At 31.5% G+C, this 72,089-nt stretch overlaps 3 protein-coding genes and 1 long non-coding RNA gene across 12 annotated transcripts; 1 reads left to right on the top strand and 3 right to left on the bottom strand.

Moving 5' to 3' along the window:
• The first annotated feature begins 13,685 nt into the window (after positions 1 to 13,685).
• On the top strand, positions 13,686 to 19,564 carry LOC115710237 (uncharacterized). Of its 9 annotated transcripts, none has more exons than XM_061111611.1 (9): positions 13,686 to 14,170; positions 15,531 to 15,587; positions 15,667 to 16,743; positions 16,838 to 17,129; positions 17,336 to 17,545; positions 17,705 to 17,878; positions 18,419 to 18,619; positions 18,742 to 18,855; positions 18,957 to 19,564. In XM_061111611.1, the coding sequence occupies exons 3-9, from the start codon at positions 15,710 to 15,712 to the stop codon at positions 19,308 to 19,310; spliced, it is 2,379 nt and encodes a 792-aa protein (XP_060967594.1). In that variant the 5' UTR covers positions 13,686 to 14,170; positions 15,531 to 15,587; positions 15,667 to 15,709; the 3' UTR covers positions 19,311 to 19,564. The 9 variants fall into 9 exon arrangements, with proteins under 9 accessions (XP_060967594.1, XP_060967591.1, XP_060967590.1 ...); XM_061111608.1 differs by having other exon boundaries at positions 13,932 to 14,460; XM_061111607.1 differs by having other exon boundaries at positions 13,932 to 14,766.
• Positions 19,565 to 33,490: 13,926 nt separating this feature from the next.
• Positions 33,491 to 47,819, bottom strand: LOC133035884 (APETALA2-like protein 1). Its single transcript, XM_061112323.1, has 5 exons — positions 47,717 to 47,819; positions 43,878 to 43,951; positions 34,432 to 34,482; positions 34,257 to 34,324; positions 33,491 to 34,155 (listed from the first exon to the last, which is right to left on the bottom strand). The coding sequence occupies exons 2-5, from the start codon at positions 43,919 to 43,921 to the stop codon at positions 33,491 to 33,493; spliced, it is 828 nt and encodes a 275-aa protein (XP_060968306.1). The 5' UTR covers positions 43,922 to 43,951; positions 47,717 to 47,819.
• Positions 47,820 to 50,808: 2,989 nt separating this feature from the next.
• On the bottom strand, positions 50,809 to 56,163 carry LOC115710954 (AP2-like ethylene-responsive transcription factor PLT2). The gene is made up of 5 exons (XM_061111284.1): positions 56,067 to 56,163; positions 52,665 to 52,738; positions 52,338 to 52,388; positions 52,151 to 52,236; positions 50,809 to 51,902 (listed from the first exon to the last, which is right to left on the bottom strand). Exons 2-5 carry the CDS (start codon positions 52,706 to 52,708, stop codon positions 51,106 to 51,108), a joined length of 978 nt encoding a protein of 325 aa, XP_060967267.1. The 5' UTR covers positions 52,709 to 52,738; positions 56,067 to 56,163; the 3' UTR covers positions 50,809 to 51,105.
• Positions 56,164 to 57,965: 1,802 nt separating this feature from the next.
• On the bottom strand, positions 57,966 to 67,151 carry LOC133035412 (uncharacterized). The gene is made up of 3 exons (XR_009686634.1): positions 66,783 to 67,151; positions 66,568 to 66,643; positions 57,966 to 58,202 (listed from the first exon to the last, which is right to left on the bottom strand). It is a non-coding gene; the product is annotated as an uncharacterized LOC133035412 (long non-coding RNA).
• Positions 67,152 to 72,089: the final 4,938 nt, after the last annotated feature.

Raw genomic sequence — 72,089 nt, 5'->3', positions numbered from 1 at the left:
GGGACTCAAACTCAGGACGTCCAACACACACGCACTCTCTTATGACCACTTGAGCTAACTGATTAAACTCGTTTATATATATAATTAGACCCTAGACCTCCTTTTAAAAATAAAAAATAATGTAAAAAAAAAAAAGTGATATCTGAAAAAAAAAATGTAAAAAAAAAAGTGATGTTTTCAAAAAAAATGTTAAAAAAAAGTGATTTTTTCAAAAAAAAAAAAAGGGTGAAATTATGTGCACTTTTATGTATTAATGTAAAACAAAAAAAAAAACTGAAAGCTCAGCCCAACTCAAAACCCAGTCCCCAACCCACTCGGACCCGTCCCAGCCCGCACCCAACCCACCTAAACTTGACACCCGAAAACCCACTAGTCCCTCACACGGACAGGTTCAGTACCTATAAAACACAAACCCAAACTTGAAAACCCGAACCCAAAAACTTAAAACCCGAGAAAACTTACCCGATGTGTACCCCTAAGTGAAGGTCTGTGTCCAGTAATTGAAGCAGAGGAAAGGATGGCGTGGGGGACTTTGATTTGTCATTTGGCATGTGTTAATTATGTTAGTTTTATAGTACCAAATCAGGTACGCAGTGGAATAAAAGTTTCTAAATCATCGTACCACATCTTTAGGATCACCATATGTATATATATTATATCTGAAAGTAAGTAGACGAAAATATAATATACCTCTTGAAGCCTATCAAGGTGTCCTCGATTCATTCTATATGTTGTATCCTTAGTTGATCTCGAAATACTCACACTGTAATCTTCCAGATCTTCCACCGCACACAAAGACTAGAGTGAGCTAGTAGGATAAAATGTGTATGAAGTTCTCATTGAATTCTCAACAATGAGTAAGAACTATTCTATAGTGATAATGGAGAGAAAAAATTAATTAGATTAATCTTTTTTAGGCTTACCAAAAATAATACATTGTCTCAATTTTTGGTTTTAATGGTATATCTAGATTAAAACCAATAAAGGTTTTATTTATTTAAATTCAAATTATTTATTAAATTAAATTTAATTACTTGAATACATAATATAAGATTTTTTTTTTATTTTACATTTCAAATAGATTTTTTTTGCATCTTACGTAAATCCATATAACAACCAACGGAGCAACCTAAATTACAACCCAAATTCACATAGCAACCCACATAGAAATTGTTGGAGCAACTCAAACCATAAAAATGAAAAAAAAAAAAAAATTGAAAAATAGTATATGGGGTGATTTCCCAATAATATAACAAGATTTTCTTATAGATATTTATTTCTTATAACCGATTGAGGGAATCTCTCAACCACTTGAGGGAATATCTCAACCACCAAAAATATTTATAACTACTTTTTAAATTTAAATTTAAATAAATATTTATTTTTTAAAATTATCTAATTAATTAAATATCTAAAAATAAATCCAGTGGGAACAACCCTACATTATAGGCGTCTATCACTTTGTTAAGACACAGTGATAGTGGCCTCATTTATGTCTTAATGAGGCATTGGTGGTGTCTTTTGTCCAGACAACTTTTATCTTTTTTCCAATTTATTAATTAATAAATTTGAAAATTAAATTATTTATTATAAAATAAATAAATACTATTTTGACAAATCAATATATATATATATATTTCCAAACTTTAATATACAACTTTTATTCCTACCCTTGACAGTATTTCAATGTGGCAATCCAGAGACTATGGACCTATAATTGAAGCTCCAATAAACTATATTATTTATTAAATCTCATCAATGAAATAATCTTGTTTATTAATTTCATGCTTACTCGACTATAAATATAAAATTGAACTCTTAGTAATTATAAAATTATATTTATTGAGTTTTACTGTAGTGTCAATTAATATAATTAATTTCAGTGATTAGTCCTCGTTGTGTTGGTTCATAATTAGTTTTGGTCAAATTATCATTTTACCCTTTTAATTACTTCTTTATCCTATAGTACCGTCAATTCACTAGTGAAAGTTTAATTTAGATCCAATCTAAATTTGTGCACAACTTTTTAATTATAGAATTAACACTAAAAAGGAACCAACATTCGATCCGTTAGGAAAGCCAGGATTCCATAATTGTAGATCATGTTCCTAACCATCCACATTATTAGATTCCCAAAATAAAAGTTGTAAGAATCATCTTCTCTGAGAAACTTTAACGAGTGAATGAATCTAATAACATGAACATGAGTTCATAATTACTCAGGATTCAGGCTGATTTACTATTGATCATCTTCATGATATGAATTAGGTCTTTATAGTAAATGACATGTTTGATAAAGACATCTTAATTACATATCGTTTCTTGTCATATATAATCTCTATTATATACAACACTTTCAATTAGATGTCATACTACATCAGCAATCTAAAACCGAATTACGAGCATCAGTGAACTGCACTAGCAACCGTTGATTAAATATTTCATAACTTTAATATGTTGCTGACTGTTTTATTCATGGCCAAGTGATCTTAATTTTTCAATAATTATATATAAATTATTCAATATTAAATATTAATAATTTAACATTCAAGTATATATGAAAATGTTTAACTCTTATTTGTAAACATAAATGTCTTTACAGGCTTTTTCAGCGCATAAACCTTAACAAATTATTCTATGATGTTTTTTTTTTTAATTTATTTATGCATTTTTGTTTGGTTTTATCAATAATAGTGTTGATACACCACCTTACTATTGTTATGGTAGTAGGGTTCTGTTATTTCATGGTAGGAGATTTTAGTCTTGTTTTTTTGAGACATTGGGAGAATCTCAATTGGCTCAGAGCATATTTGTATTAGTAGCACGATTATTTTTGTCCATGTTCAGATCTGGGAGATTCTCACATTTTTTATTGGCCCCATAGTTTATGATACAATTGTTTGTTACGATTGTTATCGCTATGGTTCGTCATTTGGTTATTTTCTTTTATTTTAGATTGAATAATATGGTTGTTATTACCTAATTTTTATTGGAAGATCTTTGACTAATAGTCGTTGATAGGTTTGATTAGTCATATCCTCATTTGGATTGGAGATCTAGCATTCTTCGCAGTTCTTTGATGCTTCAACACCAGCGACTTATTGGTCTTTTAGTTGAATGCGCTATTAGAATTTTTATTTTTATTTTTTATAAACAACACGATTTGCCTATCTTGTTGATTATGCTATTTGAGCGATATATCATCATGTAATAGAATATTATCTACCTATTAATAGAAATTGTTATCCTGGAAATCTGCACAAGTGATGTAATGCTTACTCAGGTGACATGTAGGTTGTCCTTGGGTCTGGGCGGATGAAATTCTCATCAACATTCTGTCTAAAGAGTTATCATCAGGAAGTTATTTAAAGAGTAGGATGAATGTGTCATGCAGGGTAAACTGTATCATCCGTTTAGGGTCAATTTCTAGATCACTCCGGGTAGGCCGCTTAGGATGAACGCGACGGTGAAAGACAAGAGAACTTTCCTCTTTTATTTATCAATTAAATTCCTATTTTGATAGAATTTCCACACGTAAATGATGTAATTTAGGGAAGTAAATAGTTTTTCTTTTTATTCTTTAATTATATTGGGAAATCTTATTGATATAATTATTCCCTATAATAGTGGGGTCATTTTACTATCCAAGGGGAGAATTATTCATTCGAAAGAGTACTTACGCTGCTAAAATTTTTATAAAAGCTTTCGAGGAAGATCAAGAACTTCTGATTTCTTTTCCACAGGTTAATATAAATAAAAAAGAAAGTAGACTATTACCACTATTACGGGGTCGAGTCTCTATAACAAATTTATGATCTTATTGCTTAATTATTATTATTAATTATTTTTAATCGCTTTAATTAATTCATTGCAGTTGATTAAAAGTGAGATCAATAAAAATTTCTATCTTTTTAAAGAAAATGTAATGTATCATCACTCATATTAAAATGTGACAAATAAACTTTGAATTGATTTTTATTAACAAAAGAGAGAACAAGGACACAAGGAGAGATAGGGAGTAGTTGAAGTTGTCCTTCCTTATAAATGGGCTTCTATCTAATCCACTTTGTGTGGTAGGATAGGACCCATTTTGTTGACTTTGACATCAATGTAGGGATCAAATATTTCAACCTTGAACATTGGTAGGGAGTCCAAGTAGATTTTAGGGAAACATTGGTAGGGAGTCCAAGTAGATTTTAGGGAATTAGTTCTCCTTTTTTTTTTCCCACTTCCACATAAATGATTTAGAAAAAAATAAAAATAAAAAGAACGATGTATAAGGCTACATTACAACTTTTATGTATCAGATTTGATTTGGAAAAAAAAAAATAAAAACACTTTAAGTGACCATTTGCGTTATTAATAATTATAAGAAGATAAGAGTTTAATATATAATAGAGAAATAATGGAAAATCATCAATCAAAGAGTTACTTTTTCTTTCTCTAATTTTATTTCAAAATACTTTTCAAAAAAAAAAAAGAAAAGGAAAAAATAGGAATTCCCAATAACAAGTGAATTATAAGGTCTTTTTTATTTTTACATTTCTAAACATTTTTTTTTTACATTTTTATAGAATTCTATATAGAAACTCCTATTGCAACTAGCGTTGCAACCTAAATCGTAACAAAAAATTGTATAGAAACCTTAGTGCAACTAGCGCTGCAACCACCTTAGAAACTCAAACCGTAAATTTAAAAAAAAAAATTAAAAAAACAATATATAAAGTAATTCTCCTTAATTATATGCATTTTTTTCTCTCTCTCATCTTATCTTATGGTGAGATTTTGCTGGGAAAAGAAAAAAGTGAAAAAAATATATGAAAAAGAAAGAAAAAAACTTATTTTCTAATGTTTAATAAGAAAAGAAAACTTCATTTCCTTTTTTCTTTTTCTTTCTTTTGTTGGGTTTGTTGATAATTTTATATGGGAAAAGAATTGTTGATAAAATAAAATAATTTATATTATGTGAAAAGTGCTCCTAATTTTTCCCCACAATTTTCTAAACTTCCTAACACACACACAAAAAAAGAAGAGAACAATAAAGAGTGATTGTTGTCGGTGGGAGGATTACACAGAAGCCGCAACTCTGATGGTCCGCACTCGTCTTTGCACAATTTTCTTTTTCTTCTTCCTCTTTTGTTTTGTAAGTATTCAGGGAAATTCTTAAAATGTAAGTGTAGAAATGTAATATTATATGATTATTATCACTTAAAAGAAATATATAAGTGTTATAAATGAATGGGTAATGTACCTTATATACCACTACACTTTTTATTTGATTTAGGATCTAAACGAATTTTTTTTCTCTATTTTTCTTTTTATACGTGTACGTTATAGTTATTTAATATATATTACAAAATTTTGAAAAATTTAAAATAATTTACAATATAAAAATTATTGTTCAAACAGTTTATTTTACATAATCATGTATGCAATACAATATTTGAACTATATTTTTAGCGTGTAAAAATTTTTCGAATTTTTTAAAATTTTGCAGTATGTCTTAAATAACTATAACGTACATGACTGTAAGAAAAAAATTAACGAAAAAATTATATCAAATACCAAAACAGGTAGAGATGCATCCGTGCATCCCTTCTAAGGGGTGCATTATAAAATTTTCCTAAATGATATACTATTGATGTAATTAAATATCGAGTCTCGATCAATTAAATTAAAAATTAAAGTTTTTCGTTCCTAAATTTATACTTACAAAAGATTTTCTTTTTTCTCTGGCCAGGCCCGCCGACCTTCCCTAGGCATAGGTGTGGCTTGGTCAGGATTATGCTTTGCTATTGAAATTCGATTTTTGTTATTGCGAATAGTCTTGTTTCTGTTACATAGTTTTGAGTGTTTTAGTCTTGTCTATGTGACATAATTTTATTTTGTTTTGTTGTCGATTCTTCTTTGTACTTCGATGACTTGCCATGAAATCGTTGTTAGCGGTTGAGAATAATAAATTCTCTACAACTGAAGGGGTTATTAATTGTGCAGTTATGTGTACCTTGCACAATAGTTGAGTGCTCAATCTACAAGGTTGAATGAATCTAATATAATAGTTTCTACTGCTGTATCTTCCGAGTGGTAGATGAAATTGAATATAGGTGTTCTTAAGGTTAATTGTGATGCTGCAACTTTTTTCATCTGATTTTATTTTTTTATTTTTTTGCCAAATAATCTAGTTTAGGTAGCTGATTATTTAGCTTTTTTTTTTTTTTTTTCTAATTTTAATCCTGATCGTGTCTCTAAGAGAGAAATATTCCGATTAAATTGTAAGTTATTATTTTAATTAATTACTATTAATAAAATTACATAATTTATCTAAACAAAAAATATTAAATCTCACATATATTAATGTAATAATTGAATATAAGAACAACAAAAATAAAAATTTATTTTTGTTTAAATAACTTAGAAGTTGGTAAAAATTTAGATGTGTTTGGCTTCATTACTATAAAAATTATTTTCACTTTCTTAAAACAGAAAATTATTTTAAAAACCCAATATGTGTGTTTGACCAAATTTTATAAAATCAATTTTAAAATAAAAAATTAAAAATAAAACAAAAAAAATGGTAATGTTGTTTTTTATTTTATTTTTGTCATATTCTTTTACATTTATTCTGACATACTCAAGTATGGGGTTTGGGTTTCAGAGGTTCGAGTTCAGATTCCGGTCCAAGTTCAGATTTAACTTCTAGGGTCGGGACTTGAGTCTGAGTCTGAGGTCCGTAATCCAGGCCTAAGTTTAGGATTCGGGTCCAAAGTCTAGGGTTAGGGTCCAAATCTAGATTGAGGTGTGGAATGTTGAAGTTTTGTTTAACAAAAAAAAAATAATAATCTAAAAGCAGCTTTTAAGAAACATTAACCAAATTTATATTGTATTTTGAAAATTACAAAATATTTTCTATTCTCATTTTTTAAAATACAATTTTGAAAAGAAAAAAATAGAAAACAATGTTAAACACTTCCATATTTTCCTAGAAATAATTTTTACGCTAATTAGGATTTTTTTTTCCCCGAACTTTAACATGTACCAAATCATACCCCCTGAACTTTTAAGGTCGTTAAAAATGTTCTCTGAACTATTGAAATTGTTGAATTTAAGGACTTTTGTCCAATTTTAGTAAAAAAAATTTAATATGGATGAAAGTTCAAGAGACATGATTTAGTACATGTCAAAATTCGAGGGGCATGATTTGGTAGATATCAAAGTCTGGGAAGCATGGTTAAGTACATAAACAATCACTGAAATAGTAAAATTGAATGAAATTTGACAAAATTCCTTAAATCTAACAATCTCAATAGTTCAAGGGAAATTTTTAACAGCAAAAAAAATTCAGAGAGCATAATTTGGTACATGTTAAAATTTAAAGGTAAAATCCTAATTAGCCTAATTTTTAATCACCTAAATGTCCTAGCGTCAAAATAAAGACGCTTTCACTCTCTAAATATCCAATACATATGAACATTGTTATTTGGCACCATTTAAAAGTGACGTTTTATAATTGGTTAATAATATTTTATAAAAATTATTATATTGATATTTAATATTTAATTACACTAATTACGATATAATACCTGAAAAACATTTTTCAATAAATATATTGTATTACTTTTACTTTTATATTGTCTTATAAATGATAAATGCCTAATTCATTATAGACAGCAATATAATATATATTAACATGTCTTTGATTTTCTTTTGACATCATTAATTATCGTATTCACATAAGTTTCATTCAATGAGAGATTGATGTAACCTCATATTAAAATATTGAAGAACAATAATGAATCATTCATCAATCTAGTTTCAAATTTTTTCTTTATTAATTGACTGAAATTTATATATATTAAATAAAATTATTCATGTTCACCGTACACAAATCATAATTTGGGAAGTTTATAAAGAACATAGTACCATAACAAAGTTTGAAGATTATTATTATTACAAAATTTATGATACAACAAAATGCCAAAAATAGGAATTGTACTAATTGAGTAACCTAACCATAATGTTTGGATTGAATTGGCGTGTAGATAAGAGAAACATAGTAAAATCATAATTTTTCTTTTCATTAAAAAATTTGATCAATGATACTGTCACGTGTATGTAATTGAGTAATTTGAGAATCACATTTTGGGAAATATAAAATTCCAATGAAATAACAGCAAGCTCTTAAAAACATTATTATTTACTATTCTTATACAATAAATTTAGGGGTGTGCATAAATCAATACAATCCAATAATAATTGATCCATAATTCAATTACAACTTACCGTTAAACATTAAATATACAATTATAATTAAATTGGATTTGATGTTATTTTTGAATATCTAATTGAATCAGATCGAATATTGGATGAGGTATTTAAAAATTCAATACATTTAACATCTAATCGCACTAATTAGTATTTTGGATGAGTAATTAAATTTTATGTTGTTATACGTAAAATATATATGTATTTGATGGATCCAACCCAATACATACTAGACGTAAAATATTTAATGTAACTGAAATTAATTAGATCGAATCGATAAAATTTAACATCTAATATATAATTGAATTGGATCTAAATAAACTTAAAAACATTAAATGTGGTCAGATAAACATCCCTAATAACAATCTCATTTAACCTTACAATGATCTCATTAAATAATAAAAACTTAATTTATAATATGGTCCACAATATTATTGTTTTGAGTACAAGGGATCACTGTCCCCACTCGTATATATATATATATATATATATATATTTAACCCAAATCATGATGTCTTACACATACCTATTATACATATACATATAATTAATACAACTGTATACGAGTCTATGACTACAAAAAATGGATCCAACTTGGTCGGTTCATGATTCATCATATCTTTTGTAGCTTTGTTTGGCTATGATAAAACATTATATTATATTCCGATATATATGAAAAAGAAAAACATAATACTATGCATAATCTTTTTATTTAAATAAAATATGCACCGATTTTTTTATTATCTTTTATTTGGTGGGTAGTTCAGAATTAAATTGCTCACTATATGCACAACACTGTTCTACTAGACAAAAATGATACATTTTTTTAATTAAAAAGAAAAATAAAATAATATAAATCTAATGTTACTTTTTTTTTTCTTTTACAAAGAAAAGAATTCATTAGGAGATTGGTATTGGTTAACTGCCACTAATATTATAAGAGGAGTATTTTTCAGTCTCATATCTTATCTCTATAAATAATGACAATAATAAATAAAAAAAAATATTGGTCATTGACTTATTTTGTCACATAAAGAGTATTTAGTATTTTTTTTTTACCAAAATGTGAAAAAAAAAGAGATCATTGCTAATTGACATTTACGATGTCTAAATAAGACTACATATTATTTATATAAACTTGATAAAATAATGTATAAATATATGTTTAAATTCGGGTACAGTTATTTATACAAACTTTCTACAAAAATTGATACAATATCCATGGCATGTCTCAACGCATGCTGTTATAATTATAATTATTATCATTATTATGTTTGTATATTAATATTTTTGTATACTTTAAATACTACACATGAATTCATGCCTGGCAGCCTGGCATAGACAATACATGTCAATAAATTAAAATGCCTTAATTTTCATAGACATTCTCTCCCAAATTATTTTTGTGTCCTCAAACAAAATTAAAATAAGTCACTAAGATTTTAAGAGTCATAATGTTTTTCTTAATGCTTATTCCAATTAAATCCAAATATAAACACCAACTATACATCTTTTCAAAAAGAAAAAAAAAAACCAACTGTAGCTAACGAGATGCACCTTCTAATTTTTTGAAAACAATATTTTTAGGGAAATTTAAAAAATGTATAAAATTTTGAAAAAAAATAATACATATTCAAAATATAGAATCTAACACAAAATTACAAAAATACGGAACAGAATAATCATAAATGTAAAGTTTATTTCCAAATAAAATCATACATTTATAATTATAATTTTTTTAGGGTTTTTTTTAGTATTTTTATACTTTAAAATATATATATATTTTTTTTTTTACATTTTTACGGAATTCTACACAAAACCTCTTCTACACAGTAAATTTGAAAAAGACAAATTAAAAAAATAATAGATGAGATAATTCTCTTTCTTTTACCTAAAAATTTACATATTTTTATAACCAATATTTATAGATTAAATAGAAATTTATTAAAATTTGTAATTTATTGCTTGTACTATATTTGTTTGTTTGTTTTTTTAATATTGGGAGGTGAAAATTAATGTATGTCTATGACCACATAATTTAATGCTTGTTCATTTAGTTTTTATGAATTTATACTATATAAGCTAATTTTTATTTATTTAATTTCTACATGTAATATTTATAAATACGTAATATATAATTATTTTTGGCTAATATATATTTTATTTTTATTTTGTGCGTCTACCCCATCATAACTGCGATGCTAATAGGTGGTAGGTACAAAAATAAAATAATGTTAAATGAAACATAATATGAAATTTATGATGGATCATTATTTTTCTTTCGAATAATTGAATTAATGAATAAATTTATGCAAATTATTATAAAAAATAAATGCAAAGACAATGAATGAAATCATAGGGCGGCGACTGATTAGATTTGCTATAATCTCATTATATATGTTATATGTATAATTAATTTTAAATTTAATTTAATTAATATATGTATTCAAATGATCCTTACCAAAAAAAATTCTATGAAAAAAATAAATCCCTGTTTGACTTGAATTTTAATTTAAGTAAAAACTATGTAGATAGTTTTATACTTTTCTACTTACACTGAACATTTTTAAGAAAAGAAAAAAGTCAAAAGGTATAACAAGAGAGAGAGAGAGGAAATATTATGCTTCAACACTTTGGTAACGAGCAACACTACAGTCTACACTCAACTTTTTTTCTTCTTCGCCTAGAGAAAAGTATTATCAAATTTACAAAGTTTCATATATAGTTTTAACTTAATAATTATCAATGTTTTTTTACGGTTTTTATGTAAAATATTATATTTTGTGTTATATTTTTATTATTTTGTTGTTAATTTTTATATTATTTTATATTATTTTTACGTAATTTTTATTTTATTATTTTAGTGAATTTTTATAAATTTACGTACATATTTAAAAAAATTTTAATTGTAAAAAATAGCAAGTTGATGTAATTTTTTATTTTTATTACTAGGGGTGTTCAGTCGATTCAATTTATATTTGTTTATAGTGCATTCAATCCGCACTAAGTGAGGATTTTATTTTTTAGATCCAATTTAATATGCACAATAGCTCAAATTCAATCCAATCCAATCTGTAAAAGTACGGATTGAATCGGTTATTTTGAATAAGTTATTTTTTAATATTAAATTATTTAATATTTATAATTTTTTTCACATAATTAGCAATAAAATAAAACAAAGAAAGAAAAAAAATTATATGTATAAAGAAATGTATAATTGTATGCATAAAAAAATTATATATAAGAATAGAATATACATTTGATTTATTAAATTTTGAAATATTCCTTTAAAAAAATTGTAATATAATTGCGTTATATGTATTAGACTTTAAATTACTATTTTATTTGTACAAATAATTTTTTAATTTTTTTATAAATATATGTGAATTAGATTACATTAATTACTTTTACATATTAATTATAATTCAATCCGTATAAATGCGAATTTTGAATTTTATAATCCAATTTAATATGCAGTGCGAATATCCGCACATGAATTGGATTGGCTATTTTATGAACGTTCATCACAGCTTCCCATAGACCCACCAAAAGTTCGACTAGATCCAATCAGAAGTGGGCCCAGAATAACCCTGGCCCATTAAGGGCCCAATAATAATCGTAAAATAAATCTCTTCAGATGATAAGAGTCTCGATCTGAGAGAGACAGAAAGACGATGACCTGACCAAAGGGAATTTTACAAAAATACTGTTTTTGGACCAAAACTTTACAATTATACTGGGACACGGCAAAAATAACATTTTTACTGCCCCAGCCCAATTTCATTACTTTTGTACTGCCCAAGCCCAACAGCATAACATTTATACTGTGTGTGTGGGGAAACAACGTTCTTCGTGTGTGGGGAGACGCCGGAGACGGAAATCACCAAGAAAAAACCATTAAAACCGGCAAGAATAAACAAAAGCAGTAAAATCGACGTCAATAAATAATCATGGCAAAACAATAGTAAAACAACAGTAAAACAACACTAAAACAATCAAAAAAAACAAAAGAAAAAATGATTAAAAAAAACAAACAATCTGCTGCACAACCTCAACACCAGATGCAAAATCAACTATATTTGCAAGTCTATTCCTAGAAAATTATAAAAAAAACTACTAAAACAACACTGAAACAACACAAAAACAAATGAAGCAAATTTAACTACTTAGAAAAATATAAAAGAAACACACACCTCCATCTTCCACACTCACAGACATAACCATCACAACAACACGAGAACACCCAGAAAATACCTATTAATTCAAATAAATAAATCATGAAAAACAACAGTAAAACAATACTAAAACAATACTAAAACAAAAAAAAACAATAAAAAAATGATCAAAAATTAACTATGTTGTGCACATCCTCAATACTAAATGCACTATATTTGCAAGAAAAGTTCTAGAAAATTAGAACAAAAAAAAACCACACTAAATCTTATATTTTAAAAAAAAACGTAACTAAGAACTTCAAAAAATTAAAAAAAAAAAAAAAGAAGAAAAGAAAAGAAGATGAAGAAGAAGAACTGAACATGAAAAAAAAAATAAAAATCATGAAAAACAACAGTAAAACAATACTAAAACAATACTAAAACAAATAAAACAATAAGAAGAGAGAATAACCACAAACCTTTGTAAACCAGAGAAGTGTAATCAGCTGCAGATTCAGTAAGTGGGACAAAGCTCAAAAATTGTTAGGATTGGAAGAATGAAGAGGATGAGAAGAGAAAAGGGTCTAGTGGGAAAACCCATTTGGGGTTTGGAGAAAAAAAAATGAACTTTTTTTGAAAGATCAAATCATGACAGTTTTTTTTGGAGATTTTAGTTGATTTTCAGAGATGGGTTTTGGTTTGAACAGAGGAAAAAGAAAGAACTCAATAGAGATTTTTGTGATGTTATAACCCTATTGTGTTTTATCAAAGGGTTTTTGGTCTTTGTGTCGTGGTGAATGTATTTTTTTATTATTTATTATTTTATTTATTTATTTACTTTTTGATTTTTAGTGTGGCCTACCTCTGGAGATGTGCATAGTGGTGAGGCATCTTTTTATTTATTTATTATTATTTGCATAATTTTAAATAAATAAAAAAATTTATTTCTTGAAGAAAGGGATTGATGAGTAGAGTGTATTTCTTGAGGAAAGGGATTGACAGTGAGAGATGGATAAATAAATAATATATTTTTAAATTTATAGAGTATATCACTATTTTAATAAGAAGCTCAAGGATCGAGAAGTCTTATGGCTTAACAATTTAAAAAAGAAAAAAAAAAGATTGATGGGAAAGGACCCCATAATTGCCAAAAAAAAAAAAAAAAAAAAGACAGTACAAAAAAAAAAAAAGACAGTACAAAAGTTGTATTTTCCGTGCAACAGTAATAATGTAATAAATGGGGAAAAAACAGTAGTGGGTGTAAATTTCCCTGACCAAATACTATCCCAGTAATTCAGTAAAAATAATGATGGGCATTTTTGGTATACCAGAAAAACCTTGCACCCAACGCGTCAAATCGGCAACCGGAACCGGCAATATCAAGTCACTCACAGTCCACCGACAGTTCCACTCAGTCACCTTCAACCGGTTATAACCGGTCACCATGTCCGTACACCCCCACAACGCCACGAACTCACATGCCCCAACTCCCTCTTAAATACTCTCTCTCTTTCGACCCTCTCTGCCATGGAAGGAAGGCACGTACAATATATATTTATATATACAAAATAATAATAAAGCTATAGATATAGTGAGAGAAAGTGGAAACAAGGACATTGAAGAAAGAGAAAATGAAATAGTTTATTTTGATAATCCCGAAAGCTTGTTTGTTTCTCCTCTCTCTTGCTGCTGTTACTGACTGCCATTGTTGGAATCTGAGCTTTGGCCACCATAAGTAAAAGCTTTGGTCTTTGGTAACAAACTTTCTTCAACTTTATTTTCTTGTTGTACTCTTTTGGCTCCTTCTTCTTCTTCCTTAATTTGTACTGCTGTTGAAGTTGACAACACACAATTGAAAAATGTGAATTTGGGGAAAGTTTATCAACAAAAGAAAAAAAAAAAAGCTGTGGTCCATCCATTGCCATTCGCTTTCATGGCTCATTAGATCTTGTTTTGGCTTTTCTCTCATTCTCTGGTTTTTGTAGTTTCGTTTCGAACCTTCTCATTTCAAGCTTTGAGTTTCTGAATTTGGATATATACAAGTGTATGTATATTATATATAACGACTTTTTTTTTTTTTTAGTGATCTTGGATTTTTCTTTTTGTTCAAGTTAAAAAAAACATTAATTACTGCTAATTAGTGGCAGTTACGATAAAAGTTCAATTTTTGAACGGTGTAGATCTCGCCATTTTAAACAGTTACGTCACCATTTAGAGATGTTGACGGTTGGATTCTAGTGACGTGGCGTTTTCCCGACGTTACAGTTTCATGCTAGCTGTTCTCCGTGGGAGAAAATTAGTCAAAAACTAAAGAAAATATTTTCGTTTTTGGTTTTGCTTTGATTGAAAGGTAGAAAATTTGTTAATGGTTTATAGCTGGCTTAATATTTATATATAATTTTATTTATAGAATTATGTGTAGTTGGAGTGGAGTGAGATAGTGACTGACTCAGAATGAGTGAGATGGGTTTGTGCTTTATTAACAATTTGTTCATTGATATTTTCTTGTGGTTTGTGATATATTGATTCCCTATGCTGATGATTTTTCATACCCAAGAATCTTTTCAGACCATTTATGCCGTTATGCTGCATAGTGCATCATCTTCTTTTTCCCTTTTTTTAATACTATTTGGACTTTTAAACAGTGTGAGTACAAAAATAGAATAGGTAGGCTGTGTAAGTGCATAGTGTTGTGTTTGACCATTTCTATTCCAATTATTCGTCTTCAACAATTAAATTATATTATACATGTTTAGTACTGTAATGCCCCATACTGATTTTGATTCCCATGTGGGTTTTTCTGATACTCTGTTCCTCGTTTGTTTTCGAGATTATATGACAGTGAGTGAACCTGTTTTTGTTTATATTTAATCTTTCAATTATTGTTTTATGTTTGTGGATTGTCTTTCATTCTTAGTATGCTATGCTATGCTCTGATCTTTTTATTTTTTCTTCACCACATTCTTTATACTTTTATGAAAACAAGGTTTATGGTCATCAACCTGTTGGAATGCTATTTTGGTTTTTTGTGTTTCTCTGTCTTTTTTAACTATTGGTACCCAAATAAGATTTCTGGTGATGAGTCTGATGACCCATTTGATACTTTGCTTTCAGGCTTTGTAAGCTGTTCCAGGGTCACTGAAGAAACGGCCAGAGGAAGAATTTCATGAGGTATGTGTATTAACATGGCTATAATATATGTCTATTGTATAGCTAGATTGTTGATTTGAGTCTCTTTCCTATGGTATAGCTTCTGCATTTGATTGTGGTTGGAGAACTAGATATTGTTAGCCATGAAGGAAGTTGACAAAAAGAGAATTCCAAATAATAATAACAGGACAAAGCGCTCTACTAATAAAACTGAAAAGAAAGAACCTAAACTTAACCAAGGCAATCCTGGAAGAACTATGAATGGGAAAGAAGCTCAATCTAAAGCCCCTAATGCTAAGCAACAGTCTAGAACTTTAGTAAGTAACTCGAACACTGGCACCGAGTCCTCTGAAGTTTGTGAAAACGGGGTGGCACATCATGTGGATGGTGTCAACAAATCTGAAGTTAAAGGTGCAAAAGCCATTGATATGAGTTCCAAGGAGATCACAGATGGAGTTATGGATGGTGATTCTACTGACTTGGATAAAGAATATAAGCAGGGTAAGGAAGAGGTTTCGGATTCTGATACAACTAAGGATTCAGTGTCATCTCAAGGGGATTCTCTGACAGCTGAAGATGAGAAATTTGAAGAAATAGCTTTAAGTGTTCCTGAAAGTAATTCTAAGAAGAATTTCAAAGAGGTATCTGATCAACCCAAGTCATCCACCAACTCAAACAAGAAGCCATCTAGTGATACCAGCACATTTTCTTCACAGAACAATTCAACAAATTTGAGAGTCCTTCCTCAATCTACATCAGAAGCTTCTGAAAGTTTTGATGATAAGCTTGTTGCAGAAGTCGATGGAAATGATACATTGAATGAGACTTCAAATGGACTCAACTATGTTGCTGACAATAACGGTCAAGTTGGTGCTGGAGAAAATAATGAAAGTGAGAAGGAAGCAGCTTTAGAGAAAAAGATCAAATCAATGGAAATGAGAATCGAAAAACTTGAGGAAGAATTACGAGAGGTTGCTGCTCTTGAAATTTCTCTGTATTCTGTTGTGCCAGAACACGGGAGCTCAGCACATAAGGTGCACACCCCAGCTCGTCGCCTTTCTCGATTATACATTCATGCTTGCAAATATTGGACTCAAGACAAACGAGCCACCATTGCTAGAAACACAGTATCAGGGTTGCTTTTAATTGCAAAATCATGTGGTAACGATGTTCCAAGGTATATGCATTTCCTCATTATACTTTAAATGTATTTATTATTATTATAAATTTCAGCTTTCAGAACATGATGATATTATTTTCTGCATGTGAAGGTTGACCTTCTGGCTATCGAACACTGTCGTACTGAGGGAAATCATTTCTCAAGCATTTGGTGGTTCGCGTCAGTCAAGTCCGGCGATGCGATTGGCTGAGTCAAATGGGAATGGAAAGAGAAGTGAATTGAAATCTGCAACAATGAAGTGGAAGGCGAGTCCTGGTAGTAAACAGACAAATGGTTTTTTCCAATTTGTTGAGGATTGGCAGGAGACGGGAACCTTCACAGCTGCTCTAGAAAAAGTTGAATCCTGGATTTTCTCTCGGGTGGTTGAGTCAGTGTGGTGGCAGGTAACTATTGATAGTAACTATGAATAATCATATCACTGTAATACAATTCTTGTAGAACTAGAGTTCCATAATGATCTGATAATTGCATTTTGTTGGTGGTTGCATAGCTGTGTTCTCTTTAATAGCTTCTTGTTTGAATTAGTATCTTAGTATCAGTTGGTTTTCTGCATTTTTCTTATTTTTCCTATAATAAATATTATTTCCAGGCTTTGACTCCACATATGCAATCTCCAATCGAGGATTTTTCCAATAATAAGACAGCTGGAAGATTGTTAGGACCAGCCTTGGGTGATCAAAAGCAAGGGAGCTTTTCCATCAATTTATGGAGAAATGCTTTCCAGGATGCAGCTCAAAGACTATGTCCAGTTAGAGCTGGCGGGCACGAATGTGGTTGTTTGCCTGTACTTACGAGAATGGTGTGTAATACTTCATAGTTGCTAAAAACTTGTTTTCAGTTCTCTTGTCACTTGCATTTTCTGCCATCAAAATGTTTCATCTTCATGCCTTCTTCAGCTAGACTTTTATCAGCTCGGATAACTTCGTTACTTTTATTAATTATTTTCCCCCTCATGTAGGTTATGGAACAATGTATTGCCAGACTAGATGTGGCCATGTTCAATGCCATCTTGCGCGAGTCAGCTCATGAAATTCCAACTGATCCAGTTTCAGATCCAATTGTTGATTCCAAGGTCTTACCTATTCCAGCTGGAGATTTAAGCTTTGGATCTGGTGCACAACTTAAAAATTCGGTATATATCTATTCTCTTTCTTCTGGAGTGAAATATACATGTTAGCATAGCTTTAATAATTGTTAAGAATTCTTTCAAATTAGTTGAATGCTTCCGTTTGGGGGATAGTCTTCTGACTTGTCAGCAAGGTTTAAGCATGGTGGAGATAAATTCAGCTGGATAAGCGGTTTTGTTTTTTGAGAGGAAAGTACTCGGAAAAACTGTAAGACATTGACAACAATTGGCGATCCTAATTAGAAAATGCTATGATTAGTTTAGCACACTTATCTTTCATTACACCAGGAAAGATGTCAAGTCCAAACCATTCAAATTTGTGAAATAATTGGTTCTGCAAGAGAACACTGTAACGAGGATTGTGACCTCGATATAATTCATGTCTAATGATGTCAAAATATGATATAGATAAGTAGCAAGTATAATAACCCCCTACACTGTTGACATTTCACTTATCATTTTTATCTGTACTTTGGGAGTTATGATCTGTGTGGAAAGATATAATTTGCAAGGGTTTTTTACTAAAGAAGGGTGCTTGTGATGCAGATTGGCAATTGGTCTAGATGGCTTACTGATATGTTTGGCATGGATGCTGATGATGCGCCACAAGAAGATGAGAATTGCAGTGAGGATGACGACAAACAGCGTGGAGATGGTGAATCTAAATCTTTCCTTCTTCTCAATGCCTTGAGTGATCTTTTAATGCTTCCAAAAGACATGCTTATGGACCGATCAATCAGAAAAGAGGTTGATATATAATCAACTTATCTTCATACCATTTGCATTGAGATTACACAACACTCGTGTTTACTTTCATTTTGCCACAACTACTAACTTGATTAAACCTTTTCTCTTCTGATGTCTTATAGGTGTGTCCCTCAATTAGTCTTCCTTTGATTACGCGGATACTTTGTAACTTCACTCCAGACGAGTTCTGTCCAGATCCCGTCCCAGGAACCGTATTGGAGGCCCTAAATGCTGAGGTATGATTGTCTGCATTGTAGATTTGAATAATTAGAACCACATTCTTGGCATTGGCAAAAAGTAGACAAATAATAAATCTCTACTGAACTTTCTTTTGTAGACCATTGTCGAGCGGAGACTATCAGGAGACAATACGAAAAGCTTCCCTTATACAGTAGCGCCTGTTGTGTACACCACTCCATCCCCTGCTGATGTTGCAGAAAAGTGCGGCGTTGCAGATGCAGGAGGAAGATCTGAAATGGCAAGGAATGTATCTGTTATACATAGAAAAGGATATACTAGTGATGAGGAACTGGAGGAGCTGGAGTCTCCTCTTACATCGATCATCGACAAGTTGCCCGCGTCCCCAAGTGTAACTTCAAATGGAAATGGTAATGGAAGACACAAGGAGAGCACAGGCTTTGCTTCCACAAATGAAAGGTATGAGCTCCTCAGTGAGGTTTGGTCTGTGTGAATGTTGGAAGAGTTATTTATTTTACACATAAATATATGCTGATTTCTGTATCAGTTTCAGCAATGAACTGTTGAGAGAATACATAGATTAATTAAAGTTGTTTATATTGGAAAATGAATAGTACCAAATCATGATCATTTATTACAAAGTCTTTAGAAGACTTAATTAAAATGTGGTCAGGTCACAGCTTTCTTGTACATGATATGAATTTTTGTTATCATATAAACATTTAATAAGATATTACATTCCACTAAGTAAATTTTTACTTATTGTTGTATCATATTATGTCCAATATTTGTTGTTAAGAATGTCACAACCAGAAAGGGCTTCAAATTTTCAGATCATTGCTGATAAATGTATTCTCTAGTACTTGATTTTGTAAAGAAGCTAAGAGCATCTCCAAGGAGACACCAAATTTGGTGTTACACTATCACTAAATTTAGTGTCAAAAATTATTTCTACTCCAACCACAACACCAAAAATTACACTAAAAAAATATTTCTTATTATTATATTAATTTTTTAATAAAATAAAAAAATAATATCATATTAATTAATAAAAATAATATGTGTTTAATTTTAAAAATTATTTTTATTATTTAATTTAAAAAAAAAATAAAAAAATATAATACATTTTTACTTAAATTATAATTAAAAGAAAAAATAATTTATGATATTCACATTTAAATTTACACAAATAAAATATTATAAGGTGCTTTTACAATGTATTCTTCTAAATAAAAGAGTCACGCAACAGAAAGTTTGAATTTTATTTTCGGCATTTTAAATTTTTTTAAATTTTTTAAAATTTTGCAGGATGTTTTAGATAACTATAATGTACACGACCATAAAATAAAAAAAACTAAACAAGTCTCCCGAATGCCGAAACAGGTAGGAGTAAATCAGTGCACCACTTTTAAAGAAGTGCATTATTTTCGGCGTATTAAATATTTCTAAATTTTTTTAAATTTTAGAGGATGTCTTAAATAATTATAATATACACTACTATATAAAAAAAATAGACTAAAAAAGTTTGTCGGGTGCCGAAATAAATAAGAGTAAATTCGTACATCACTTTTAAAAATGTGTATTAAAAAATTTCCCAAAAAATAATTCTTAATTTTACAAATATAATAATATAAATATATATAAATATTAATTAAATTATTAAAAAAACTTAAAAAAAAAAAACATGCCGTGTCTACAGTGCACGGCATATATGCCGTGCACTGTAGAGAATCCTACAATTTGCTGCTCAATTTGGTGCCTCTTTGGATCAATTATATACACTAAACTATCAATTTGCAGTCTCCTTGGAGCTGCTCTAATTTCTTTTAATCATTGCATTTCAACCAAAACAAATAGTTATAATAATAAATATATCATTTGTTAATTCCTTAGCTATGCTTTTCACATGACAGTTTAGTTTATCACAATTTAATATTGGAACAGTTCTCTTAGAATTTGCTCAAATTTATTCCAAAGCACTCTCGGGCTCATACTCCTAGTGACTTTTGCTCAAACAAGAATTAAGTTAAAAAAATTAGATTTTTTTATTATTTATTTTTTGATGCACAAGAAAAAGAGAATTGATAACTAATATGTTGTGAAAAGATGCACACTCATGTAGAAGATCAAAATAATAATGCAACAATAATTGGATTAAAATGAAAAGAAAAAAAAAAGAAAATGAAATTACTGGTTTGAGAATTGAATCATGATGGTTGAATCTTTATTGATGATGATTGTGAATTTGAGTACAGCACATGAGCACAGCTCTAAACAACTATCAAAATACAAGTTAAGCCTCATAGTGAGACTCAAGATCAGATACACTTGAGCTCAATGTACAACCCTCTAAAACTAAAATTTACAATCTCACATTAGAGTAGTGAAAGAATGGGATATTTATACCCTTTACATTTTCAAAAGAAGTTAAGGAAACATAACAGAAAACTAACTAGAGGCTGAGCTTGTTAGAAAATTAAATATATCAGGGTACAAAATTTGTATACACACTACTACAAAAATGAATTTTTCAGACGTTTTTAAACATTCGTTTAAAGTATTTCCGTCGGTTTTAAACCGTCGACTATAGTATAGAACATGATTTAAAACCGTCGCCTATACCCTGTTATAGGCGACGATTTTAAACCGTCGGGAATGTAAAAAAACAAAAAAAGAAAAAAAAATACAGATTCTGTATTTTCCTCCATTTTTCCCCTGCATTAGTTTTACAATTTTACCTAAATTAAAATAAAACAACTAATTAATTTTGTTACAATAACTACTAACTTTAAAACACATTAAATTTATACAATAACAAAATAAATATATATAATAAATAAAAAAATATATAAATAAATAAATGTATTTATACCGAGCTTGGAGAGAGAGGGAGATGGACGGGAGGTGGTGGAGGTCCGACGTATGAGACGGAAATGAGAGGGATACCGACGGGAGGTGGTGGTGGCCCGACGTATGCGACGGAGAGTAGAGGGAGACTGACGGGAGGAGGGGTGGGTGAAGATCGATAAACGAGAGAGACGAGAAGAAAAGGAGATCGAGAGAGGGAGGAAGACGGTGAGAGAGGAGGACGATGGTGTGGAGGCGTGGGTGGGGTTTTGGAGAGTTAAGATTTTTCGTTTTAGGGTGTGGGAAATGGAGAAGAAATAGGTGAGAAGAAATAGGTGGGCATGTGGAAATTAGAGAAAAAGTAGGTGGGCACGTGGGAAATGTGGCTAGAAGTAAACCGTCGCCTATAAGGGTCCATTAAAAAATCGCATTTTATTAAAAAATGTCACCTATTTTGTTTACTATGATTTTAAACCGTCGGGAATACTAAATTTTTCTTGACGGTTTTATATAGTTACTTAATTTTTTTAACGACGGTCCCCGAAAAAAATTATTTTTAGGACCGTCGCGAATTCTGATATTTGTAGTAGTGACAATTTACAATAATAATTTGATAATAATTAGTCATTAGACATACATATTTGATTAATCCATAACTATCTTAATTTGATGGTGCAATACTATCAACTAAGTCTTCCTCCCTATGTCTCTAAACTATAAGTAGTTTTATTTAGGGCTTTTTTCAGTTTTAACCAAAAAAAAGTAACAATATTACAAAAATACTTCCAGCTGGCCAAATAAACAAATATACAACCCAAATAAAAAAAAATTACACAAATACCACTTACACACCCCTTCAACCCAAGATCCATACTTCTTGGGCAACTATCGCGCAACTACGCAGCAACCCAACGCAACCGAAACAAAAATTCAATCAGAAAGAGAACCACCATTAATTCCAGCGACTTCACCTGAGAAGACGACCAGAATCAATCAAAATAGGGGCGGCTTCGAATTCATAAAAAAGGTGTAAAAAAGTACTACGAAACTAAAATTCAACTAGAAATCTAATTTAATTTGCATAAAACTAATGTCTCGACTTCAATTTTTAGATCTATAAAAGACAGATCTCAAAAGTTAAACTGGAGTTTCCAAACAATCCAACTCAAATATAATCTAAAAAAAAAAATTACATCAATACTATAGTAAAATATTTATCCTGGTGTATTTTTGTTGTTTTCTAAATTTTTAATAGTGAATTTATTCATATTAAATCATTAAGAGACATGTAGATAGAGTTATGTACGTGGAAATACTGTTATGATTTTTAATGTTTCACAACAGTTGCATTACAGTTGCCTAAACAATTTGTTAACAGTTATTTCGTCTGATTGAGACCTTCGTCGGATGCAAGCTTCAACCAACCACCCAGAAACTTTCGTCTAATTGAAACCTTCGTCTGATGCAACCTTCGACCAACCACCTAGCAACTACCCTGCAACCATCGTCTAATTGAAACCTTCGTCTGATGCAACTATCACACAACCACGCAACAACCACCCTGCAACCATCGTCTGATTGTGTAAGTGGTATTTTGGTAATTAAAAATTACATAAAAGGTATAAATGTTGCTTTACCTTATGAAGGTATTTTCGTAAATAAAATGTCAATTTATATTTTCTATGTAATAATTCTTTTTATTTATCTGATTATCTAACATTTACAGTTTTGATGAGAAAATATGTATTTATAGAGTTAGAAAGGGGACTTAGCTACATAACTCTATTTGGACTGAGCTTGCTCATCAAATGTTTCAATAAACTAGAAAAGCTCTTACTTTTACTTTTACTAAATTTTACATACATAGATGCTAAGCTCATTAACTATAAATCACTAACAATATGAGCTTACACAGTAAAGAACTATCCAATCAACCCAATTTTAAATAAAAATAATAAATTAATGTAAGACCAGATAAAAGTATAAAAAAGCTGACATTTCTCAAATCACTAACTAAATGAGGTAAGTTTTTATCACTCTGCCACATCACCAATATGAGTGATCAAGTAGCTCAATCCACACACAACAAATCCACATTGGTTCAGTCACTTGTATCACAAAAAAAATGATTAAAAATAGAAAATGTAATCTGCTAAAATAGATTAGCATTTGTTGATGTTGAGTAGATTTAGGCAGGGCTTAAATTTTTGTGTGCTAACACTCTTTGTTAGCATGTAAATGGAGTTCTGATCTGTACTAATCCTCTTGGCTTGTATCTTTCCTTGTGCTACTACGTCCCTTATAAAGTGGTACTTTACATCTATGTGTTTGGACCTTTCATGCAGCATCGGGTTCTTGATTAGGTGTAAGGCACTTTGGTTATCACAATAAACAATTAGATTCTCACAGTTCAAACCAAGTTCTTGAGTGATACCTTTGAGCCATAAAGCTTCCTTAAAAGATTCTGTTGCGGCCATAAATTCAACTTCAGTGGTTGAGAGGGCAACAACCTTTTGAAGGTTTGATTTACAACATATAAATCCTCCAAGTATAGTGAATATCACACCTGTAAGAGACCTTTTGGTGTCCATGTTAGTTGCATAATCACTATCTACAACTACAACTTTCCCTTTAGGTCATGAGTTTCTATAAAAGAAAATTAAACCCAAGTCAAGTGATCCTTTAATGTACCTAAGAATCCATTTGATTTTTGTCTAGTGAGCGTCATCTGGACCAGCCATATACCTCCTGACAACACTTAGGGAATGAGCTAGATCAAGTGAAGTGTAGACTATAACATACATAAGGCTTCCAACCATATTAGTGCATGGAACCTTCTCCATAAGTTTTCTTTCGCATCAGTCTTATGACATTGAGATTGTGATAACTTAAAGCATGGTGCTAAGGGCATTGAGACAACTTCAGAATCACTCATTCCAAACTTCTCTAAAATTCTCTATAAATAGTCTTTCTGACTTAACTTTATTACTCTTGGAACACTTTCATCAATCTCAATGCCTAAGATTTTCTTGGCCTTTCCAAGAACTTCCATTTTAAATTTATTACTCAGTTGTAGTTGTATTTTTAGCTTTGATATCTCAGTTTTATCTTTCCAAACAATGAGAATATCATCCATATATAATAATAAAAACACATGTTGATTGAGGTATACACAGGGATCATAATTGCTCTTATTGAAGCCAATTTGAGTAATGATTATAAAACCTAATGTTCTACTGTCTTGGAGCCTACTTGAGTCTACACAATGACTTTTTCAAAAGATAGACCTGGTTTGGATTTCCATTGGCAAAGCCTTCTGGTTGATCCATGTAAATCTCCTTCTCAAGTTCACCATGTAAGAAGGTTGTTCTTACATCTATTTGATCCACCCAAGCTTATCTTTGGCAACTCTTGCAAGAATTATTCTAATCGATTGACGTTTTTTTTACCACAGGTGAAAAAACTTTATTGTAGTCAAGGCTTTCTTTTTGAGTGAAGCCTTTGGCTACAATTCTTGCCATGTACCTTTCATTTTTAACACATGGTACACCTTTTTATCTTGTAAACCCACTTGCAACTAACTAAATTTTTATCGAATAGTCTTTTAACAATGATTCAGGTCTTATTCTTCTTTAGGGACCGTATTTCTTCATTTATTGCCTTATTCCATTCTTTGCTCTCATGTCTAGTTATGGCTTCATTATAAGTTGTTGGATCTTATATGATTTCTTCTTTAGCTACAGATAGGGCATATGCAATGAAATCATCATATCCCAATCTGTTGGGGGTTCTGGTTACTCTTCTAGTCCTATCTCTGGCATGCTAGCTAATAATTGTCAAGGTCAGCTTGAGTTCCATCTGGCGTGTCTTGAACATCAGTTGTAGGCAGTTGGAATTGTTCAGTCTCATTAATATTTTCCACCTCAACATGTGGTCTATTTGAAACTTGAGTTGAGCTCAGATCCTTTGCTTTTCTCATTCGCATTTCATCTTCCTTGAAGATGACATCTCTACTAATTATGTATCTTCTGAAACTTGGTTCGAGGCGCGCACCACATTTTATGTCCTTTAACACCATTAGGATATCCAATAAACATGCACCGCATTTCATAGATAGTTTTGTTCCCAATCTTCTTGAGGTGTTTTAAATTTCAAAGGCACGTAGGGATACCTGTTGATTAAATAGGCAATTGTATTGACAGCCTCACCCTAATTTTTTTTCTTCTAAACCAACACCTGCAAGCGAGCATCTTACCTTCTAAAGTAGACATTTATTCATTCTCTCTGCAATTCCATTCTGATTAGGTGTGTCCCTAACTGTATTGTGCCTAGCTATTCCTTTTTTCTTGCACTATCTAGCAAAGTCATTAGAATAGTACTCCAATCCATTTTCCGTTTTAACTTTTTCACCTTCTTTTCAAGCTAATTTTCCATTATTTTTCTCTATGTGATGAAGCTTTCCAAAGCTTGATCTTTTGACTTCACCAGTATGAAAATTCATCAATATTGCTCATGAAATAGATTGCTCCACCCAAAGTTGGTATTCTAGATGGCCCCAATAAATAAGAATGCACATATGGAATATGCTTAGTAGTAGTGTGCTTACCAATACCAAATTTAACTTTACAGCTTTTTCCAAGAGCACATTCTTCACAGAAGTTGAGATTTCCATTCAATTTGTCTATGAGTAGGCCTTATTTCATGAGCTCACTAATTCATCTCTCACTGATGTGTTCTAGCCTTTGGTGTCAAAGATTTGTAGCATCTGATTCTTTGGCACTTGAGGCTACTTCTACAACACTTGTGATGGACTCCCCAACTAAAAAATAGAGTCCACCGTTATATTCACCTTTCATTACCATCATGGCAACCTTAAGTACCTTCATTGAGTATTTCAAAAATTTTACCACACAACCATTTTTAGCAAGAATTCTAATGTAAATTGAATTTCTTCTCAATTCAGGATCATACCTGGCATTTTGGATTTCTTTAGCGATCCCATCATGCATCTTGATTGAAATTTATCTGATTTCTTAAGCCTTGCATGCCTTATTGTTCCGAAAAGCACTGAACCCCTTAAGATATATTTTAAATTGTAAGCCAATTGCTTATTGGGACACATGTTGAAGGCCATCTTGAATTTAACACCCAATTCTAACCAGAAACTTCTTTTCCCACAACCAGAACATCTCTAGACTCATAGCCATTGCTAAATATCCTTGCTTCATCATTTTTTGACTTGTTATCCCTACTGTTCTTATTCTTGAGCACGTAACACTTAGACTTGTAATGCCCTTCTTTCTTGCAATAATTGTAGAATTTTCCTAGTTTGAATTACGTCTGATTACCATGGTCGTTTTAACTAGTAGGCCCTTTGTCTTGTTTATGTTTCTCACTTATATCATATTTCTCTCTAACCACAATGAGTCCTTCTCCTCCACAGTCAGTTCTTCTAATTTTTACAAATTTATATAGTCACAATAATTAAACTAACGCTAATATTATCTAAATATATTTAGAAATTTATATAGTAATAATAATTAAACTAACGCTAATATCATCTAAATATATTTAAAAATTTATAGAGTAATAATAATATTAAATTAATGCTAATAATCATTTAAATATATTTATAAATTTATCTAGTAACAATAAATTGAGATATACACTAATCAACAAGGCAACCATTGTTGCTTTGTTTCTGCTTTCACATATAGAATCCACCGATCACACATAATATTTATCTTGTAATTTGTGTACAGAGTGGAGAACTTACCCTGTAAAACAAATGTATATATTAATTAGTAAAGATATGTTATTTAATAAAAAATAATATTTATTAATTGTTTCATTAGGTGTATCAATTCTGGTATTGGATCTTCTACGATCATGAAAATTTCAATGAATTTCATGATGTAGTATCCACATTATTTATTGTTTGGTTGTCCATGACAGATAAGAGTTATCCTCTAGATAGGTCTATTAGTCCTTCTTATCATTTGATTGTAAATGGTGAACGATCTACACAAAAAGTAAACTTAGCATATATAAATTTATAAATATAAAATACGCTTACATATTGGGATGTTGGATATAGAACCTACATGAAAATGATGAATTTCAAATCATTTGGTATGTCTCTATTACCGAAATCTAAGTACGCCATCGTCTGCTTACTTAGTTGGATTAGTACAAGCATTTAGTGAAACATTTCCCTAGCTACGTGAACAAATATGTGTAAAACTGTTAATACATAATAATATATAATATGAAGAGTTATAAATTATAAAATTATTCATTTTAAATATACTTATACCGATTGTTGTAGAGGGAAATAACCTATTAATCTGGATTGGTCATCCTAGTCATACGAGTGACTAGTGCTTGACAACGGTTACTATCAACTCCTACTTCGATGGCAATCACACACGAATTTAGAAATTCATGTACTCTGTTTAGTCGATTGATGTCCAACATTCATTCTTTCACGTGCCTGATAAAAACACATAATTAATAACTATCACTGTCAAAAGAAAATTATCAAGTTTATTTTAAGAGTTAGAAATCATACTTGCACCAAACTGTTATCGGTTGGGCTCCCAAGTATTGCATGGTACACAATTCATGAATGCCATTTTTAAGAAACCAAATAGAGTCATTTTTCGACCCCAAATAAATCATAAGCAACATGGAATTAGATTATGGATGACTTCGACTACTTTTTCACCGAGTTCCAGAAGGTAATGGGTGAGGTAGTTTGTCGTGGCTGGATATATATAACGACCATGGTCTGTTGGCTTACTCGGCCTCTTAGGGTGTTTTGGAAGCTATGTTCGAGGATCGAATAAATCTTCAGAGGCTTGTCTATTCTCCTCACAGTTTGTATCTGAAGTTGCTTAGTTGGTGGCGGTGTCTATATATATATATTGAAAAAAAATAATAAAGTTAATAAAAATTTCATTAATCAGTAAACACAATAAGTTAAGTAAATAAATTAAGAAATATTAAGTATTTTCCAACCGTGTAAGATAGTCTTTCAGCCATGCTATGTAACTTTTTATAGCTTAACCAACTGTTGTGAATGCATCTTGGGCTATGGAACACGGAAGAAGTGCATTCTCCACATTGACTTCTTCGATGAATACCCGAGGATAATCATTGTATATGTATTCATCATTGTGAATCAAGAACTTTCTATCTTTCAAATATTTATCCTTCATAATGTGCCCCGAAGCAACCTTCAGTACCATCCCACTAGGTTCCAACCAACAGTGCATCCAACACAGTGCATATCCAAATCAAACAAACAACAATTCAGTTTGTAAATTGATCATATTTATAATTTTTCATTAGATAAATTCATAAAATAACATTAAGATTACCTCTTCTAAACTACCACTAGTAGGTGGTGGTGGTGGCGGTGCTGGAGCATAAACCTTCTTGAAACGCAGTGGTGATGGAGTAGAAATATTGGCAGCACTCAATGGTTGTGCTACAAGATCTTGTGGAGAAGAGATATTGGCAGGACCTGATGGTTATGCTACGAGATCGAAGGCAAGGTCAGCATGGGCTTGTTCATTCGATGTTCCTCCAGCACCAAAACAAGACACATGGGATGTACCCAAACCCTGCTATACTGGGAACAAAATAGACGAATGAGCTCATCCACTTTCTCCTCCAACTATCTGTTGCTTTCCTCTGTCTCAGGGACATGTCTCTCCAAATCTGATGATGTCTTGTTCGACCCATATGTGTTTTTTTCTTTTAGGGCGTGGTGTGTTGAAATATCTGGTCTGGGTGATGCCGTAACCCATGGCTCAAACCCGACCACCATACTCATTTGTCCCCAACACCATGGTCAACACCCCGACATGTGGGGATATTTATTTATTTGTAGTTTTTTATTTATTATTAAGGATGAGAAACGAGATTTGTTAGTGGGACACCCCAACATGTGGGAGATCACTAACAAACCCTAAAACATATATAAAGAGAGTAATAGGCTAAGGTAAAAGGGAGAATCGTATCTCCTTCCTTCACCTTTTTCCTAAGTCCTCCATTCTTTGTCGACACTAAGTCTCCTTGATCCAAACACCATTGATATACACTGTTTCCAAGAATAGGGACCATTCTTTTGTTTTACTCTTATTGGTTTGTTATTCTCAAGGACCTCACAACTACCATATTTATCAGATTTGTGAATATCGGATCTCCCATGAGCCTTGTGTTTATAAGTCTCGATATAGATTCTACTTAAAAATCTATTTTTGTATTTTTTTCACATACTCTTGAGAACATAACTCTGATGTGTCGGATCTAATTAATAAAAACAAAATTAGACGTAGCCCCATTACTATCACGACATGGGGAATGAACTACAATAAATCTCTGGTGTCCGTTTTATTTATTGCGGTTTTATTTAGTTAAATTAATTTATCGCAATCCTCTTATTTTTTACGATCTTCTTAGATCAGATGACGAAAAACTACGTCAGCACATATATATATAGAGTAGTATATGTTGTTATAATATTTATTTAATTTCTTTATTACTCCTAAACAACAACTTTACATCCTAATAACATCTTCAATTTGAAAACCTAGACACCTCCAACTATACAATATAATGCTTGTTTAAAGAACTTTCCTATTATTGGTCTTTGTATTATATTGAAATAGAATTGTAATGTCCTTCTTCAATTTTATTAGGACAGCTAAAGTTAGTAAGTCTGTTAAGTCGTGATTATCTTCTTTTCTGTTAAGAGTTAGTTAGGGATTCTGTTATAATTGTTACATTTCTATTACTCACTCCCTCTCTATCTCTCGATTGTATATAAGCTTGTACTGTTCCAATTCAATGTAATACAATTACTCTTTCTTTCTCTGTCTTTTCAATCTTTCTCTGTTTCTTGGTTGAAGCTTATCAATGGCTAAAAGGTTTAACATGGTATCAGAGATTTTTCCTCCCTTGTCGGCCAATATGGCTTCTGGAGGACCTCAAGTTCCTAGTTCGAGGGATCACAATGGAGCTGGAGACACTGTTGGTAACTTAAGCACTCAGAATCAGCGACCACCCACCTCTGCATCGTTCAAGAATGTAGAATTCAAATGAGTTCTCTCCAATCTATTTATCTCATAATCTTTCAATTTGTTTAAATGATCATAATGTTTTACTGTGGAAACAACAAGTTATGGCTGCCATTCGTGGAAATCGTCTCCAATCTTACATCACCAATGATCCTCCTCCTCAGTTTCTTACTGAACAAGATCATCTCTCCAAAACTTTTGATCCTGCCTATCTTGACTGGGAAGTTCATGACCAATTACTCATGTCCTGTCTACTTTCGTCAATGTCTGAAAGCCTACTCACTCGTATGGTTGGCTGTGACACTTCGAAGTAGACCTGGTCCAAACTTGAGCAATACTTCACCCTGCATGTTTCTGCCAAGGTGCTGAAGTTTTGAACCAAACTGTAGAATTTGAAGAAAGGCTCTTTGACTCTGTCAGATTATTTGCTCAAAGTCAAGCATCTGGTTGATCTTCTTACTTTAGTTGGTAAAGTCTACACTGCTTGAGACCATGTTGCAGCTATCTTTAAAGTTCTACCAAGTGAATATGACACTTTTGTCATATCCGAAAATACCAGACTTGAAACCTACAGTGTAGCTGAGATCGAGTCGTTACTGCTTGCCTCTAAATCAAGAATTGAAAAATCAGACAAAGAAGGTGACATCAGTTCTCAGATTTCCTCTCTTGAATTCGAATCACTGGAAGCAAACTATGCTGCAAACTTTAATTGAAATCTTGCTTTTCATATGCAGCAGGTCTTTCCAAGATACTCCATGCCTAACAACTCCAATCATGGAAACTTTTGAGGAGGCTATTCAAGAGGAGGCAACTATAGCTCTCAATTCCCTCCCCCTGGGTTCTATGATCGCAGCATGCCTTCTTAATATGGTAGAGGAAATGGCAGATGAGCCAACACCACAACAAGTAAACCTCAGTGTCAATTATGCCTCAAGTTTGGACACATTACACCCGAGTGCTTTTACAGGTTCGATAAAAGCTTCACAGGTGTATCACCTCATCTCCCAAGCAGCTCCACTTCAACTAAATCTTATTCTGCACAAGCTAATCTTGCTGCCACTCATACTGGTCAAGATCCCAACTGGTATCCAGACTCTGGAGCCACAAATCACTATACTCCTGATGCTTACAACTTGTATATAGCTGCATACAATGGTGCTGAAAAACTCTTTGTAGGAAATGGTACAGGTTTGTCTATTCAACATGTTGGTCATTCTACTTCCTCCACACCAATGACAAGTGGACTAAGACTTTTTGCCTATGGCAGTGACCCTGTTGAGGATGTGCAACTATATAGGTCTATTGTTGGTGGCTTACAATATCTTAAAACTACAAGACCAGAAATTGCATATAGTGTGAATAAAGTCTGCCAATTTATGCAAAACCCTCTACAGTCTCATTGGATTGCTGTCAAGAGAATACTCAGGTTTATTGGAGGCTAATTGGACTTTGGATTGCACCTAAAAAAGCCAACATCCATAGACTTGGTTACATTCTGTGATGCTGATTGGGCTGCAGATCCAGACGATAGAAGATCTACCTTAGGCTTTGCCATCTTCTTTGGTCGAAATCTTATAACCTGGCAATGTAAAAAGCAGCATACAGTATCAAGATCAAGTACTGAAGCTGAATTTTGATCATTGGCAAATGTTGTTGCTGAACTCACGTGGCTACATAATTTATTTTCTGAGCTGAAAATTACTCTGCTAAGAATTCCAACTGTTTGGTGTGACAGCATGAGCACCATTTTGCTCACGCCCAATCCTGTCCTACATGCTAGGACCAAACACATTGAACTTAACCTTTATTTTGTTAGAAAAAAGGTGCAAGGAGCTGTTCAAGTTAATGATACTCCTGTTGTAGATCAAATAGTTGATGGTCTTACAAAAGCCATTTCAAGCCAACGATTCCACACTTTTAGAAACAAACTTACAGTTGAGGATGTCTCAATTCTAAGTTTGAGGAGGACTATTAGGACAGCTAAAGTTAGTTAGTCTGTTAAGTGGTGGTTAGCTTCTTTTCTGTTAAGAGTTAGTTAGGGAGTGTTATTATTGTTACATTTGTGTTATTCACTTCCTCTCTAACTCTCGATTGTATATAAGCTTGTGCTGCTCCAATTCAATGTAATGCAATTACTCTTTCTTTCTCTGCCTTTCTCTAGTTCTTAGTTGAAGCTTATCAATGGCTAAAAGGTTTAGCAAGTTGTAATAAAATCTTCAACATTAACTGCATGTTCACATATAATTTTCCCCTATTTGGTAGTGTCAACCTTACAAGGGAAAGAAAAGAGAAACAAAGAGAATACTTTACTTACAAATAAATTTCAGTTAAAAAAATAGATTTAATATTGTGTATTCTTTTTCCTTTCAAAATCTTAAGCATTTTCGGAAATTCCACATTAAGGCCCAATGGTTCCATAATTACTTGCATTTGAACATATTTAATAAAGAAGCATAATTTTGAAGAAAATATAACTTATTATGAAAGCTTTTCTTAAAACAAAACAAACTATGATTATGCAGTTAACTTGACACTGTCCTTTTCAGTTTCACATATGAAAATGGATAGTATAGCTAGCTTAGCTAGTTACTTTCATGCCAGAACATATAAATACAATTATTAAGTAGTAATTATATAACTACTACCTACTAAGTTCAAGTTTAGATAAGGAAATAAAGAAACAATAACAATAATATATGTATCTATAGATTTGGGGAATATGACCATTATGATATTATCATCATGGCTTCTTAAAGGGCTTAAAACAACTTGAACTAGCATGATTAAACTCAGACTTATTAGTAACAACATGATCATTGAACATTGCTCCATCCATCTCATCATGATCATGATCATGATCGTACGGTGGTAGATAAACACTTGACCCCATAATTTTGAAGACTGTAGTAGTCACTGGACCATCAGATTCTTCATCACCACCATTATAAGATTTAAATGCACTTGAACTTGAGTGTTGAAATCCCAATCCCAATCCCAAACCTAAACTTAAGCTTTTCCCATCTTCTTCTCTTGATGACATCATCATCAACAAATCATTATTTGCTGATGATGGTGATGATGAGTTTTCTCTTAACATGTTGGCCATGTTTATTCCTGATGAGAAATATTCTGCATGATCAGTTTGGTTCCCGAGAATATTATTAATGGTATGATCATGAAATGTCAAGTTTCTCTTCTTATTCCTTCTCTTATTATTTCCCTCCATTAATGAAGATGATAAAGTATTAGAAGTAGTACTCTCATCATCATCATCAACTGAAGATTTCATTCCATCCAATATAGCTTTGACATTGTAGCTTTTTATGTTGAAATTTGTGATGGCCTTGTCTCCTTTCAACTTAATGCTCGCAACATCAAAAGCTATGGCAGCTTCTTCTTCACTCTCTGCACTTAATTATTTGATTAATTAAGTTAATAAGTATTATATATAATTAAGTTTCATTTTATATTTATAAAAATATATATAATATTAATAATGACTTAACCAAAAGTTCCCAAGAAACTCTCTTTGCCAGGTCCCTTTCTAGCTTGCCATTTCCCACTATTTGCATGCCTGTTATGTACCAAATCAACTTACTTAATTTTGTATAAATATATGTATAATATGTATGTGTATATATATACATGTATAGAGAGAGACATGGAAATATGAATAATTACTTTACAACACCACGAAACCTGGATTTTCCTCTTGAGAAGCTGTTACTTGACCTACAAGTGTAGTCAATGCATGCATGTATATGTAACTAATCATCATCAATATAATAAAATATATATATATATAAATATACTGTATATGAACAGTTCTCTGTATTAATTAATAACTATTCAAAATGTTAAATTATACTAGTAAAAAAGAAAATATATAGTTAATTATTTGAATCTTGATTTTGATAATATGTAAATTATTTGATTTTTTTTTTTAAAAAAAATGAGTGAAAAATAGAAACAGCTAGCCCAGATAATAATAAATTTATATATATGATATACAAATTTAAGTGGTATTATCTAACTAGTGACAATTGCTAAGTTATAGTACTACTGCTGTAAGAATATTATCGATATTTTAGAATGGATAATTAAATTAATTATAATTAATTTTTATTTAAACTCAATATTTAGTTTTTTTTTTTGGTAAGTAAGCTGAATTTTATTGCATCTCAACAAAATAATTACAAGTCAATATTTAGTTTATAATTAATATAATACACTATTTCTATAAATTTAATTTGTTGAATTAAAAGTGACTCGGCCCAACTAGGTATTGACCAGGCCAAATTGTGGAAAGATAGACTTTTTTTAGAAAATGGTCAATAGTATTTTAATAACAATTTTATTTAATTTACTTATCCAATTTTATTTCATTTCATTTCCTCAATTATTAAGGAGGTCATGTTGTTTCTCCCTCTCAAGTTTCTCTCCTCAATATTCCTTATTATAAGGAAGAAATTAAGAATGCTCTATTTTCCTTTTCGGAGGATAAACCTCCAAATCTTGATGGCTTTAGCAGTGGTTTTTTTAAAAAAATTGGGGGTTGGTAAAAGATGATTTTACAAAAGTGTATTCATATCGGTCCTTCACTAGTGAGTTTTTGAAAGAGTTGGATGCTACAACTATTACTCTTATACCTAAGAGCAAATGTCGGAGCCATGTGAGTGATTATAGACCCATTGCTTGTTGCAATGTGGTCTATAAAACTATTTGTAATAGGTTAATGTCTATTTTTTCACACATTATTGTCGAAAACCAAGGTAGTGCATGGTAGGTTTATTGCTCATAATATCATGGTGTGCCAAGATATTGTGAGGCACTATGGAAGGAAGCATACCTCTCCATCTTGTATGGTGAAAAAAGACTTAATAAAAACTTATGATACTCTTGATTGGAGATTTATAGAAGAGATGCTCAATGCTCTTCAGTTTTCCCAAAAATTCATTAAACTTGTCATGGTATGCATTTTTACTCCTAAATTTTCAATTCTTTTCAATGGTTCAATGTATAGTTATTTTGCTTCCAAGAAAGGTCTTTGACAAGGAATCCTATGTCGTCTCTTCTCTTTATTATAGGCATGAAATACCTTTCAAGATTGTTGGCAAAGGTTTCCAAACAGACAAATTTCAGTTATCACCCTCGGTGCAAAGATTTGAAACTTACTCACATTTGCTTTGCAGATGAAATCTTACTTTTTTTTTTTTTTTTTTTTTTTTCAAAAGTGATATTCATTCTATTATGCTCCTGCTGAGAACAGTTCAGACCTTCTCAAAGACTTTGGAGCTACAAGCTAATGCCTCTAAAAGTGCTATTTATTGTTGAGGTGTGACTGACTTGGATATTCAATATATACTTGATGTTTCGGGTTTTACTTAAAGTACTTCACCTTTTAGATATCTTGGTATGCCTATATGGGCAAATAGCTTTTAAAAACTAATTGTACTAGTATTATGGAGAAAATGGTTGCACGAATCAAAGTTGGAGTTTAAAAATATGTCTTATGCAGGTAGGTGTGTACTTATAAACTCAGTACTCATCTCAATTCATACATATTGGGCTCAAATATTTATTCTCCCAAGTCTATTTTAACTAAAATAGATAATATTTGTAGAGCTTTTTTTGTGGAAAAGTAGCTATGATTTTTCGGCCTTGGGTTATATATCATGGTAGCAGGTGTGCCAACCAAGGTAGCTGGTGGGTTGGATTTTCGTTGCATAAAAAATTTAATCAAGCCATGCTATGGGAAGATATGTTTGGGACATAGCTTTGAAAAAAAGATAACCTTTAGGTTCGTTGGGTACAATCGGTGTATATAAAGAATGATAATTGGTGGAATCATGAAGTCCCATAAAGGAGCAGTTCGTATTGGAAACAAGTTATGATGGTGAAAAACTTGATTAAAGATAGAATATATATAGCTGATTTTATGCAGCAGAATTTTTCTATTGAAAAGCTATACCAAAAACTATGTCCAAGGAGCCATGAAAAGAAGTAGAATAAAAGTATTTGAAGTAGAATGAGTAGTCCAAAGCACAAAATGATAGCTTGGCTTGCTATATCGGTTATTAAAATTCAGTTGTATCAAAGAGAGCTACTGGATGATTTGTGATAGTGAAACTAAATCTCATGAGCATCTCTTCGTCAAGTACAATTACAATTAAATTTATATCGAAGATGTTGATGCAATGGGCTGGTGTTGGCTCCAAAAATTACACTCTTAAAGGTCTTTTAAAGTGGATTAAAGGGTGTCGGGAGTCAAAATTTAAAAGAGAGATACATTTCAATTCTTAATGTATATATAGTATTTGATAACTAGAAATGATGTACTTTGGAACCAAAAAGTCCCCCTTGATAGAATTTTTATGATTTTATTTTTGATGAACTCTTGATAGAAAAATTATTGTAGATGCAAAGAATAAATTTGTTTTAAATTTTATCATTTTAAAAATGAGAAAGTGAGTATTGTAGATCAATTTTGGTTTGCATATACTAGTAGAAAAGTGTAAAAAGTGATGTGGTCGTAATTAGTTTGTTTAGAGAAATAAAATTCATCTTTTTTACTAAAAAAATATATATTATAAGAATTAATTGTTTATGTTCTTATCTAATTTTGAATAAGAGGGATGTTGGTATTGAGTTTATATTTATTGATGTTTGCAAATTCTTATTACCCTACTAATTTTTTCACCCTTATTTTATAGATTTAAAGCTCAAAGTATTATTAAGGTACTATAAATTTTTTTACTTTTAGTCACAACAAAACTTGTAACTAAAAGTAAAAAAGTTGTGACTAATTATAAATTATCATTCCTATATTGTGACTAAAAAGTCTGTTGCTAAAAGTATTAGTCACAAAAATTATAATTTTTTGGGATTAAAAGTATTTTTAGTCATAATACTTGTAGTGACTAAAATTAAATTAGTGACAATTTGTGTCTAAATAAAATATTTAGTCACAAGCAACCTTTATGTTGTGACTAAAAGTCACATTTAGTCATAAAAAGTTTTCGCTGTCATTAAAAGTTGTCACTAAAAATTATATTTTTTACAGTGAGAATTTGGAAGCATCGATAATTAGAGGTACAAAATCTTAATTTTTGTGTTTGATATATTCAATCTATAAAATTATATACATAAGATTATTTGCATGTCTCTATATCATTTGATCTAAAATTTAACATCCTATGCCATGTGTAACGTGCGTGTCAAGATGGCACGTTACAAGTTAGGTGATGCCTACTAGTTGGCCAAGTGGTGCTCAAGTAGTGGCACATGTTGGTGTACATGTTGGTGGCATGCTGATGCTTAGTTTGTATGGCAGTGGCACTTTCGTAAATATCTTCAATATTGTCCGGAACGGGACGGGACTTAGTATTCGCCATTTATTTAGGTCTACAAATACAATGGTGTAATCGAATTGGAGAAACTATGTGATTTGGTATACGGTTTGTCCGAATGTCTACAGAGGCAAAATCATGTATGTTCCTGGTAGAAGGCTAAAAGCTGAGAATGCTCTTTAAAGGAGGGACCCTGGTGTCAACAATCCACCACCCCCTTGCACCTTGGTGTTAAGCGAGCTACTACTAGTCAGTGAGGCTAGTAGAGCGGGCATATGAGGACTGCGAGGGGACTCATATGTCTCCATGATTTGGAGTACTCATGGACATTATCGGACCGACCCGGTAGTGCGTCTAAGAAGCTGCCAGAGGTTAACGGGTACGTTTCCATTGGCTTGCCGGTATGCCGCTTGCACGGGACGTGGCCCAAACCTTCGAGAGACATTGTGGTGCGCCTTGGCCACGAGTCTTAACACGAGATGACACAGGTAGTCATTCGTGGTCTAGTTTGCATGCGCGCATGGGATGGATGCACCATGTGGGAAAGGGACAGAGGTCTAACGTATGCTGCTAGTTTGGTAGCTTGTCTCAAGGGCCTGCAAACATGCGTGGAGGTATGGCGCCTTGAGGATTGGTCTATGGACGTATGGGAATCCTTGAGGGATGAGGGTGACTATTCGGACAGTATTGAATGGGGCATGATAGAAGTGTTGGCACGTCGGCTTGGTGTTGGCATCTTGCCACAGATGCTATCTTGGTCACGAGTGACTAGGTGAGCGTCGGTGTTGGGATTTTCCTTATCATAGTGAGAATCGATGGATAGTGCGAGTGTCTTGGCTAGAGAGCCTCGATGCATGGATGCACTCATGGATGCTTGCGAGCATGACTCAGTGGGAGTTATTCGAGAGACAGAAGTGTGCACGAGGCACACAGTCGCGCAAAAAATGAGCCCATTGTTACTCGAATGGTTGGAAGGCTGACCTTGACTTAGAAAAGTCAAGGTACCGCACGGGTGTTCCGCTGCCTGAAAAGGTGAGCCCGTGACAATTGGTATCAGAGCCAGGTTTATCTCAGTAGGAGGTGAACCTAGTTGGCCTATCCTAGAGGGGATGTAAGTGTGTGGAAGGATGCTAGAAAGATAACTACCACGTGTGATTGTAGAGAGGTGCAACAGAATGTTTGAAACTTGTTAGCATAGTACAAGGTTGATTGGGTAGTCCATACTGTATGCTTGGTACACTAGGCCGAGTTTTCCTGAGTGACACCGTAAGCTGCAGGAGGCGCTCAAAAGGAAGCTTGTTGGCATGGGTGTGGAAGTAGTGCAGGGGCCCCTAGATTCTTGTTAGTCACGATAGTGGTCGAGAGTTGATGACCGAGATGGTTCAATTTGAGATAGACATGGAATGCTTCGGTTGCTACATGAGTGTGTCAAGAGGGACGCACATGGAGACCAAGGGGGCAGAGGCCCAATCGTCAGTGGATGGTTGTACTTGGAGGTGTTCGCGTGTGACTTTTATTTGATCCATATGGAAGCGCCGAGATAGTTGAGTGGGATGTATTGGCTTGTTAAAGCGCCAGTGGGGGTAAGTCACACAAAAGCATCGGTAGAGATGCGTAGTTGTGGAATGAATGCATCTATGAAGCCAGTTGGGCTACGAAGACTGAGCGCAAGTGTTAAGATGGCACTAGAGTTTGAGTGGAGGCTAGAGGGCTGTGCCAGTGGGACTTAGTCGTCATGTGAGCCTACGAAAGTCAAGAGGGGTGCTAGAGTTTGCATGCACTTTTAGATGGCATGGTGTGCATGAAGAGTTGGGCGGTCAGGCATTCACGTGTGAGCATGTTGTCAAGGACGCCAATAGATGAAGTGGGGGAGAGACCTTCACGGCTCACTCATCAGACTAGGGATTCATTACAAGCATCGAGATCAGTATCATGGAGATGGATTATTGTTCAGGATGTAAAGTCAAGAAGACTCGGGACACAGGCAATGCCAGTTATCTAGGGTGAAAGTCTGTAGGACTCAGGTACTAAGATAACATCATGGCAATGTTTGCCTAAGGTGAAAGTCACCAAGACTAAGGTACTAAGGCAACATATAAATGTCGAGGGGTGAAGAGTCAGAATGACTGAGGCATTAGTTCAACATCTTCATCAAAGTGACATTTGGAATGGAGGGACCGTTTGCGAGTATGTGGTTAGCTTGCGAGCTATACCTTGAGGGGTATTCCTCTAAGAGAAGTTCTTCCCAAGTTGAAGTGGGGGAGCCCACTAATTCATGTGTTTGAAGAATCAGGGTACTTGTTCAGTTTTGGTGTGTGAATCCAGAGGAAAACACTACAACAGATGGGCTGTTCAATGCGAAGACTTGCATGATTGCTACAAGCTGCAGATAGACAATATGTAGGGGCATAGGCTTGGATCAAGACTGAGCTAGTTTGCGGCATGTTATGGGCATATTTTATGTTAATGGGGACACTGTAAGCCGAATGGTTCAGAGAGCATATGCCGATGGGAGATAGTGGATTGGGATGACTTCAAGTCTTAAGAGTAAGACTGGGTGTTATCAAGTTTGTCAAAAGTTAGAAAGTCATCAGAGGATGCAAGGTTGATTTTGGGAGATAGACTTGTGAATAGTTTTGAGAGCCGACACAAGCAGGAGCCAGAGGGCAAATTCGTGGCTTTGGGTGATTGTTAGATCATTGACCGCGTGAAAGAAGCTCAGAGGAGCATGTATGTAGTGGGTCAGTAGGACCTTTTGCATGAAGTCGTGGGTGTGCGGTAGGGCCAGAGGGCCAATGTTGAGAACTTTGCAAAGAGATTTTGTGCAAGAGTGCACTTGGTGCTGCATTGGGTGAAATTGGCTTGCGAGCCTCGTTCAGGTGGAACACACTAAATTTTATCCTGCGAGAGGAGTATCTTGCTCGATTGCCATCAGGAGGATGGTGCGCCATGGAGTTGGCGTGTGAAGTTTCTGGAGGGACTTGTCCAGAGGGACTTGGCTTCAGTGGAAGCATGTTCTGTAGGTGCCGTTGGGTACGGTTGGTTTGTGAACCTCACCCCGAGGGGTGCACCATACTTAGTCCTTGTAAAAAGGAGTATGCATTGGACAATTGGCGGGTGAGCCAATAAAAGGATATGTTAGCTTTAGGGTCAGTGTTGCAAGGGGTACTTGGTTGACTGGAGGGACATTGTGATAGACTTAGAGGAGTTCATGTTGGGGGAAGTATTCTAGTGCGGAGGCACTACTCCATGGGAGATATCAAATAGCGACAGTGGCACAAGTTCTTTGATCAAGTCCAAGTATGGGCGAGAGATATCGTCACCAAGAGGGTGGTTCTACAGAGGTAGAGGGACAAGGGCAGACTTAAGATTCAAGAGAAGCTTGGAGTAAGCTTAGGAGTCAAGATCAGGAAGATTTGCCTACAGTTCGTCGATGAGGGCATCGACATGTTAAAGTGGGGGAGAATGTAACGTGCATGCCAAGATGGCACATTACAAGCTAGGTGATGCCCACAAGCTGGCCATGTGGTGGTGAAGTAGTGACGCATGTTGGTGTGCATGTTGGTGTGCATGTTGGTGGCATTCTGATGCTTAGTTTGTATGGCAGTGGCATTTTTGTAAATATCTTCAATATTGTCCGGAACGCGACGGGACTTGGTATTCGCCATTTATTTGGATCTACAAATACAATGGTGCAATCGAATTGGAAAAACTATGTGATTTGGTATACGGTTTGTTCGTATGTCTACAGAGCCAAAATCATGTATGTTCCTGGTAGAAGGCTAAAAGTTCAGATCGCTCTTTAAAGGGGGACCCTGGTGTCAGCTCTCCACCACCCCCTTGCACCTTGGTGTTAAGCGAGCTACTACTAGTCAGTGAGGCTAGTAAAGCGGACATATGAGGACCGCAAGGGGACTCATATGTCTCCATGAGTTGGAGTACTCATGGACATTATTAGACTGACACGGTAGTGCGTCTAAGAAGCTGCCAAAGGTTAACGGGTACATTTCTATTGGCTTGCCGGTATGCCGCTTGCACAGGGCGTGGCCCAAACCTCCAAGAGACGTTGTGGTGCACCTTGGCCACGAGTCTCAATACGAGATGACACGAGTAGTCATTCGTGGGCTAATTTGCATGCACGCATGGGACGGATGCACCATGCTGGAAAGGGATAGAGGTCTAACGCATGCTGCTAGTTTGGTAGCTTGTCTCGAGGGCCTGCCAACATGCGTGGAGGTATGGCGCCTTGAGGATTGGTCCATGGACGTATGGGAGTCCTTGGGCGATGAGAGAGACTGTTTGGACAGTATCGAATGGGGCATGATAGAAGCGTTGGCACGTCGGCTTGGTGTTGGCATCTTGCCACACATGCTATCTTGGTCACGAGTGACTAGGTGAGCGTCGGTGTTGGGATTTGTCTTATCATAGTGAGAACCTATGGACAGTGCGAGTGTCTTGGCTAGAGAGCCTCGATGCATGGATGCACTCATAGATGCTTGCGAGCATGACTCGGCAAGAGTTGTTCGAGAGACGGAAGTGTGCATGAGGCACACAGTCGCGCGAGAAATGAGCCCTTCGTTACTCGGATGGTTAGAAGGCTGACCTTGACATGGAGAAGTCAAGGTACTGCACGGGTGTTCCGCTGCCTGAAAAGGTGAGCCCGTGACACCATGTCATATATCAAGTTTACATATTCTTATTGTAGTACAAAAATATATATAAAACTTCCTAAATACATTTTGGGGGAAAATCAGTAGTATTTGTAAAAAAAAATTTGTAGAAAGGTAAAGATCGAGTTTGATAGCTTGGAATGATGTGTGTCAACCAAAATTTTTTGGAGGTTTTGAGTTTTTGAAATTGAACAATGGAATATGGGAGCTTTAGGAAAATATGTTTGGGACATAGCTCAAAAGAAAGATAATTTATGGGTAAAATAGTTAATTCGGTTTACATAAAAGATCAAAATTGGTGGAGCTAAAGCTCCACAAGGAGGGAGTTGGTATTGTAAGAAAATAGTAGAGATGAATAATTTGATCAAAGGGAAAATAGATTTTGCTAGTTCTTGACTATGAATTTCAGCATCTCCAAGCTCTGTTCAAAGATTTGGCTCAGAGAACAAAACCAAAGCTTAGAATTCCTTCATTTGGAATATGTATAGTTCTCCCAAGTACAAATTTATAAGTTGGTTAGCTTGTAAGCAAAGACTTTAAACTTGGGATAGACTAATCAATTTTGGTATGATCTTTGATGGTACTTGTCTCTTGTGTAACATCGATTTAAAATCGTATAACCATCTTTTTTGGCTAGTAAAGAAGTCAACATAGAGTTGTTTGTTTGGACATAGATTATGATCAGAAATCCAAGTCTTGATACCATTAAATTGGATAAATAGATTTTCAAAGTTCAGGAGAAATTATTTTTAGCTATTGTAAATGCAACTGTTTACAAAATTTGGGAAGCTAGGAATATTGCACTTTGGGAGGCTAAGATGTATAAAGTTTCTATAACTGTAAATAGAGTTAAAAGAGAAATTTGTGATAGATTTTCTCTTATTAAAAAAGAAAAAATCAGTGAAAAAGATTTAGATTGGTTTGATAAGTTGAGAATTCTCAACTAATTTGTACAGGTTGAATTGTTTTGTAAGCTTATTTTTGTGGTATAAATTTACTCATTTACCAAAAAAATGATATGTGATGTTATAGAATATTGTTGGGCACCATAAGATACCTTATAACATTATAGTACTCTTTGATCTCATATATATATTTATAATATTACCTTCGAACTGTTGCAACAACATCTTGGTCTGTCATATTTTCCATGGCTTCTATTGCAGTTAGATAATCGCTTATCTACAAAATTATTTCAATTTAAAAGATCAGATAACAAGATATATATTATTCTTTCCTCTCAAATTATTATAAATTCATTTATTTTTACTTTAGTTATAATTTTAATATCTAGCACAAAACTTAACCTAATTAAGAGCTTAAAGGCTCGTTTGGTATGCCGTATAAGAGTTGTATTGTATTAAATAATAAATAACACTATGTTTGGATAAAACAATGTATTGTATTAATTATTACGACTAAATTTTTTAATACAATATATGTTGTATTATTTAATACATAACAAATAGTCCGTATTAGCTTGTATTATAATATTCACTACAAAAAATTACTACTTTTAGTGACAACCTTTTAGTCACAACATAAATTTTTTGTGACTAAATGTGACTTTTAGTCACAACAAAAAGTTACTTGTGACTAAAACATAGTATTTAGTTACAAGTTGTCACTAATTTAGTGTTAGTCACAACAAATATTGTGACTAAAAATACATTTAGTCACAACAAATTGTAATTTTTGTGACTAATGCTTTTAGCCACAGACTTTTTAGTCACAACACAATAATGATAATTTATAATTAACTACAACTTTTTTATCTTTAGTCACAAATTTTGTTGTGACTAAAAGTAAAATTTTTTGTAGTGATTTACAAATAATTCGAGATCAACACCAATCTCTCACCCAAACCCAGACACGGGACCCGGACCTGAACCCCAACCCAAACTTGGGACCCGGACCCGGACCCTAGACCCCACCCGAACTTAGACCCGGACCCCGAACCTGGACCCCAGACCCCAAACCCTAGACCTGGACCCGAACCAGACCCAGACCCGTAGTTGGTGTTGTAGTCGAGTGTATTGAAAATATATTATAACTTTACATAATCTATTCACTACTACAATTTACCCTTTTAGTGACACTATATAGTGACGCGCAGAAAAGTGCGTGTCACTAAAGAGTTGAGAGTAATTTTTAGTGACATGCATAATTAGACTCTAAACATTCAGTGTTAGCCTCTTGTAACGTGTGTCACTAAAGAGTAAAACAATTTTTTTTTTTTTAAATTTTTATTAATATAAAAATATTGGCATATAGTGACGCGCCAGGCGTGAATGGATAAACATATCCCCACACATCTGGCGTGTCACTATATCATAACTTAATTTTTTATATAAAATAGTACAGTTGTAATTGATAAATAAATAAATAAAAATATATTAATAATGGTAAATCATGGTTATTCACGCCACCCTCTTCTAAATCAATTACAATTCTCAATTCATTAAAACATTATCACCCAATATAAAAAATTAAATAACAAAATATAAAATAAATATAATAAAATAAAAAAGGAAAAAAAAAAGCTGAATACAATCAACATATTTAAAAAAAACCTTAGTTATCCTATTTCTCTCTATAAATTTATTTATTAAAAAAAAAAACTAAAAAGAGATATAAAAGGGATATATTAAATTTAATTAATTATTTATGGTAATAAATAAGCACGATACTCTAGAAAAATAATTTTTTTTGAGAAAAAGTTAATGCTGAATTAATAAAAAAATTTAAAAAAGAAATAAAGAAAAAAGAAAAACAGGTGGTCTCATACGTGTATATACACTTTGACTCTCTCTCCTTTGCATTCAAATTGCAACAAATAAACCCTAATTTTTTTCACAGCTATCTCTCTTTCTCGCCTATCTCTCTCTCCCTAAAATATATTTCTTTCAGCCACCAGATTCACCATTCTCCCTTTCCTGAGCGGCATCAACCTCTGTCCATTCACCATAACCGAAGCTCCAACTCCGCCCCTCATCGTCGATTGCAGCTCCACTGTCGTTGACGTCGATCCTCCTCGCGTGCCCAACTCCTCCTCCGTCTACAAGCATAGCCAAGCAGTCCACCATTTCTCCAATATTTCTCTTGCCTGATCTCCCTCTCTCTCTCTTGCTCATCTCCCACTCTAACTTTTAGTCTTAGATCTAATGGTTTCTTCTTTTTTAGGTGACTTCAAGATTGGATTGAGAAACTTTCAGGGTTTGGGCGCATGCAAGGAGGATCGAAAACTGATATAGGCGGTGGTTTTGAGTTTGTAGATGTGGTGGGAACTTCAAACAGGGATTTACTGAATCTGAAATTTGTTGTTTTTCATTGGATTTTATTTTTTAAATCAGTTTTTAGGGTTAGTTTTTTATTTTGTGTTGATATATGTTAATTTTTATGGGATTAGCTAGATCTTTAATTTGTATTGTATTTGTTTATCTTTGAAATTTTACTGATATTTTATTTATGATGAATGAAATTGATGTTTATACCTTACAATAATTAATTTAGAATTTGAAATTTTTATTTAGTTATTTTGAAATTTTGCCCCAATAACAGAAATAAGCAAAGAAAAGAAAATTATTAATATTAGTACAATAAAAATAAATAAATAAATATTTATAAAAATAAAAAAATAAAACTCTATATTAAAAAAATTATTAAAATAAATAAATAAATAAGTATAGTGGCACTTTTTGGGTGTCACTATATCTCCAAAAATATTAATAAAAAAAAATAAAAAAATAAAAAAAAGGATATAGTGACACTTCATGTGTGTGGCTGTTACATTTTCAGTCTGACAAAACCTGACTCTATACGTCTATAGTGACGCGCAAAAAATGAATGTAAAAGGGTTCAGTGACACGTTTGAAGTGTCTCTAAAAACTGTCTTTCCAGTCACCCTCATTAGTGACGCGCGTTGAAGTGTCACTATATAGTTTTAGAGTTACTTAAGGTGTGTCACTAAAACCCAATTTTCTAGTAGTGATTAATACAAGTCAATACCAAATATTGTATTGTATTAAATAATACTAATATAATACAATATAATACAACACAATACAATACACTACAATAGCGTACCAAACGAGCCCTTAAAGGACAAAAAAGTGTTAATATTGGTTATCAAAGTAATCACGCTAATTAGGATACCTTGGAAACAAAAATATTGCAACAATTGGAATCATCGGATTTTTTTTCCATAAATTATAACTAACTTTTAGATATTTTTCCATAAATACAAAAAAAAAAAAAAAACAGATTTACAGGTTTTTTTTTTAATATTTGTACAAATATGTATGTTTTTATTTACAAAAATAAGAATTATTTCTTTTTCTAAATATCTTCACAATATTAACATTATCACTGTGTTATTTACACGTCATTTTATATTTGTACTATATTGTTTTTTTTTTTGAGAAAAAGATATTTGTACTATATTGTTAGAATGTTGCTTTTGCTGAATTTCATAAAAAATATTAAAATAAATCCGTAAAAATATAAAAAGAAAAAAATATCATTGTAACTAATTTGTGTAAAAATGTCTAACTTTTATTTATCTCTCTTACAAATCGCTAGATCAATAATTGGAAAAAGTTTTTTTTTTTTTTTTTTATTTTTACATTTTAAAATAATTTTTTTTTGCATTTTTACGAAATTCTACATAGAAACTCCTATTGCAACTAGCGCTGTAACTTAAATTGCAACAAAAAATCGTATAGAAACTCCTATTGCAACTACTTTAGAAATTCAAACCATAAATCTGAAAAAAAAAATTAAAAAAACAGTATATGGGATAATTTTCTTAAAAAAAAAATAATAATTGGATTCATCATTTTTTTATTATTATTACTATTTATTCTTCAATTATATTGATTATTGAAAATTTAAATAAATTAATTCATATCATTTTTTTATATTGGTTCAAATTAATAACATATATACCGGAAAATTAGTTTGCACTGAAGTTCCCCAAAACTTCAAAGAGACCAAATCATGAGCTCTGGCTGCATTTTCTTCCCTGTCGAATCTCCCTGCTCATTCCACTCCAAATATAGTTAATTTTTTATGTAATTAAAGATTATGATTTATAAATATATATATATAGATATTTGGCATTAAGTTTTTAATTTTAATTTTTTTGATATTGTATCTATTTAAAAAAATTTATAATTCTTCAAGAAATTCATAATATAATTAATTTACAACACTTTATTCTATATACGTATAAACTAAAATAAGTATTTGAACCTTATTTTTTTGTATTATAAATTTACTATCTACAATATATAATATTATATATTGATATAAAATAAGTATACATCCTTTATATTATAAATATATATATGTATACATATACTTCCTTGCTTGATAGTATATATATAAGGTTGATCATGCAAAACTACTTACCAAGATAAACTGCAAACAAAGAGAAAAACAAGAGTTTGTTATTATGCTTCTAACTTGAATAGAATACATATATTATAAATAAATAAACAAAGAAAGGTTAAAAGAAAAAGAATTAATGTATGTATGCATTAATTAATTATTAATTAAGTAAATAAATTTAATTACTTGTTCTTCCTTCCTTTGGTAGATAACCGTTGTCATAAACATGAGCCACGAATGTTGTTTTATCTTTGATCCTGCATTTGTGCGTGTGCATATATATATACATATAATTATATTATTATAACAAATTAATCAAATTGTTGATTATTATTCCATCGATTTTTCTGATAACTAAAAAACTAATGTTGTATTTGTGGGAATATATACATAGAAAATTTTTAAAGCATCCTAAGTAATAAGTCCACATCTTATTATAATTATAACACTTAAATATTCTAAAAAACGTTATATACATGCAGTTCATAAATATATTTGTTTGTGTGATAATTAATACTTTCTACAACATTACATGATGGTGATAATTAGCTTTCTTTTAGCAAATTATATTTGTTTATATTAAGATATATACATATGTATATATATCATTGTGTGGCTAGCTATATTAATTAGGTCCGTCTGATGACTTTAGCCCTAAGTCCAGACTCCTCTATATATGTTCTGAAAAATAGCAAATTAACAAACAAATATAACATAAATTGATTAAATTAAAGGTACAAAATTTATATAATATGTCTATAATATTTTGATGCAAAGTATTTCATTAATAAAATTCATAACAAGTTGAACTGCCTAAAATATATGGTATTATTATCTCATTTACTCAGCTTATAAGACCCTTCAGAAGACAAAAAAAAAAAAAGAAAAAAAATCTCTCTTCTAATATGTAAAGAAAATCAATTAAACTAAGACAATATGAACTATCCTTTCAAAATAGTTAAGTAGATTTAAACACAATTCCCACAAAGAGAAAGATCGATGAAAAGAAAGAACATGTTTTTATCAAAATCATCGAAATTAAACTTATTGATACATATATATAGATATATATTTATATAAGTATATATACTGACTTTTGGACACCGCGATATTTTGAGGATTTGAGCTTAAAATTTGGTGTGTGATCATTTTCAAAATCAGCAAATGCTTGGTTGACTGGATGGAGCTGTTGCTTATTATTATTATTATTATTGTTGCTGCTGTTGATGCTCTTTGAGCTACTTGACTTGAAAATTTCCATTATATAAATATAGCTAATATAGCTAGGGCTCACAACTCATCAATCACAAGAGTTTTTTCCTATACACAATAAGACCAGACCACCATTAGATAATAAGAATTAGGGTATAATAATTAAAGATTTTAAGTCCTCTAATTAATTTCCTACACCATACAAATTTAAAGGGAAAAAAGAAAGATCAAGAAAAAACTACACATGCTTGCACTTCTTAGTTCTTCCATATACAATATTGGCAGAACTGGTTTTTACACATATAAAAGAGCAATATATAGGGTCATTATTTTAAAACAAAAATAATACCTAAAATATCATAGAAAAAAAAAATCCATGTATATTTTAGATTGTGAAGAAAAGTACTCAAGTTAAATTGTGTGAAGAAAAAAGGTTTTTTTTTTTTTTGAAGTATATACTAGAGCTTCATTAGAATCTAAGGCCCTTCTAGCTGAATTGAATTGAATAATTCTTAGGGAAAAAAAAAAAAGAAATTAAACCCACAAGAAATTAAGAAAGTAGAAATGAAGATTTTGGAGACATGAAATTCTCACTATTAAATTATTGATTCTTACCTGGAAGGAGCAATAAGGTTTTGCACTTGTTGCTCAATTTTGGCCCTTCTTTTTAAAGCACAAAAAAGTTAGAAGTGAAAAAAAAAAGCTAAGAAACTGCAACACTACTCTTGTGATATGATATATATATATACACATAAACATATATGTATATGTATATGTGGCCGTCCAACGAAAATTAAAGAGCATCTTTTTTCATATTCTTCCAGGAGGGAGACACACGTTTAAAGCATTTCTTCTTTTTTTCTTTTTTTTTTTTTTTTGGGTTATAATAGAAAAAAAAATCTGAAAAGGTTTAATTTCCAATGGATTACATCATAAATACTATGGATTATGGCTGTAGTAATAATATCTCTGTGCATTTACTATTTTCTTCCTTATACAGCATTATTTAATATAATTTAATTGTCTGAGATATGTTGTCAAATTTGAGGAGGAAAAAAAGGAAGTATATCATCATGAATTAGATATTTTACCATATTAATAATCAAACCCGAAATATACTTTAGTATAGTACAATTATTCTATTTTGTATTTTTTGTGAAAGACATAATCACTTTCGGCAAATACGTACATACATTACTTAACAGTTGTGAAGTTTTTATAGCTGAAAATTTATGATATCTCATTTTTTTTTTTTTTAAGTGGGCAAAAACTGATGATACATTCAATATTTACTTACAAACCGATAAAAATACACATATATATATGTATATTTTATTATTCTTTTTGAAACACCAAACGAGATAAGTATTATGTTCTGAAACAATGTTTAAGATTTGTTAAAAACAGTTATATAGTTTCATTGATTTTTATATATAAATATAGAAATGAAAAAAGTGATCATCATCATTCATCATTTAACTAACATATATAATATATGAAGAAGCCTGAAAGCTCTTCAATTTAGTCCGACATATATATATTACAAACCATCAACATTAATTAAAATTATCCCAATTAATAAAATGTTCATAATTAGTAGTTTTATTTCAGTACTTAACAAAGGGAAAATTAACTATATATATAATGCTTTATTTCATATGCCACGAAACCCTAACGATGATGATCAAAGTCACTATCTCCCAAACTGATGATCACTGTTAAACCCTAGCTAGCTATATAGGGTTTTGGAGGAAGCTGAGGAAATCTTGATCACTACTAATATCAAGAAAGAAGTTATCAAGATCAATGAAATCATCGTCTGTTGAATAAGTACTATTCATCATCATCTGATCATGATCCATGGCCACCTCTTGTCCAGCTTGATCTGTAGTAGTAGCAGTAGGCCTAGGGTTTGATGACTCCAAGTTATTCATGATGTTATTATTATTATTATTATTATTATTATTATTATTATACTCTCCATCAATACTGGCCAAGAACTGATCAAGCAAGCTAGGGCTAGGGTTTGTGGAGGTAGCTACTGGGTAATTTGGCTCATGAAAATCATCAAATAGTTTATTAACATCAAAGAACTCATGATGATGATGATCAGATTGGAACCCTATGAGCTGATGATTAACAAGGGAGAAGGTGGTAGGGTTTTGGTTGGAATAATTTGGAACAGAAGAAGAGGAAGAAGAAGAAGAAGAAGAGTTTTGTTTTTTGGTAGAAGAAGTTAATGATGAGGATGAGTTGTTGAGTTTGTGCTTCTTGTTTTTGGTGTTGTTTTTGCTTTTCTTTGTATGTTTTCTTTTATGTGATGATTTTTTATTAGCTTTGAAACGACGAAGAAGATCATCAACATTAGTCATCCTCAACTTCTTGGAAGCTCCTTTGCCAATTGGAAGAAATTTGCTCTGAAAAATTCTTGTGAGATCATAGTTATTATGGTCAAAGTTTGTAGCTGCGGTCAACCCTTTCAACCTTATCACTGCAACATCATAAGCTTTCGCTGCTTCCTCTTCAGTTTCTGATCATAATTAATTCATAATTTAATTAATTAGTCAATGGAACCAAAACAACACTTAATTAATTATAGTTTCTTAAATAATAATTGAAGAAATAAGCCCAATCTTAAATATAGCTAATATAGCTAGCCTAATTATGTGACATTAATAACCCAAAAAGTTAAAACATAATTAATTAATAAAATTAATTAATAATAAGATTTAATTGGGTAAATTTGATTTTTGTAAGGAAAAATAATTAATTAATTACCAAATGTTCCCAGATAAATTCCCCTAACTCCCTTTCCTTTCCCCATTCTGGATTGCCATTTCCTACAACATGTGTTCCTGCTCAATCTGAGTATAAACAAACAGAGAAGTAATTAATTTATCCAATATATAATATGAAATTAATTAATAGAATTATATATAATAAATATTTGATATTATATATATACCTTGAAACTCCACGGTAGCAAGATATGCCCTTGGCAAAGCCATCGCTTCTCCTGAAATAATTTGTATTTATTAATGTACTTAATTCAATGTTTAATTAAGCTAGCTAGCTTACAATAATTAATCAAAAAAGTTAATTAAGTAATTTTATAATTATTTAATAAATTGATATAGTAATTGATCTAGTTAAAGCATTTTAAAAAAAATGATCTAATTATAGCTATATATAATATTAAAATAGCTTGAAATGACATAGTAATCAAAATATATATATATATATTATATTCTGTTAATTTAATAATTAATTAATAAAATTAATTGCTAATTACCTTCTAATTAAGAGCAAGTATTCTGTTTTGCTCATGGAATCCATCTCCTCTATGTCCTTTGTATAGTTAGTTATCTGCACCAAGATTAAGCATATATATATATATGCAACATAATTAATTAATTAATTAATTAAACACTTTCTAATGTAAGATTTAAATGTAATCATATCATTAAATATTTGTATAGCTTCATCTCCTCCAAAATATATTTAGAGAAAAATGATTTCTAATAATGTTTTACGCGAAACCAACCATTAAAAATAATGAAAATGTTAAGAAAAATATTTATAATGATGTTTTACATGAAGTGTGCCTCTAAAAGTCGTATTTATATAGCACTTAAAAAGAAAATGTGTCGATCCAAATTGTTTTTATTTTCAAAATATAAATGTAAAATTAATTAATTATAAGTTTTGGCATATATTATATGATATTAATTTATTAATTAATTCTCTTCATATTATTTGTACATATATTTATAAAAATGACTTAATATTATATCAATTAATTATAGTACTTGATTTACTAATTAATTGGCATGTTTGAAAAAGTAACTTTTGAAGAGGCTTTAGATGAAACGCGCCGCCAAAAGTTATATTTCTTTAAAAAAAAATATACGTTTAGTCATGAAACCAACATATATGATATGATGAATTTATTAACTTAAACGTACTTATTTTGTTCTAAAACACAAATCAAGAGAAAATTTATTTACACAAAATGTGCCACTAATTTTTTCAGGGGAACTACTATAATTTATAAAATTTAATTATTAAGTCATTTTTATACTTATTATAACCTACTACATTGTTAGAAAAAGTAACTTTTAAAGACGCTTTACATCGAAACGCGCCGCCAAAGGTTATATTTCTTAAAAAAAAATCTATATTTAATTATAAATACATCATATAATATAGAATTTATAATTATTATATTTTTAATAATTCTTTCTATATCTACATATATTTTACTGGGTTGATCAAAATATTTTGTTTTTTTTTTTCTATTCTAAGACACATTGAGAGAAAATTTACCTTTAATGGCAGGAAATGAGTTTTATTTGCACTCAAAAAAATTTATAAATACATCTCATTTTAATAATTTTTATTTTATATAAAATATGTATTTTTAATTATATTAGTTTTTTCTTTATAATTTTTTTTCTATAAATCATATTCTTTAAAAATATTACTACCAAGCAAAAATAACTTATATTTTTAAGGGGTCTTTTCAATATTATACCTAAAATTGATTTTATTTATAAAAATACCTTTAAGAAAATTATTTGCACAAATACCGATTGCCACGTCAGTATAAATACCGAAATATAAAATAATTACCGAAAATTGAAAAAAATAAAAAAATCTCGCTTCCAGAAATTTTAGTATTTTGCAAAGTTTAAAAAAAGCAACCTTTTGGTTGCTTTTGATGTAAATAATATATCAATTAGTTACTTTTTATTAGAAAAAAATTAATTCAAGATAATTTTTTTCTCATACACATTTGGTTGCTTATTTTGATCAGACAACTTTAAAATTAATATATATAATAATTTTCATATTGTAACTAATTCTATTATGTTTTAGATACTATTTGGTAACTTTATAAGTTTTTTTATTAACATATTAAATTCTTTTTATTAAATAAGTTTATTATTAGTATACTATATTTTAACTTTTAAATACAAAATAACAAAAGACTTTAAGTTAAGTTATGATGTTACTTGATATGTTAAAGTTTATTAAATTTTAAATTTTATTACTTTTTGTTACAAAATATAAAAAAGGAGCAAAAAAATTTCTTTTAACACATACTAAAATGTAAGAGAGATATCTAAATGTTAGAGGAAAAATAAAAAAAATAAGAGAAATAATAAATTTAGAGAAAAAGAATAATAAAAAAATAATAATAAATGAAGAAGATTTTTTCAAAAAAAACAAATTAATAAATAAATGAAGAAGATAATAATGTCAGAAAAAGAAGAAGTAAACAAAAAGGAAAAAAAAAAAGTAAAAAGATAAATATTGGAGGAGACTTATAATTTCTTGTTTAGATTTTAAATTATAGTGTGTTATTTTGTTGTTTAAGAAACCTTAGTCTAACTTTTAATTTTAGTCATTTTTTTTTTGTAGCAGAAAAATATATGCTTCTAACATGTCAAAATGATCACTTTAAAAAATAGATTATAATAGTGTAATTTTTGTGTCCAAATAATAAATTGCGTGGCTGAAAAAACTTTAGAAATAAAAAAAAAATAAAGAAAGTGAGAATAATAACAATTTGTGTCGTTTATTCACATAATTTTTTTTTAAAAAAAAAATATGATTGCATATCAACTAGGAGAGTCAATAAAATGTAAAAGAAAAACATATGGTTAATTTTTAATTTTAGTAGGCGTGTAGCGGTATTTAAAACAATAAAATGGTCTAAGAAAATTTCATAAATACAATTCACGTTGATACATATAATTATTTTTTTTCTAAAACTACTAATTAGATTAAAAAACAAAAAAGAATGTAAAATAATAAAAAAAAAAAGAATAGAATGTAAAAAAAAAAAAAAATATTTAATCAACCTAGTTTACTATTATTTTGAAAAAATAAGATTTTTATTAAAAAAAAAAAAAAGCTACTGTCTAGAAAAAGAAGAAAAAAAAAAAGCTAGCATGTAGGCAGAGTTTAGGAGAGAGAAGCAATAAATATACATTGGTATACCTATCAAAAAGAAATACCTAAATTGTGAGTATTAAAATAGGTAAGGGTAAATTCTTAAATAATTTAATAATAATAGTTGTTGGTGCAAATATTTCTATTTTTAATATTATAACAAAAAAAATAAAAATAAAAAATTATGAAAATTCTATTGTAAAAATAAAAAAAATTATATATGATGTAATAAAAAAAATTATGAAAATAAAATTAAATTAGTATTAAAATAAATACAAAATAATGTGAGAAATAATTTTTTTAAAAAATATATATTAAGAGTAACTTTTAAAAATCATTTTAAGCTTAAGTTTTTCAAATATTGAGGTGCCCAGAACTACACTTTTATTATTTTCATTTTAGGGCAACGACTATTTTTTTTTACTCAATTCATTATTTATATCATATATCATATCTAAATATATATTTTTTTTTTACATATAACCAGTTCAATAATAAATATTCTTGTAAATACTTATTTCAGCAACGTGCATTATTTTATAAAAAGGAAAAAAAATATTATTCAAAATAATAATATGCGGACAAAACCTTACAAAATATAAATATCTGTGGACGAAATGTAACCATTAATTAAAATTACACCAAAAAATAAAATAAGAAAATTATAACAATCCTTCTATATATTTAATATATTTAGTAGTAAATTTTGGGTCCCGAAATGGGAAAAAATGCATACCGGAAAATTTATAGGAGCGTTCTTGCCCCAAACCTTAAGAGCAGCTAAATCAAAAGCTTTCGCAGCTTCCTCTTCTTTTTCATATCCTCCCGCTACACCAAATTATTTAATATGTAAAATAAAAAATAATAATAATGAGATTGAATATAATTTTAGCAAATTTATTCCGATCAACAACACAAATTATTTAATTTTTATTTTTAAATTTACCATTGTGGTGTTTGAGCTAAAATGAATTGTACAAAACTCAAATGCCAAATAATTAGTTGGATTGAAATTATATTCTACTATATATGGACCCTTAGCATTTTCTTATTGTAATTAGTAAATTAATATATTTGTATTTATATAAATAATTAGGTGCAATAATTATTAAAACAATCTAATTAATTGGTACATTACTTACCCACATAAACTATGTGTCCAATAATATCAGATGAATCGGAAAAGAAGAAAACAATAATATATAGTTAGTCACATGTAATTAATTATAATCGAATGTGTATGCAAATATATACATGAAATAGTATAATAATTTTATAATATATACTATAATAATTACTTGTCTTTGATTTCACACTTGGGTTGGAGTTATCCCACAAAAATGCATCGAAACGTCCACCGTACCTATTGGTAAAAATATATTTCATTAATTCAATAAAATTATAGTATCAAAAGACCTTAGAAACATATATAGATCTAGAGAGAGAGTATGACGTTATTTATATAATTATATTTTCGTTATTTATAGTAATGTTTATATTATAATTAACAAGTCTTAACTCATTATAAAATTTTGGTAATTTGATAAATGTTAATTTGGTTTGATTTAGCAAAAAAAAATGTGGTTCTATCTCAAAATTATTGATAATTAGTGAAATAACTGATCATATTCTTTAATAGATCTTGTATTTAATTTGTATTCTCTTGTATCATTATTTCACTATATTAAAACTTAGCTGGCTGGAAACATTACTTTTGATGAAGTGAGTCCCCTTACAAATGATTAATTAAGCTATTTGTAATTGGTGATTCATGATAATTCATTAGCGATTTCATAAAGTTAATTTTATACCCCTCTTCATAAATTTTGGGTCCTCTCTCTAGCTAGTTAAATTAAATAGCTTGTGGTTTGTAGGGCATTACATATTTAGTTGTATATTTTATACATTTCATGGTAAGTATATAATATATATCATCATATATATATATACTCTTCATGTGGTCTATATATAACAAACTTTTCACTTTCACTTCTACCATTGTAGAAGCATTTCCTATTTTTCGTTCATTATGAAATTAAATCCCAATTTCTTCATATAATGTAATATATTAGAGTTATAATAGGCATTATGTCCGTCTTTAAAAAATTCTGAATACTTTGTAGTGTCGAAAAATAAAATTCAAAATATGCCTGTAAAATAAAATATGCACCCGGACAATCATATGTTTTTGAATTATATTTTCCACACAAAAAATTATTCAAAATTTCCAAAAAAAAAGAGGCTAGATACCTAGTATATCTATAACACCATCATATGTTTTTAAATTCTCTATATACCAAAAATAAAAAACACTCATACATTAAGATCAAAATCTGAAGGCTTCACCCAAAAAATTTCCAATATATAAATATATAAAATAAAATAAAAAAAAATGAGATGTATATATATATATTATTATACCTACTAACTCCACGATAGATAGAGCCTCTCTCACCAAATGTGCTTCTTGGTCCCTTAATACATCGCCCACTACGTCGAGGTGCAGTAAAAGCAGTATCACCTCCATTACTATATATATATATTAATATTAGTTAATAATCCAAACTATAGTTAATTAAATATAATTAAGAAATCATAATATTAATTATTATATAAATATATTACGTACCATCGAAAATCTTTGAAGATGAGAGCTTCATCATCACCATCATCCAATACTATTATTTTGTTGTTGGCTTTATTAAAATTGGAGTGAACTACTGATCCCAGTTCTAGTGGAGCAGTATCATTTTGATTGTCAATATTATTATTATTAATATTTCTCATTGAGAGAGGGAAATATAATAGTGCCTTCTCCTTAGAAAACATATCATTATTCGTCAAGCACATTCTCGCTCAACCACAAAATTTCCTGCAAAATTGTGTATAATATTATCAATACCTAATTAATTAGGAATTTAATTTGTACATATATGTACTTTGATAAAATATTGTTTAATATATATTGAGTTTTTACATTGTATAATATAAATCAATTCAACAATTAATAATAAAAAAAATTGTAGTTACTTTTTAGGACACCTCATCAGACACCATCTATTTTTCTATTCATACAATATCCATCCTAAGAAAAAAATAATATATATATGATACATAAAATATTATATATTCATCAAAATCCTCCATATTTATATATTAATAAGGTTTTTTCTTAGAATATATATATATATATATAAATATATTTAGATGCCTTTCTAAATGATAATGACAATTAATTAAAATTTATTATCAAACACAAAATGAAAATATAAGGGTTTTAGTAATTAGATATAATGTTATGAGTATGATTGAAATTTATATATATATATATATATATATTTATATATATATATATAAAAAAGAAGTTGTGTGTATTAATTATCACACATTGTTTATGTGTGAATAATTTATGAGATTTACACTAATAGTTATCAAATTATAACTTCATAGTAAAATTTTAATAATTGGATCTATATGTTATGAGTGTCATTAAAATTTATAATAATAATAATAATAATAATAATAATAATAATAATAATAATAATAATAATAATAATAATAATAATAACAACGATTAATTGAGATACACTTATAATATATACATACTTAATTTTAAGCTAATATAAAATGTCCCATTTTAGATTATTTTTTTTAACATATGTCCCCCTTTATATTAGAAACTTGATTTTGAACAAAATTAAATTAAATGATTATAGGGGTGTTTAAATTAATAGTTAGGGTATTAATTTTGGAAAAAATCTAATTTTGAGAGACATTTTCATACTAATTTGTAAAATATTGAGAGTAACTAATATTTTTTTATAAGATTTGAAGTAATTAGAGTATTTCTATATATTAGTTCAATAATTAAGTTAGATATTTAAACAAACAATATATATATTATTTTTAGTTTTTATTTTAATTATGTATATATATATTTAATTATATAATTAGTTTCTTTTATGTTATTCAATAAAAAATACTTTTTACTAAAAAAATATTTAATTTAAGTGTTATTTATACAAAGAAAATATAATAATATTAAAAATCTGTTATAAACTATAATTTTAGTTTAATTATTATAATACTTTTTATTATTTTTGAAATATTATTCACTTTTTCTATTTTTTTAAATAATAATAATAAAAATATATTCTTTTAGTAAAAAATGATAATAGAGAGATTTTTTTTTTTTTTAAATATGTGCAATAGATTTAAATTTGAATTGATATTAAAAATAAAAAACTTTATGTTATGTAGACATATTTAACATAACATAGATATATTTAATGATTTTTAAATTTGAATTATAATATTTTTTTAAAGAAAAAAAAAACAACACTTTTGTTGTATAGCCACATTTAATATAATATAAATATAATTTTTAATTTTTCCTCAAAATATTTATACATATATTTATATATCCTAGGTTGATGCTACGTGCAAAATGCACGTATATTAATTAGGTTCAATAAGGTGATATTAAGTGTAATATATGTATGTTTAATTTTTTTTAATTAGGTAATGTTTTTTTTTCTTAATTTTTGAAATAGAGTTTGAGATTTTGATCTTTGAGAATTTTTTTTTAGCTATTACTACATTAGTGTGTCATTTGAATGTGATTATATATATTTTTAAAATTTCTAATTTTGTTTAATTAGGTAATGTATCTGGTAATGCATATATTGTAATTTTTAATTAGGTAATAAAGTATCTGGTAATGCATATATTGTAATTTACTTATTATAAGGGTGTTTAAATAAATAGTTAGGGTATTAATTTTGATAAAAAAGTTTTTTATTTCCAAACTTTACGAAAAATATAGGTGTGTGAATTTAATTTAAAATGTAAAATAAATAATAATAAAGTTAAAAATATGGTTAAAAATTTTATAATATTTTAAATTTAAATTTTTTTATATAAAATATTTACATAGTTTTTCATTTTATTTTAATTTAAAGTAAAACCAATAAATCTAAAAATAAGATTAAAAATATCAATAATATTTTAAGTATTTTAAGTTAAAATAAAAATTTATTTATATATATAATAATATCATATAATTTTTATTTATATATATAATTTTTATTTTTAAATATATATATAATAATATTATAAAATTAATAAAGAATATTCTGTTAAGTAGTAGGATATTCTGTTAAAGTTAACGTAGAAACTAAAAAAAGCATCCTTATACAAAAAATTCTGTTACATAACCACACTTTATATAGAATAGATAATTCTTAAAATTTTCCAATCCTTTTTTAAGAGAAAAAGTCTCAAAGAAACTCCACTTTATGAGAAAAATTCTAAGCAAGGGCAGAGGACACAAACCAAAATTTGTATCATGTAAAATAAAAGTACAAAAAAAATAACTTATAACTTTTTTATAAAATAATATAGATTTCACTTAATATGATTACACTTATTATAGATTGCATGTGATTATCGCAAACATCTCACTAGTTTTAAATTTTTTTTAAATAATTTATAGTATAAAAAATAGAGTTCAAAATACAATAATAAATAAATACTCGTGCAACTAACAGTTTGAACTCTAATCTTAATAAAGTTAACTTTTTTAATATTTACAATAATATATATTATCATATATAAAATAATTGAGTTATAATTTATGTAGAAGAATATATCAAAAAAAAAAAAAATTATGTAGACCAGGTACAGAAAATTCCTCTACTAAATAATTTTCTTATAAAATAACATATATATTTATATAACTCCTAAAACACATATAGTACTATTAACTAGTAAAGGAAAATGAAGAAAAAGAATAAATGAAATACTATAATTGGTTCCTTTATACAGTCTATTCAACCCACAGTGTTAAGAAACTGATTAATTAGTAATCTCTTTGTTAGATGTTAATTACTCTGTTATTAACCATTTTCTCTGTTTTAGCATTGTGTGGTCCCATCAATATGTAATCGTGCCTTCAGTATTTCTTTCTGTTATTCTTGTGGTCCATTGGTCTGTAATAGAGTGACAAGTGTCCTCTTCTTTTCTTCTTTGTACTCTGAGTATTACTATAAATGGATAGCCTATACCTCAGCATGCTTTTGAGCTGAGTTTTATCATCAAAGCAAAAGGTTACTTTTCTCTCTTGGTATCAGAGCTTACCGTTCTGCTCACGCAGCCATGTCGACAGGCAACAGTCACAATTCGTCAGGAAATGTTGCAGATCCAGGGATACAGAATCAGACCAGCTCCACACCAGCTGTTAATGGAGCCCATTCCTCTGGTTTTCATTTCAGCACTGGTGGATTCTCGAGTTCACCGTTTGGTAACACACTCTCTCAGCCTTTTGCTCTAAAACTTGATAGAAATAATTATGTGTTGTGGAAAACTATGGTATCCACCATAATCAGAGGCCATAGATTAGATGGTTTCATCAATGGGCTGAAAAATGCCCCTTCTGAGTATGTTCCAGCAGGTCCTGCAGCTGGAGACAGTCAACCTGGCTTTGGGGTTCAAGTGAATCCTGAATATGAGCAATGGATTGTGTATGACCAATTGCTTATGGGGTGGCTCTATGGTTCCATGACAGAAGCCATAGCCACAGAGGTAATGGGATGTGCTACTGCTAGATCCTTGTGGACATCCTTAGAAAATCTCTATGGAGCTCATTCACGAGCTAAAATGGATGATCTGAGAACAATGCTTCAAACAACCAGGAAGGGTTCAACTACAATGGCTGAATACCTGAGACAGAAGAGATCCTGGTCAGATCAGCTAGCATTAGCAGGAGATCCGTACCCAGAGAGTCATCTGGTTTCAAATGTTCTGAGTGGTCTTGATGTTGAATACATCACCATTGTGGCTCTTATTGAGGCAAAAAATAATCTAACACCTGTTACATGGCAGGAACTGCAAGAAACCTTGTTGAGCTTTGACAGCAAACTCGAAAGGTTAGGTGGAATTGGCTCATCAAAGAATCAAAACACAGGAAATACATTATCACCCTCAGCTCTTCTTTCACAAAAGCAGAACAGCAACAACAACAACAACAGTCGAGGGAGAGGCTTCTCCAACAATCAGAACTATGGAGGCAGAGGTTATTCGTCAAATGGAAGAGGAAACTATGCTGGCCGTGGAGGAAGAGGCAGAGGTGGTGGAGGCAGGAATTCAAAACCAACCTGCCAAGTATGTGGAAAATATGGTCATTCTGCAGCTCATTGCTACAATAGATATGATGAGACTTACATGGGGTCAACACCAAACACTGGACAAGGTGGATCTGGACAAGAGAAGAAAGATCCTGCAGCATTCATAGCCACACCAGAAACAGTTGATCATGAGGGATGGTATGCTGATAGTGGAGCTACCAATCATATCACCACTGATGCAGACAATCTCAGCAACAAATCCACCTATGGAGGTAATGAAAAACTTATTGTTGGTGATGGTAGTCAGCTCACAATTGACAATGTGGGTACTGGTTATTTGCATTCTAGTAATGGGAAGGATTTAATTCTGAAAAACATGCTACATGTCCCTCAAATAACTAAGAACTTGATCAGTGTTTCTAAATTGACTTCTGATAATAAAGTGTACATAGAGTTCTATTCTGACTTGTGTTTTGTGAAGGACATGGAAACAAAACAGGTGGTGCTGCAGGGGAAGCTTAAGGATGGCTTGTACCAGTTCCAAAGTCCACATACAACTTCTAGTTTTACTCCAAGTGCCCTAAGTGCTGTTGCACAAAATGTCCAGTCTACTGTCGAGTCTGTTAATACTGTTTTGAGTCCTTCTGTTGAAGTGTCTAATGTTAGTAGCTCTAAAACTTCTGTATCCAAAAGAGATGTGTGGCATAGGAGATTAGGCCATCCATCTCCCAAAGTCTTGAGTCAAGTGCTACACAATGCACATGTAAAGTTTTCAATGAATGAAAAACAGCAGTTTTGTGAAGCTTGTCAGTTTGGAAAATCTCACTCCCTTCCTTTTAAAAATTCAAACAGCAGAGCTAAAGCACCATTAGAGTTAATACACTCTGATGTTTGGGGTCCTGCACCTATTAAATCCAACACTAATCTCAGTTATTACATACATTTTGTTGATGATCATAGCAGATATACATGGTTATATCCTATGAAAAACAAGTCTGATGCCTTAGGTGCTTTCATTCAATTCAAAGCTTTAGCTGAAAATCAATTTGACACTAAGATTAAACAACTCAGGTCTGATTGGGGAGGAGAATATCAGGCTTTTGCTAACCTTGTTAATGAATGTGGCATAGCTTTTAATCATCCTTGTCCCCATACTTCTGCACAAAATGGTCGTGCCGAAAGAAAGCACAGACATATTGTGGAAATGGGCTTGACACTTCTTGCTCAAGCTAATATGCCATTAAGGTACTGGGTTGATGCTTTTCAAACCTCTGTGTACCTCATAAACCGACTGCCTACTCCTGTGTTAAATGGAAAATCTCCTTGTGAAGTGCTGTATGCAAAGAAACCTGACTATAATTTTTTAAAGACTTTTGGTACAGCATGTTATCCCTGTCTAAGGCCATACCAAAACCATAAATTTCAGTTTCATTCAACTAAATGTGTCAATCTAGGCTATAGTGAACATCACAAAGGATATAAGTGTTTAAGTTCAACAGGTCGTTTGTACATATCCAGGAATGTTATTTTTAATGAGAATGAATTCCCATTTAAAAATGGATTCCTCAATACACATCAGAAAGAACAACCTGTTAATGTCACAACACCAGTTACCTGGTTCACTTTACCAAGTTTTCAGTCTCAGACAAAAGATAGCCCACCTGATGTCCCTCAAAATTCAGAACCACCTACTGGTATAAGCACTCCACAAGCTTCTACTGCATCAACACCAGAAGAGGAACGTGAATCATCACACACAAGTCAGGTAGATCTTACTGGACATCTTTTTGTCGATTTAAATATTGATCCTGCCAACACTACTGTCTTGGACAGTCAAGATGAACAATTTAATTCTCAGCAACAGTATACTGATCAAAATCAAGAACCTACAGTTGAAACAATGCCACAGGTTGGTCATCACATGACAACAAGATCGAAATCAGGTGTTTTCAAACCAAAAATTTACCTGAGTAAAACACAATGGGAAGACAGTGCAGGTGAACCTATCTCTGTTGCTGAAGCTTTGAAACATAAGGGCTGGACAAAAGCTATGTCAGATGAAAATGTGGCACTGGTTAAAAACAAAACATGGATTCTGGTTCCACCTTCACCAGAATACAATGTAGTTGGCAACAAATGGGTGTTCAAAGAAAAGTACAATGCTGATGGATCTCTACAAAGGCTCAAGGCTCGCCTTGTAGCTAAGGGATTTCATCAAAGACCTGGCTTGGATTTTGGAGAGACTTTTAGTCCTGTAATCAAACCATCTACAATTAGAATTGTTCTCACAATTGCTGTCACAAACAACTGGGAAGTTAGGCAACTTGACATCAATAATGCCTTCTTGAATGGGAAACTTGAAGAGGCTGTTTACATGACACAACCAGAAGGCTTTGTAGACCCTAAAAGACCTAATCATGTGTGCAAACTCCAAAAGTCCCTATATGGTTTGAAGCAGGCACCAAGAACCTGGTTTGATAGGCTTAAACAGACTCTGATTAAGTGGGATTTCCATCACTCAAAGGCAGATACATCATTCCTCATACTAAGAACCAAAAAGTTCATTATTATGGCTCTTGTGTATGTTGATGATATTATCATCACAGGTAACAATGCTACTGAACTTCAGAGGTTTGTTGTCAAGTTAAATCAAACCTTCTCTCTAAAAGATCTTGGAGCCTTGAATTATTTTCTGGGTATTGAAGTTTACAGGGACAGTACAGGGATGTATCTCACTCAAGGAAAGTATGTTGCTGAGTTGTTGAATAAATTCAACATGTTGAATACAAAACCCTGTCCAACTCCAATGGTTGCTGGTAAGCCTCTTTCTATAGTCGATGGAACTGTTCTGGATAATCCAACTCACTACAGGAGTCTAATCGGAGGCCTGCAATACCTTGTGCACACCAGACCAGATATAGCTTATGCTGTAAATAAGCTAAGCCAGTTTTTGAAGTGTCCCACAACAGCACATCTCAGTGCTGCAAAAAGGATTCTAAGGTACTTGAAAGGGACACAACACCATGGGTTGCACATACAACACATCAACAATCTGGGTATAACAGGGTACTCAGACGCTGACTGGGCATGCTGTCCAGATGACAGGAAGTCAGTGGGAGGTTACTGTGTGTACCTTGGAGACACACTTGTGTCCTGGTCATCCAAAAAACAATCTGTGGTCTCAAGATCAAGCACAGAGTCCGAGTATAGGGCACTTGCACATGTTACAGCAGAGATTATTTGGATTGAATCTCTGCTGAATGAGATTAAGTTTCCTCTGCCTACAACCTCAGTGATATGGTGTGATAATTTGAGTGCAAGTGCACTTGCAACAAACCCAGTTTATCATGCTAGAACAAAGCATGTTGAAGTAGACCTTCATTTTGTTCGAGATAGAGTCTTGCAGAAAAAACTCAACATTCAATATGTGCCATCATCAGACCAAACTGCAGATTGTTTTACAAAAGGATTGTCTCATTCTCGTTTTCAGTTTCTTATAGACAAGCTTGGTGTAACACTGTCACCCTCTCGCTTGAGGGGTGGTGTTAAGAAACTGATTAATTAGTAATCTCTTTGTTAGATGTTAATTACTCTGTTATTAACCATTTTCTCTGTTTTAGCATTGTGTGGTCCCATCAATATGTAATCGTGCCTTCAGTATTTCTTTCTGTTATTCTTGTGGTCCATTGGTCTGTAATAGAGTGACAAGTGTCCTCTTCTTTTCTTCTTTGTACTCTGAGTATTACTATAAATGGATAGCCTATACCTCAGCATGCTTTTGAGCTGAGTTTTATCATCAAAGCAAAAGGTTACTTTTCTCTCTCACAGAAATTAAATACATTTTCAATTTTTTAATTTTTTTTTTCAAGATATCTTACTCTTTTATCTGTAATTTGCTGAAATAAAAAAATATTTTTTTTCCATTAAATATAAAACATCAAACAAAATACCAAAAATTGAGATGAGAAACCATCTGAAATGAATCTTAAAGAAGAAAAATAGAGAAAATTAAAAATCCCACAACACACACACCAAAAAAAAAAATCACAGAAAAAAAACAAAATAATAAAAAAAAAATCATAATCAAACTGTTAATTCATAGTGAAAATTTACCTGGCTTTTAGGTAGCTAGAGAAACACAGACCAACAACTCTTTTATCTTCCCTTCAAACTTTCTCTTCAAAAAACCCTGAAAAACCCACAAGATATACATTAGAATCAAAAAAATGAAACAGAAAATATGTAAATACACATATATATATATTTACATATATACATATAATAAAAACATATATAGAAGAAAATAAGTCATGATTGATAGTACACACATATGAGGTGAAATTGAGCTATAGCTAGTTGAGAAAGAGAGTGAGTGAGAGAAATATATAGTGAAAAGCATAGAGAAAGAGATGAGATGAGTCTTTTACCAAAGTGGTGAAATATATAGCAAGGCAAAGGCCCTTCCTCACACTGATATTTTCAAAGAAATAAATAAAATAAGAAAAAGAGAAATTGTTTTTATTTGGGAGATGGTAAGACTTTTGGTAAATCATCCACGTTTAGTGTCATTTGTTTATAGTTCGAATTGTTTTGAGCAATGTGGCATTTAGGGCGGTTCTCAAGGTAAATCCATGTCATAATCACTTATGGCTTATATGCTAAGTAATTAATAGAGGGGGATATTGTTTGCCATATCAAGCTCTCTACAATCATGTTTTTTTATTTCAAAAGTAGAAAGCTAATTACCACACAATTAATTATTATTATTATTTAGAAGAATAAGAAGGGAGTTACATTTCCATTCCACCATTAACACATAATAGGAGTAATAATATGTGTATACATAAATTATACACAAATTTAATCAATTATTTTTATATAGATAAGTCTCACTTGTTAAAAGTAACTTTTTCAGTAATGATATGTATAAACATCCCATAATAGCGGCGAGCGAAATGGAGCAGCCTAAATTGCGAAATTAATAGAGTTGTGGGAGAGCAATACAAGTGTCAGGTTGCTAGGCAAAACGGTAAAATACTGCACCCTAAATGGCGAGAGTTCGGTAGTCATAAACTCGACACACGCTTATGTGAGAAGTGACATATAATGTACTTGTTTAATTTTACAAGTAAGAAAAGAAAAGAAAATTAAAAAAAAAAAAGGAAAGAAACAAAAAGGGTAAATTGGGTATAACCAAAAAAAGAAATGCTAAAAGGTACCACTAGTGTCTAGTACATTGTAAGTGTCATTAGTACAATTAAATATCGTGTTCTATATAATTTAATGTAAAATATTTTAAAATCTATCACTAATTAATCATAAAATGTTACCTCTAAAAATTGTTGGGTACTATTAATACCCAATAATAATACTCAAACCAAAATGGTGATAAAGCAAGTTTTCTTTTTCCATTTGACTTTTAGTTGATTTTGCATGGCCTCTCAAAACGGTTAAATAGTAATTATGACTAGCAAAAGAGAAACAGCTTTTTTTGCATGGAAATATATTTAGCCGTTTTAATATTGAAACTTCAAGCTTCAAAGAGTCTTACATACATGAATACTAGCTGGCTCATGTGTTGCCGTAGGATTTTCTTTTTGAGTAATGATATATACAACAAAAAATATGCATCAAAATATCAGACAATTTAAATAAATAAAATTAATTGAAAGAAAAAGAACACATCACTATGTGTAATATTGTTGAGTACATTGATTTTTATTAGCTTATTAATATACTCCATACACATAATTTAAAATAGGGTAAATACCATTTTGGACCTTGTGTTTTGCAAAAGTTACAGATTAGACCCTGTGTTTTGTTAAATGACAAAATGGACCCTGTATTTTCTAAAATAGTAAAAATAGGACCCTGAGCTTAATTTTTGATAACTTTTTTTTTAATACAACCAACTTGAAGACAATGCTTAATACGAACAGATACAAAAAAATATAAATAGTTTTGTCATATAGCACTTTTAGATCGGATTATAATTAAACTTTATTTTGACAAAAAATCAATTCAGGGTCCTATTTGTACTATTTTAGAAAATACAGGATCTATTTTGTCATTTAACAAAACACAGGGTCCAGTTGGTAACTTTTGTAAAACAGAGGGTCCAAAATAGTATTTACCCTTTAAAATATTATATTTAATTTTGTAATTTTATGCTTACAAAAAAATATATAGAGATATCAAATACTATAATATTATTTTTGTAAATCAATATTATATTTAATTTTGTAATTTTATGCTTACAAAAAAATATATAGAGATATCAAATACTATAATATTATTTTTGTAAATCATAACACTTTTAAATTATAATTTATCAAACATAGAACAAGCTTGTGCTCTTTTAACAATTTTTTCTCATTTCTGGTTACATGAGCGCGACATTGTAAAACTATAATTACGGTAGTATTGTATAATTTAACTTCAAGTTTTAATTTGTTTTCTTATGTGAAATTTAAGTTCTCATTTTTAGTATCTCATACAAGTGTAATAATGGTCATATAAAAGTTGGTAGTAAAATATAGGGTAAATACTATTTTGGACCCTGTGTTTTGCAAAAGTTACAGATTGGACTCTGTATTTTGTTAAATGACAAAATGGATCATGTATTTTCTAAAATAGTAAAAATAGGACCCTAAGCTTAATTTTTAACAACTTTTTTTTTAATACAACCAACTTGAAGACAATGCTTAATACGAACAGATACAAAAAAATATAAACAGTTTTGTCATAACATTTTTAGATCGGATTATAATTAAACTTTATTTTGACAATGTTGCCCCTAATTTTGCCCAATATATGTGGACCAATCAGACAGGGACACGTGGATCAAGCAATTCACAATATTTGCTAAGTCTTTAGGCCATAAGATAACGTCCCGGACGTAGGTCCCGGAGACGGCACATGGAACTCAATATGCTCCCGGAAGCTCACATAACGCTAAGGCATCTCCGCGAGGTGTCAGGTTTCTCCTGAGCAATCAAGTCGCATTAAATGCCACATGGGAGGAAGCGTGTTGGGACTGCTACACGCAATAAAGTCTAACGGCACAACCTCCAACCAGCAGCGCCACAGTAATGATCATTTAAGTCTAGCGACGGCTACACTGTGAAGAGTCACGTCAATCAAAAGGTAATAAGGACATTCCACATAAAAACCCTACAACACCTAGGGATTTGACCATGCATTACCCATGGTATATTCATTGGGAATACCCAACTTTATGGATACTTACAGATACACTTGTAAGGACAATTCTAGGGATTACCCCACCAAAAACACTATAAATACCCCCTCAAAGCTCATTAAATGTGATCGAGAATCTTGGGGTGCAGATGAGCAAGTAGAGTAAATACTCACCAAGAACATTCTCTGTATTTATAAGGGTGAAGTTCTCCCAAGTATAATCTCTGTATTAAATACATCCATAAATAACAAAGACTCGTGGACTAAGGCTCATTAACGCCCCAACCACGTAAAAATCCTTCTCTCACTTTCTTACAGCTCAATAATTTTATAATATTTTATTAGTTGCCGAAAATCTCGGTCAACATTTTGGTGCTTTCATTGAGAGCTGAAGGAAGCTACTGTAAACAAACATTTGACTTCACAAACATGGTGGAGACAAGAAGTACTCGTCAGCCTCGTCCTCTGGAAGACGCTCAAGACCCGAATGAGGAAGATGTAGCCTCAAGAGCAGCAGAGGAGTCCGAGGAAGAAGAAATAGTCCCTGATGATGACTACGAGGGAAACCTCGACGAGTATGCCTATGACGAAGGTAGTTACTCAGAACTGGTGCTTCTCAGACAGAAAGCTATCGATCACGAAGCCGAGATCGAAGCTCAGAAAGCGCAAAACCAGAAAATGCAAGAAGTGATGCTGGCCATGCAAAAAGCCATGGAAGCAGCTGGCATTCACGTGCACCCCAAGGCAATGACCGCTGGACTCGACAAGAAGCCAGCGACGTCTTCGCCTAATTCCCAGCAGCAGAAATCTAGGGAGCCTAGCCCTATAAGATACCCTGCTGAAGGGAATCAAACAAAAAACCCTACTTCTACCCCAGGGCGAAAGAAAAAGGTGCAGGATCCGCGAAAGATCCGCTCAGATTTCCTTAAAGGGAAAGGTCCGCAGAGGGGCAAGCCCCAAAAAGGGAGCCTTGGCCCTCAGGATCGAGGGGACTGAAAAAGCGTTTCCGTAAACCAAGAACCCGGGGGTAGAGGGAGAAGAGGACAGAGGTGTCCTCCCGTTGATCTGAGAAATCAAATCAATGGGAACCAAGGTGATCTCCGAGATCACCTTGACCAAAAAAGATACGGACCCGTGGTCTCCACGGGTACGTTGAATGAAGGAATTATGGCGGAACTCGCCATACTTCGAAAAGACATTGCCTGAGTCTCCCGGAGACAGAAAGGAGATGACTCCGACTCGGACAGCGAGGATCGAGAGCCCTGTGCTAAACACATCTTAGAGGCGGAGCTCCCTAAGAACTTCAAGATGCCCGAAATGGAAGCTTATACCGGGAACTCCGATCCTAGCGACCACTTGTCACGGTTCAACCGTGTCATGGCGGTCACGAGGGTCAGCAATGACGCCAAATGTCTGTGCTTCCCACTTACCCTAAGTGGGTCCGCGGAGGAATGGTTCAAAAAATTGGAAGCAGGATCCGTGGGCTGTTGGAACAAACTACAGACCAACTTCCGGAGACAGTTTGTCGCGGCAATAAAGGTCAATCTGGAGGTCAGTGCCTTGACTAATATCAAGAAACTGCCCACCGAGACCTTGAAGAATTACATATAGAGGTTTCGAGAGGAAGCCTGGAAAACCAAGAAGGTTGACGACGGACAACAACTTGCACTTCTCCAAGCAGGCATCCGTACTGGGACTCCTTTCTGGAATGAGCTGCAGCAAGAAGGAGCTGCTAGCCTCCAGGACTTCCAGAAGAGAGTCCAAAAATATATCAACCTCGAAGAAGCCCAAATCGTGGCTTATGGAGGCTACTATCCCACCGGAATAGCAGGGTACATGCCCGGAGTATCGCCCTCTGCACGCCCCGACCGCAACTCCACAAGCAAGTGGCATACAATTCTCTGCTACCCCCGGATATAGCCAGGGCCAAGCCTTGGCACCAGCATCATCCCATTTTGGCAACCCGTCCGGAGTGAATGGACAAGCTCCTTCACACTCGCTCCGCCGCTAGCCCGATGTGCCCTTCCTGTGGTTCGAGGAGTAAAAGATCCTCCAAAGGCAGCACCCGGACGGGAGAGAAGCGCCAGAAAAAGGGGTACACCCCCCAGTATACTCAATACACGGAGCTGTCGGACTCCCAAGAGCGTGTGTACTTTGCTACTAGGCAAAATACACACTACCGGAGACTACAACCGTTGTACAAAGATAGCTCCCGGAGAGATCCGAGCAAGAGATGCGAGTACCACAATGACATTGGTCATAGCACCAATGAATGTAAGAATCTCAAAGACGAGATCGAAAATCTAACCCGATTGGGCCACCTCTACGAGTGGATCAAGAATAGGTTGTCCCACCTCAATCCGGGTCAGGCGACTGTGGGTATGCCTCAGGGAACACCGGGGGGTACAACAGGAGTATTAGCTCCAGCTGCTCCC

This window comes from Cannabis sativa, chromosome 3 (genome assembly GCF_029168945.1).
Source record: "Cannabis sativa cultivar Pink pepper isolate KNU-18-1 chromosome 3, ASM2916894v1, whole genome shotgun sequence".
NCBI lineage: Eukaryota > Viridiplantae > Streptophyta > Magnoliopsida > Rosales > Cannabaceae > Cannabis > Cannabis sativa.
The sequence above is the reverse complement of the archived record's forward strand: the minus strand, read 5'-3'. Positions and strand labels throughout refer to the sequence as shown.

Bases quoted from the DNA above. Each gene is read 5' to 3' on its own strand.
- LOC115710237 (XM_061111611.1), top strand. From the start codon at position 15,710: ATGAAGGAAGTTGACAAAAAGAGAATTCCAAATAATAATAACAGGACA. The intron at 17,130-17,335 runs GTAACTATTGAT...TATTATTTCCAG, and splicing joins TTGAGTCAGTGTGGTGGCAG to GCTTTGACTCCACATATGCA. The intron at 18,620-18,741 runs GTTGATATATAA...GATGTCTTATAG, and splicing joins ACCGATCAATCAGAAAAGAG to GTGTGTCCCTCAATTAGTCT.
- LOC133035884 (XM_061112323.1), bottom strand. From the start codon at position 43,921: ATGGAAAATATGACAGACCAAGATGTTGTTGCAACAGTTCGAAG. The intron at 34,325-34,431 runs GTAATTATTCAT...GGTACATAACAG, and splicing joins AGGTTTCGTGGTGTTGTAAA to GCATGCAAATAGTGGGAAAT. The intron at 34,156-34,256 runs GTTAAGTCATTA...AATTAAGTGCAG, and splicing joins GAGTTTCTTGGGAACTTTTG to AGAGTGAAGAAGAAGCTGCC.
- LOC115710954 (XM_061111284.1), bottom strand. From the start codon at position 52,708: ATGGATTCCATGAGCAAAACAGAATACTTGCTCTTAATTAGAAG. The intron at 52,389-52,664 runs GTAATTAGCAAT...AAATTATTTCAG, and splicing joins TACTTGCTCTTAATTAGAAG to GAGAAGCGATGGCTTTGCCA. The intron at 51,903-52,150 runs GTAATTAATTAA...AATTATGATCAG, and splicing joins AATTTATCTGGGAACATTTG to AAACTGAAGAGGAAGCAGCG.